At 41.3% G+C, this 71,053-nt stretch overlaps 1 protein-coding gene across 1 annotated transcript; it reads left to right on the forward strand.

Annotated features, from left to right (window-relative positions):
* Positions 1 to 17,337: 17,337 nt before the first annotated feature.
* On the forward strand, positions 17,338 to 56,938 carry LOC309568689 (galanin peptides-like). The gene is made up of 6 exons (XM_082274429.1): positions 17,338 to 17,498; positions 20,028 to 20,108; positions 32,696 to 32,750; positions 41,440 to 41,529; positions 42,448 to 42,522; positions 56,743 to 56,938. The coding sequence occupies exons 2-6, from the start codon at positions 20,028 to 20,030 to the stop codon at positions 56,799 to 56,801; spliced, it is 360 nt and encodes a 119-aa protein (XP_082130555.1). The 5' UTR covers positions 17,338 to 17,498; the 3' UTR covers positions 56,802 to 56,938.
* Positions 56,939 to 71,053: the final 14,115 nt, after the last annotated feature.

Below are 71,053 nucleotides of genomic sequence, written 5' to 3' on the forward strand. Positions count from 1 at the left end.
TTTAAACACATGGTTGCAGTGTTCATAGACAGGAGTGCTAACCACTAAATCATTGAGCTGAGCACTATTATAGCTGCACTTTTAAATAGCTGCACTTTTAAGTAGTCCCATGCTTTATTAAGTAACATAAATTTTGAAAATATATATTGTATTCAAATGCATGATCAGTGAAAAATTTACACCAATTTGTAGCCGTGACTTGTTTTGCTGATATTTATATGTTTCTTATTAATGTACCAGTTATATCTCTATTAGATATATGACAGACTTTGGGAATGTCTAATTTCTATTCTTGAAAAATGTTGGCTTTTATCTGTTCATTCTGTAATCCCGGTACTTTATTATAGGTCTAATTGTATTCAGCACAGTGACAACCTTTAGCACTCGCTGTTAGTTATCAGCACTTAGGTCACAAGTTCAAATCCCAACCATGCTACCAGCCACCTAAACTTAGCTCTGGCGAATCTGTAAGCACAGGAGCGATTTCACAGATGCCAATAAACACACTGCACAGTAAAACATGTTCAATACTGTCTGATTCAATTTTACAGATCGATGATATTCTTCTCACTGGAAATTGATGTGGAGGTGGTAATTAGGAATTTACCTTTTGAAGTATATCCTTCGTTTTCAAACATAAGCCTAATGGAAGTGATGCCATGTTTGGGAATTGAACCCATGGTGAGAGTAGTCATATTGGGATAAGCAGAATTAGGCTTTGGATATGCAGTAGTCCCATGATTCATGAATGAACATAGTTCATAGTAGTTGGCTAGGTTTTGTACCCCCAAAAGAAATTGTTACTGAAACTTCATCAAGTGATGTTTGAAACCTAGCCAACTATGCATTGCACAGATAACACAATCTTCTAGTTTCTAGTGTATGGACATACCTATTTGGAGCTGCATTCGATAAGACCTTACAATGGATGGTCTGAAATTTCAATGTGAAATTTCCTAACAAACCTCAAATATGTAGTCTAAGGACGTGTGTCACGATTACTGGGTCAGGCTCAGAGTCCAGTCGCAGGAAACAGCAGCACAACCGTGGTCAACAAGCAGGGTCTGGTACACAAGAGATCAGCCGGAGTGAGGGAGCAAGCAGAAGAGTAGTCGTAGTCTTAGCCGAAGATCGGTACACAAGCAGTAAAGAGCAAAATGGCAGCAGGCAGAGGCGTAATCCTGGAACGTTGCTGGAGGTCAGTACACAAGAAGATTCGGGAGGATGAAGCACACAAAGCTAGATCTTGGCAAAAGCACAATAATCTGGCATCAGGAAGTTCCCAGATCAGGCTTAAATAGGAAGTTCAAAGGAGTGGCCAAAGGTTCAGAGTTCACAGGAGGCTGGGCAAGGAACTAGGCAGGAAACTGGACAAGGTCTAGGTTACCACATAGATTTAGAATACCTAGATATCAGCTGCTGGATAGCTCAGCAAGAAGAAGCGCTGCCAGAAACAACCACAGACCTGGGTTCGAATCTGGGCCCTGACAGTATGCCCCTCCTTCCAGGACGACCACAGGGCATCTCAGGACCAGGCTTAAGTGGAAACCTTTGATGGAATTCCCGAACTAGTCTAGGAGCATAGACATGCTCAGCAGGTTCCCAAGAATTTTCTTCAGGTCCGTATCCTTCCCATTTCACCAGGTACTTCATCTTGTTCCTGTGAATCCTGGAGTCAATTATTCCTTCTACAATAAATTCCTCTTCACCCTCAACAACCACAGGCGGTGGAGGAGGAAGGACTCTCCCAGGGAAGGAATTTTCATGGAAGGGTTTAAGTAAAGAAACATGAAAAACAGGATGGACTTTCATACTGTCAGGAAGTTTCAAGCGGAAAGTAACTGCATTAACTTGTGCCAGGATTTGAAAAGGTCCTAAATACTTTGGCCCCAACTTAACAGATGGTACCTGAGTCCTGAGATTCTTTGCGGATAACCAGACCTTGTCTCCAACACGGATTCTCTCTTCGATGTCTATCAGATGCCTTCTTGTAAGCCTCTTGTGCCACCTTCAATGTTTCAAGCAATTTACTTTGAGTTTCCTGTAAAAGAGATAAACTCTCATTAACAGCAGGAATCGGTGTAGCAATAGGGAGGTCAGGAATGCAAACTGGATGATACCCTGTATTCATATAAAAAGGACTAAGAGATGTCGAGCTGTGCTTAGAATTATTGTAGGCAAATTCCGCTGTTGGAAGATAATCTACCCAATCATCCTGTAAATAGCTAACAAAACAGTGAAGATATTGTTCCAAAGTCTGATTTGTTCTTTCCGTTTGGCCATTGGATTGAGGATGAAAGGCAGAGGAAAGATTGACTGTGACACCCAGGGACATGCAGAAACTTCTCCAGAATTTGGAAGTAAATTTAACCCCCCATCTGAGACCACATCATGCGGGATCCCATGTAGTTTAAATACTTCCCTGACCATTAATTCTGCAGTTAGTTCCGCATTGGGTACCCCCTTAGTTGGGATGAAGTGAGCCATCTTGGTGAAGCGGTCGACCACTACCAAGATGGTGGTCATTTCCTTCGAAGGAGGGAGCTCAACCACAAAATCCATAGAAATTGATCCCCAAGGCCGTGATGGAATTGGAAGCGGTTGAAGCAATCCCAAGGGGGAAGATCAGGGTCTCTTATGATGTGCACAAGTTGGACAGGAAGAAACATAGTTCTTTACATCTTTCTTATAACTAGGCCACCAGAATGAGCGAGACAACAGTTCAGCAGTTTTAAAGGCCCCAAAATGTCCTGCAAGCTTAGAGTCATGAACCAGTCTGAGGACTTCTAGCCACGCACTTTGAGGGACATAAAGGCACTGATTCTGAATCCAAAAGCCATTTCTGAAGGTGAGACTCAGGTCCTTAGGAGGATGTTTAAGGAGGGGACCAGAAGAGTAGCCATCTTTAAGCAAGGTCAAAAATTCTTTGGGATTGGTGGCTCCTAAAAAGTTCTTTTGAGAAAGAATGGTGCAGTCAGAGTTGCTTCCTTGTGGGAATTCAGACAAACTCTGTGACAGGGCATCAGCCTTGCCATTTCTTGATCCAGGTCTGTAAGAAACAATGAAATTAAACCTGGAGAAGAATAAAGACCAGCGTGCTTGTCGTGAGGACAGTCTCTTTACAGAACGGATGAACTCTAAGTTCCGATGATCGGTAAGAACAGTCACTAAATGCTCAGCCCCTTCCAACAGATGCCTCCATTCAGAGAAAGCTTCCTTTATAGCCAGCAATTCTTTATTCTCAATGTCATAGTTCCTTTCAGCAGAGGACATCAACCGGGAAAAGTACGCACAAGGATGAAGTTGCATCTTTTCACCTGTATGCTGAGAAAGGATAGCTCCAACAGCAGAATCTGGGGCATCTACTTCTACAACAAAGGGCAGTTCAGGGTCAGGATGTACTAGAATTAGTGCAGAGGTAAAGAGGGTCTTTAGTTTACAGAAAGCAGCTTGTGCCTCTGGTGCCCATGTGAAGGGCCATCCCTTCTTGGTTAACTTGGTAATTGGTGCAACCACCTTGGAAAAGTCCCTTATAAACTTTCTGTAGAAGTTGGCAAATCCAAGAAATCGTTGAATCTCTTTAACATTCCTAGGAGCAGGCCACTCCACCCCTGCTTTAATCTTATCAGGGTCCATGCCCAACCCTTCAGGGGAGATTATGTACCCCAGGAACTAAATATTGGTCTGTTCAAATTCGCATTTCTCCAATTTGATATACAGTCGATTCTTCCTCAGGCACTCAAAAATAATAGATACGTGTTTGCGATGTTACTGTAGAGAATCTGAAAAGATAAGAAGATCATCTAGAGAAGCAATCACAAACTGATCCAATAGATCTCGCAGCACATCATTAATAAAGTGCTGAAAAGTTGCTGGAGCATTGCAAAGACCGAAAGGCATGACCAAAGACTCGAAATGTCCATATCTGGTTCTGAAAGCAGTCTTCAATTCATCACCCTTACGAATGCGAATGAGGTTATATGCACCCCGTAAATCCAATTTAGTAAAGATCTTTGCAGAACAAAGTCTTTCCAAAAGCTCGAGAATTAGTGGGAGGGGATAGCGATTCTTGATAGTGATTTTATTTAATTCCCAATAATCAACGCATGGTCTCAATGTCTTATCCTTCTTCTCAACAAAGAAGAGGGCTGCCCCAGCAGGAGAGGTGGAGTGTGTTATGAACCCCTTTGCCAGGTTTTCATCCAACCACTCCCTTAACACCTTTAATTCAGGTTCAGACATAGAATAGAGATGGCCAAAAGGAATCTCTGCCCCAGGTAAAAGTTCAATAGGACAATCATAAGGGCGATGTGGGGGCATCTGATCTGCATTCTTCTTATCACACAAATCATGAAATGCTTTGTATTGAGGTGGCAGGGCTTCATATCCAGGAACCATGGGTTCCTCCACCTGGAGATTACCGACATGGGAGGAGTCAGGTTGACAATGTCCTTTACAGTACTTGGAGGAAAAAGTTAAAACACGTGTTTCCCAGTTGACAGAGGGGTTATGAATAGAGAACCAGGGGATACCTAGAATGATAGGAAACTTTGGTGATGAAATCAACTGAAAACATATGGTTTCCTGGTGATCAGGCTCAAAAAACAGACTAAGAGGAGCAGTCTCATGGGTAACTGGCCCAGAGGGGGGAACCATCAACAGTCTCCATATCTACAGGTGAGGATTTATTCCTCAATTCAATATGATGGTCTTGAGCAAATCCAATATCCATAAAATTTCCACCCGCTCCAGAGTCCAACATGGCAGAGCAGGAAATGTCATTAGCCCCATCAGAGTGTGAATGGGAATTATAAAGTGAGTGGGCGGAGCTTGTATAAGATTGCTTTCTTCAAGTATTGGAGAAACTGACTGGGCGATGGAACTAATTTGTTCAATGTCTTTAACATCAGTTGCAGCAACTGTTCTCCTTAGCTTATTTGGACAGTTGATAGCATAATGTCCAAAGTCCCCACAATAAAGGCATACATTTTCAATCCGATGTCTTTCCTTTTCCGGAGTAGTGATACCCCTTCTAACGGATTCAATCTGCATAGGTTCAGGGTTACTGGAATCATGAAAACCTGAGAACTCTTCCGAGGAGGTTGACTAATTAGAAAAACGCATACCTTCTTTATTTCCTAGTATTCCCAGTCTCTCTTTTCTCCTTTCAGAAAGTCTCTGGTCAATACGGATGCACAATTGGATAAAGTTCTCCAGGTCATCAGGGGCATTACCTCTAGCCAGTTCATCCTTTATTTGCTCAGAAACCCCTTGCCGAAACTGGCTTCTTTGTGCTGCTGGATTCCAAGTTGTATCTGCGATCCAGCGCCTGAATCCAATAGTGTATTCCGCAACGGAGCGTCGTCCCTGACGCAAATTATGCAGTTTGACCTCAGCGGTAGCACATCGATTTGGATCATCAAAAACTTGGTCCGTAGCTTTAGTAAAGGATTCAAGATTATCTAAAATTATTTCATCCTTTTTTCACATAGGGAGAGGCCCAAGATAACGCTTCATCTGTCAGGAGATTGATAATAAACAGTACCTTCTTTCTTTCAGAGAAAAATGCAGCAGGCTGCATTTGGAAGTAAATGCAACACTGATTAAGGAATCCTCTGTAAAGCCAGCAGTCTCCATTGAATTTTTGTGGAAATGGCAATCGAACACTGGACTCAGAACTGGCACCATTTACGGAACTAAGATCCAACACCTGTTTCTTTAAGTCCCGAATTTTTGCTTGTTGATCCTTCACCACACTTTGCAGTTCTTTAAATTTTGCCTGATAAGTGACACCAAATTCTTGCAATTCAGAAATTTGCTTAGCAAAGGTATCTGCCACTGCGGACTCCATTGTGGCCAGATTATTCTGTCACGATTACTGGGTCAGGCTCAGAGTCCAGTCGCAGGAAGCAGCAGCACAACCGTGGTCAACAAGCAGGGTCTGGTACACAAGAGATCAGCTGGAGTGAGGGAGCAAGCAGAAGAGTAGTCGTAGTCTTAGCTGAAGATTGGTACACAAGCAGTGAAGAGCAAAATGGCAGCAGGCAGAGGCGTAGTCCTGGAACGTAGTCCTGGATGTGGAATTCTCTTCCGCAAGCAGTCGTATCAGCGGGGAGCATTGATAGTTTCAAAAAACTATTGGATGGACACCTTAAAGACCACAACATACAGGGGTATACAATGTACGGTTAAAAGCAAACACACACACATAGGTTGAACTGGATGGACTTGTGTCTTTTTTCAGCCTCACTAACTATGTAACTATGTAACTATGTAACGTAGCTGGAGTTCGGTACACAAGTAGAAGATTCGGGAGGATGAAGCACACAAAGCTAGATCTTGGCAAAAGCACAATAATCTGGCATCAGGAAGTTCCCAGATCAGGCTTAAATAGGAAGTTCAAAGGAGTGGCCAAAGGTTCAGAGTTCACAGGAGGCTGGGCAAGGAACTAGGCAGGAAACTGGACAAGGTCTAGGTTACCACATAGATTTAGAATACATAGATATCAGCTGCTGGATAGCTCAGCAAGAAGAAGCACTGCCAGAAGCAACCATGGACCTGGATTTGAATCTGGGCCCTGACAGCGTGTCTCTTGAGAATTTAAATTATTAAAGTATTGTTTAGCCATGTCCTCATCTTACAGTGTTTGCCTACATGTAAAGTTAAAGGCACAGGCTGTGACAGGAGTCACTTTGGGCATAGGGGTTGTGGACTCCAAATTCCTTTAGAGAGGTTGGGGGGCACCATGCCCAGCCTTATGGGGCTCTCTTATGTTTAAGTCACCCTGCATCTGTTATGGATGAGGGTGACCAAGAGGGTGGTGAACACTGAGAATATGGTTGGACTACTTCAAATGGGACAATAATATGCATTAACCATATCTCTCAGGAAATATGGAGATCTATCTTCTTCCTATACACTGTAAGGCACAGGAAGTACAACTCCTAATATGGTCATTCCAGGACGTTTAATGTGGAGACTGACTGTCTAACAATTTTGCTTTTGTCTGAGGTGGCTTTCCAATCACCTATTATCAAGTGTGTTAATGAACTCACCTGTTGTCTGCTAAGGGATGTATTGACACCCAGAGTAATGTGTATTGGGGGCTCGCTATGGAACCATTGTGTGATGTTGCGGGCTGGATTTGGGTCATTATCCTGTGATGACTGCATTACTTCTAACGTGTATATAAAAGTCTGAAAGTTGGTCAATAAACAGTTCATTCTGGTTTCACTCCAAAACTTGTACTGTCGAGTTATTGGGGTAACTATAGCCAGAATCACGTATCCCGTGTTCCAGAGCTTAGGAAGCAGGTTACTGGCGGAGATACACAATCGGTGGTGTCCGGATTCCGTCACACAGGCAATGGCAGCCTAAGTCTGTGAAGCAGAATAGATGACATACTTGTTCAGTTGCAAACACTTGTCTTTATTTAGGAGGTTTTGTGGGATGCAGCAAGGTCACCTTTACAGGGTCAAGTCCCTGCTCTTCGCAAGCCATTGGTAAACATGCAGGACCCTGGGATCTGGTGCAGGTTCTTTCAGATACGAGAAGCAATTATGCACCTCCACCAGCAGCATACAGGAAAGGCATGGCCAGGTTGCTGTTCAGCTTCCAAACTGTCCCTGATGTGCCAGGGTGTTTATTCCGGTTCTGGATGCCAGTTCTTGCCTTGTCTCACAAGCCACTTTACACTAATGAAGGTGAGTGGAGGACATGAAGATGGCTTTCTCCCACCTTGATCCTCAAGCAGGACCACTCCTGTAAAATGAGATCAAAGGATAAGTGACATTTCATCATGACAATCACATCTTAGTGTGGCCACAGGCACATCAATCTGAGGTGGTGCCTCCTGTGCTGCTTTCTGGGCTGCCTCTTGTGCCACCTCCTCTTCTGCTGCTTCAAAAAGGGCAGCAGCAAAAACCGCCAGCCCCTTAACTAAAGCATTTTCTAGCTCTGCTATTTTAGAATTAGGGGATCTCGCTGGCGCACTGGTGCATTTCGACCTTTTGCCACATTTAAGGCTTCAAACATAAAGATATAAAACTGTAATTTTTTTTGAAGAATCAACAACAAGTTGGACACAATCATGAAGTGGAACAACATTTATTGGATATTTCAAACTTTTTTAACAAATAAAAAACTGAAAAATTGGGCGTGCAAAATTATTCAGCCCCCTTAAGTTAATACTTTGTAGCACCACCTTTTGCTGTGATTACAGCTGTAAGTCGCTTGGGGTATGTCTCTATTAGTTTTGCACATCGAGAGACTGACATTTTTGCCCATTCCTCCTTGCAAAACAGCTCGAGCTCAGTGAGGTTGGATGGAGAGCGTTTGTGAACAGCAGTTTTCAGTTCATTCCACAGATTCTCGATTGGATTCAGGTCTGGACTTTGACTTGGCCATCTAACACCTGGATATGTTTATCTGAGAACCATTCCATTGTAGATTTTGCTTTATGTTTTGGATCATTGTCTTGTTGGAAGACAAATCTCTGTCCCAGTCTCAGGTCTTTTGCAGACTCCATCAGGTTTTCTTCCAGAATGGTCCTGTATTTGGCTCCATCCATCTTCCCATAAATTTTAACCATCATCCCTGTCCCTGCTGAAGAAAAGCAGGCTCAAACCATGATGCTGCCACCACCATGTTTGACAGTGGGGATGGTGTGTTCAGGGTGATGAGCTGTGTTGCTTTTACGCCAAACAACGTTTTGCATTGTTGCCAAAAAGTTTGATTTTGGTTTCATCTGACCAAAGCACCTTCTTCCACATGTTTGGTGTGTCTCCGAGGTGGCTTGTGGCAAACTTTAAACGACACTTTTTATGGATATCTTTAAGAAATGGCTTTCTTCTTGCCACTCTTCCATAAAGGCCAGATTTGTGCAGTATACGACTGATTGTTGTCCTATGGACAGAGTCTCCCACCTCAGCTGTAGATCTCTGCAGTTCATCCAGAGTGATAATGGGCCTCTTGGCTGCATCTCTGATCAGTCTTCTCCTTGTATGAGCTGAAAGTTTAGAGGGACAGCCAGGTCTTCGTAGATTTGCAGTGGTCTGATACTCCTTCCATTTCAATATTATTGCTTGCACAGTGCTCCTTGGGATGTTTAAAGCTTGGGAAATCTTTTTGTATCCAAATCTGGCTTTAAACTTCTCCACAACAGTATCTCGGACCTGCCTGGTGTGTTCCTTGTTCTTCATGATGCTCTCTGCGCTTTAAACGGACCTCTGAGACTATCACAGTGCAGGTGCATTTATACGGAGACTTGATTACACACAGGTGGATTCTATTTATCATCATTAGTCATTTAGGTCAACATTGGATCATTCAGAGATCCTCACTGAACTTCTGGAGAGAGTTTGCTGCACTGAAAGTAAAGGGGCTGAATAAATTAGCACGCCCGATTTTTCAGTTTTTTATTTGTTAAAAAAGTTTGAAATATCCAATAAATTTCGTTCCACTTAATGATTGTGTCCCACTTGTTGTTGATTCTTAAAAAAAAATTACAGTTTTATATCTTTATGTTTGAAGCCTGAAATGTCGCAAAAGGTCGAAAAGTTCAAGGGGGCCGAATACTTTCGCAATGCACTGTATATATACGCAATTGCGGACAATTAACCATACCCAAGTGTGCTATAAATTGACCACATCGGACAGTGGGCTTTGTTTGGTGTTGTAGTTGGATTTGGAGTGAGAGTGAGGTGCAGTGCTTTTAGTGAGTTGTTTGCTTGGTAAGCCAATTGTACTGACATATTTGTCTATTGAGGTCCTGTTATCACTTAGTGGAATTTATTCACTTTTGTTTATTGCGTTTTTATTTCTGCTCAAACTAGACTGATCCAAATATGAACTCAGGTCCTGGGTTCAAAACCCAACTTTGGTATATGCGTTTTTAAATTTGCCATTGCTACAGTACACAGGTGGGGACATACAATTGCATATTGTCTGAAGCTACAAAGAGAATATTAAAGAATATTTGTCATGTAATTGAGCTATAACTGGAAATGTTTAATACATGTAACACTGCAGAATAGCAGACATTACTCTGTAATACTCACAAAGAAATGTCTTTGTTGAACATGTTTACAAAACATAGAGGTAAGACAAATAACATTCTAACTAGCAGCTAAAAATGTAGAGCATAGTTATGATACTTATACTATTCCTATGTTGCACAGAAATGCACAACTGCTAATCAGCATGTAAATGTGCAGCGCACACAATTGTAATATATATTGGCCACATTGGATTGAGAAAATGGCAGCAAGAGATGGATGGCACAACTCACTTAAAATCTCTCAAATGTCAAGACATGTCACCTATCACTTTAAGTTGCCTCAGAATTTTCAGCTGTGTGCTTGCAAGCACATGGGCAATTTACATGAAGACAAAAAGCAAGTCCACTTCCATGTATCTTAGGTTCCCATTCTGTTGGGTTACTGTTTCCCAGTTTGCAGCTCCTTCCTGCTCCTGGTCATCAGGTTTTTAACCTATGCTTGCCAAATACCACGTATCTAACCCTCATACTCACACGAAAAACTTGATCTACACCTCTTTTAACTTCACAAAAAGTTCCTCTTCCACCTTGAGATTCACTTCACACATGCCAATTGGATCTGGATTTCTCCAAATCCGATTTGTCTGACAGAAGAGTGTGACTCATAACTATTTTTAGTTTAACGGCGACTTCTACCTACAGACCCATGGCACCTCTATGGGTACGAATTTCGCACCCAGCTATGCCAACTTGACCATGGGCCTGTGGGAAAAGAGATACATCTGGTCCAACAATCCTTTTTCCTCCCAGATTATATTCTATGGTTGTTACATAGACGACGTAGTGATTATCTGGAATGGTACACCCCTCACCATCCAACCCTTCATAGATCACTGCAATCAAAACAATATGGGCCTTACCTTCACTTCAGTACAAAATCAAGACTCTTTAGCCTTCCTAGACCTCCTACTCTGCCAAGACCAACAAACAATTTTTACCGAAAATTATACCAAACCTACAGCGGGCAATTCCTATTTGCACTTCAAAAGCTGCCATCACCCCCGCTGGATAAACAACATCCCAAAAAGTCAGTTTTGCCAACACAACTGCACACGAACCGAGGATTTCATCATTAATGGCAATTAGCTGACAACATTTGTTTTAGAAAAGGGGTATCCACCAAAACTCATAGATGACGCCTTCACCTTCTATCAAGAAAATGAACCAAGAAACAACAGAAAAGAAGGAAACCTCCTCGATCCACATACACAACCACTGAGATTCACCACCAAATTTCATAACCGGTACAAACAAATGGAACACATTTTCAAGAAACATTGGCCCATTCTCCAAGCCGATCCACATTTAAAATCCAGTATCCCTGACCGCCCTTTGGTGTCATACAGAAGAGCTCGGCAACTAAAGAACAATATCGCTCCAAGTAAAATCCAAAAATCCTCCACTACACCAAGGGCACCCCTAACCTTTATAAACATCAAAGGCATGTTCCAATGCCGCAAAAAATTATGTCTTACCTGCAAGCATGTTACACACGGCCTAAAAAATAATTTTCTACAAAAGGACAAAAATATACCATCCCAGATTTTTTTCAACTTTTCCACGGAGTTCATAATATACTGTATGTCATGTCCATGCGGCCTTCTTTACGTAGGCCACACCATCCACACTCTACACAAAAGATTTGGGGAACACAGAAGGTTTGTTGAAGCTGGCAACGACAAACGCAGCGTCCCCAAACATTTCCTGCAGCACCACCACCAATTTTCAGCGGACCTAAAAGTGTGGATTATCGAATCCATACCAAAAAATCTTCCTCCAGCTGAAAGGTTTAAACGCCTATGTGCTCGAGAACCCTATTGGATATATCGCCTGGACTCCCTGACACCGGGGGCCTTAAACGAAGAAATTGAGGTGAACCCACTACTTTAAACTACTACAGATTATCCTAAATATAGCAATACTTCATATCCTGCATTATTTCTTCAGAATACTTAATATTCTAGGGTGGCACAGTGGCACAGTGGTGTAGTGGTTAGCACTTTCACCTAGCAGCAAGAGGGTCACTGGTTCAAATCCCAACCACGACACTACCTGACTGGAGTTTGCATGTTCTCCCTGTGCCTGTGTGGGTTTCCTCTGGGTACTCTGGTTTCCTCCCACACTCCAAAGACATGTTGGTAGGTTAATTGGATCCTGTATAAAATTGGCCCTTGTGTATGTATGTGAGTTAGGGACCTTAGATTGTAAGCTCCTTGAGGGCAGGGACTGATTTGAATGTGCAATGTATATGGACAGCGCTATATAAGTACCTGAAATAAATAAAAAATATTCTGCTTTTTCCTCTACCTTGAAATACTACCACCCTCATCTAAATTACCTATGAGACGCCCCTCTTCATCATGGACTTATCTCATTCCTATTTTTACATGCCTATACATATGAGTATATACTGTATGCATTTTCTCTTATTCTTTCAAGGTTAATTATTATCAATTTTTTTATAATTTTTTTTCCTTACCTCTAATTTTATTTTTATTATTATTATTTCTATTTTTATTTATTTATTTATTTTTTTACAACTTGTTGTACACCGAATCTCCACAGCAACAGGCCCCCACCCCCAGAGACTCTCTGTCATATGACTTCCTGTTCTGGCCTGATGACTCATTCTATATATCGCATCTCCACAGCAACAAGTCCCTGCCCCCTGAGTCCCTCAGCTATAAAGCTCCCAGTCTAACACATAAATCAGCATTACCTGAGGAAGGAGCACGCATGCTCTGAACGCGAGCACCCCCCTGGCACTATTGGATGAAGGCCTGGATATTGAACGCTGCCAGAAACACAGGAAGTGTCGGACTCCACAGGCATAGCCAGGACCACGGCCGCCACAGTGTACTTCCCGAACATCCCTGCAGTGTTGCAGATGAACCATCACCATTTGCTGATCAACAATTTCCTCTGTGTGAGTTACTACGTTGTTTTTATATATAAATAACCTTTTAATCTACACTGAGGTGGCGCTGCTTTTCTTCATCTACCCCTTTTTGTCTATTGCAGAGTCCCTCTAGCTCTGTATGAAGCCTGCAGCCACCTCCACCACCCATCTCCACTAACCCCAGGGATTGAACTATCCTGCATACCTCCTAAAAAGACTAACCACAGCCACAGTTGAAACTTTTTTCATATGAACTTGACTTTTTCACTGGCGCAGGTCGAACGTTGTGTATATGTACCTGAGACAGGGGGACGCCTATCTAATTTAGAGTCTATAATCCCATTAAAACCACCCAAAACAAACAAGGGGACATCTGGCTTTGTAAAGACATAGGCTATCAATTCCCGAAGCACTACTGAAGAAAATGGAGGAGGAATATATAGCATCGCCATTCGCCAGTATACAAGTCATAGTAAACAATTTACAATACAAAAACACATATCTCCCTTCCAGGTCCACATGTGTATGCAACTCGTGGAAATCCAGGGACCTGTGCACCAGTACACTCACACCCCTCAAATGCGAGGTGTGGGTTGAGTGGTACCCCCAGCTTACCCAAGAGTACCGTAAACATGACAAAGTATCCCCCACCAAGTGGGTTTCTCGTAGACCAACAATAGCAGGCTGGTACTTACGAAGAGCTGAAAATACCATCGCCCTTTTTAAGGGACTGCCAAGACCCCTGACATTCCAGGAAATTATGGGGGTAACCGCCATGACAGGTCAGAAGTAATTTCTGAGGTCACATCACTCAGTGTTGCAACCAAGTCCAAACACTGGAGGAAGTGCAGAGGCTCTAGAGCACAATGAATATAAATAGACCATAAGCACCTGGAAAAGAATTGCAAGGTTGAACATCTCCTAAAAACACATAAACAAAATAAAGCATTATCAAACACAATAAGGCACGTAAGTGCCTCTAAACATCTAACCCTGAGGACATAAGGTCGCTCAAGCATAAGTGCGGCCAATACATGACCCACCCGATCCCCTTCATCCTGCCCATATACCCCCATACTCCTAAGAAAGCAGGGAAGGGCTGGACTAGAGGAATCATTTGCAGTCATTCAAGTAGTTATTCCTCAAAGACCATAAATCAGGTACCCCAAAAAAAAGAGTGGAGAAAAAACACAACACAAAAAAAAAAGAAGAAGAAAGGGAGGAGAAAAAGGAAAAACTAAAAAAAAAATAAAAGGAAGAATAACGTTTCCCGGCCAGGAACCAATGTGGAGTAACTATTATCACTTCAATTGAGCTAACAAATAATATAATGAATCATAAAGCAAAAGCAAACCTCAGTCCCCCAATTACGATGTCGCAAAATAGGCTCATTCACGTCCAGCCATGATGCTGCTTCAGAAGCCAAGTTGAAAAAATGCGCTTTCCCTTCCACCGTAATCCTGAGACGTGCCGGATAAAGCATTGCATACACCAAACCCAGTCTACGCAACCTCTGTTTTCCTTCCATAAACTTGGCCCGCTGTTTTTGCACCTCCATTGAAAAGTCAGGGTAGAAAGAGACCCGGCTGCCAATATATGTAATATTAGCTTTTTCTCTGGCTTGTTTCAAAATGTTCTCTCTGTCCCGGTAATGCAGTATCCGCGCCAATATGGGCCTGGGTGTATTACCCGGTATAGCTCTAGTGGGGATGCGGTGTGCTCGTTCCACTGCAAAAATAGGGGAAAGAGCTTCTTTGCCAAATACTTCATAGAGCCAAGATTGAACAAAATCAGTCGGGTCTTTACCCTCCACTTTTTCAGGCAGGCCCACAATACGCACATTATTACGTCTGAGTCTATTTTCCATGTCATCCGTCTTTTCCTTTATCTCATGGACCAAACGAACATTATGTCTATTATAAGTGGTAGAAGTTTATCTTCCAGGTTACTAACACGATTTTCCACTGCAGTGGTACGCTTACAGATTTTTTGAAAAACTTGGCGAATAAGACCCGCTTCCTCTGTCAATCCCCCCAGCCGTTCTTTAATTAACTGATGCAGTACAGGTAAGTACTGCCTGCAGAATTTGGCTCAATGTGGGTTGTTTAACATCTTCCAATATATCCCCTTGGGATTCAGACTTTTCAACCTCCACCATTATCAATGACCATATCACTGTCAGGCCTCACACATGTAGACAAACTTTTATCATTATTCCAGGCCTCCTCCTCCACTAATGGCAAAGATTGCAGTTTTTAGCATATAAAAGAATATCACCATCGCTCTCCTTACCTGGAGGGCGAGAAAGTTTGCTTTTAGTACCTGTTTCCTTGGGTCTATCTACCCCTCTCATTCCCTTGTGTGATGCGGGCACATGCGCCCTGGCGCAATTTTGGGATACCTGGGTCGCCACATCTTCCTTGCTTTTACCCCCCTCTTTTCATGACTGCCGGCATAAAGAAAGGGTCCTGGTAAATCTCTAAAAGCTGGAAGGGGGCTGCAAAGTATCAACGGTCGGCTGGTAAGTTGGAAGGCTGGTCAGCTGGTAGACTAGTAAGCTGGTAGGTAGGCTGAGGAGGCCGTGGAGTGTCAGCACTTCTAAAGCTGAGTAAGGAGGAGACTGTAAAGGGCCATACACACTATAAGATTTTCTGAAGACTTTTTTCTCCCAATTTTACCTTTTCTATGTAGTGCAAGGGCCTGCCAGATTGCATACAAATTGAAAGTGTTTAGGTTTGACCTCATATTATATGGTTTTGGTAAGTCTAAAGGAATAAGTCTTCAGAAAATCTTATAGTGTGTATGGCCCATTAGATGTCAGCGGTTTCTATGGTCAGCAAAAGCAGCCCAGCACGAGTGCAGTTTGAGATCTAAAGTCTGGATCTGATTGAATGGGCTGCACACTGTCAGCAAATGGCTGGATGACCAGATTCCTAAGTAGCTGGGTAACTGAATAGCTAGAAAAACAATGAAGTGTCCGCAATCTGAGACTACTAGGGATAATATGGAGATTCAGCACCTGTGCAATCAGCAGGAAGAGCAGGAGAAACAGAGGGAGCTGAGTCAGCAATAAGATATCAGTAGTCTGGGACTAGCAGTGTAGACCTCAAAGGCTGTGAAGACTGCAAAGGCTGTGAAGTGTCTGCAGCATCAAACAGTCAGCAGCCGCCCAGCATAGGTATCCTGTCGGGCCAGGGAGAGGATCAATGATTGGGTATTCCTGATGGGAGATCGGTGAGAGCAGTCTTCTCACATGCCTTACTCGGCGACGCCCACCACCCCTTGCTCCACCACCTGTTTGGCTTTGAGACAGGAAGTGAAGAGAAATCTCTGCAATAGGATACAGATGGTGAAATCCTTGCTCTACCCAAAATGACAAAAAAAAGTTTTGCCTGAAGTTCTACTTTAATATTTCACACAGACATTGATTCAGGCAGGCAGCCTGAGTGGCCAGGAAAGGCCGAGCAGTGAGCGTGCCTTTCTCTCTTGAAAATAACTTTTGTCCAAATGTTGAGGGACAAGGGCCTTTTTCCCACATTTGATGCCCCAAGAAGGAGCTAACGGTAATATGGTCAGGACCTAAAATTTTGAAGCCCCCTTTATCATAGCACCAAGATATGTGCCTCTTAGCTAATGTTTGCAGACACCACTACCAAAGAGAAACTATATTTAAGTGAGGAAAAGCTCAGCTCCAGTCTATCCACAGAATAGAAAAGAAGATAGAGAAAATAAAGCCAGGTTTTCAATTACAACCTGTTTGTTGAAAGCACAATTGTCCTTTCTGTGACAGTCATGTGTCACTTATTTCTGCAGCTCGTAGTGGAAGTGGACATAGATGGTAACTGTCCCTGATTTGTTTGGACCTAGGTGCTCTGTATAGGTGCATTGTTTCACAATGCTCTGTAACGTTTGATCATGCTGAACTTGATGTGACTTTCATCTGAACATAAGGTGCTAGCATACCTCCATGACTTTACAAATTCAAAAGAAACTAGTATTTTTTATTTTAACATGCTTGTTTAAATGTCTTTCCTGCAATGCAAATAGACAGTATATCCGAGAAAAAAAAAAACATATTGGTAAATCCCAAGCTGGGTTAAATTGATCTTGTATAAAAAAAAGAGTTAGGGGGCAAAATGGAAGGGGAGGGGTTAAAAAATAATTCATATAGAAGAAAACAAGCCCTTGACTTAAGGTTATGGGCATTAAGAGGAAGTCAATTATAGGCAATTACGCCTATCAAACTAATTTGCTCGTTGAAAAGGCAAATAATAGCATTTACCTAATCCCAAACCTTTTTGCGTATTTGTCATTTCGTATTCTCTCCTCTTCTCCCTCCTTGCTAATGATAAAAAATTGCACTTGCTGCATAAATACCCAGCAAGCGCCGTGGATCTTGCGACACTAAGGAGTGGCTGAGTAACATCAAGCTTGCAAGATTCTGGCCACCATCTATATTTGAATACCAGACCAAAAACAAAGTAAAAAACATTATTTTTTCTTTAAGCATTCAACACTAAGACAATAACTTCTATATTAAAGGTAAGTTATTATTTCTGTGTTTCATTTAGATTGTATTTTGCATGAACTTTTAATAATGTAATTTGTAAAGTCAGAAACCTATTTAATAACGCAGTACTAGGAGTCATGATGATGAACAACATGTAGTTACTCATAGCAACTAATCAGCAATGAAAAGTTTTTGTTTGATGTTGACTTCTGCTTTTTGCTCATTGCACATCTTACTCAGTAAGCCTTATGTGTTACGTTGTTTTGTTCTGAAGACAGCTTTAGTGATAGCAATTTTTAACTGACAGTGAAGAAATGTATTTCTTGCCTAATTTGCATAAAATCAATATTGCCACTTTTCAGTGATATTGTAAGTATGGGTTCTTTGCAATGCTCAAGATGCTGTTCAACATTAATCTTTTTTTCTGATTGGCTTAATATCAAATGCTTTTAGACTTCTGTTGAGTTTGTTTTTTATTTATTTATAATTCAAATGATATAACGGGATGGTTCAAATAGCAATGGTGTGCTTCAACCCACAACAACCAATCATACATCAATCTTTATATTCCACTTGCTAAGGGTGGGCATATAAAGGCAGATAATATATTATATTGTATTATATTATATTATCCTGTGAAACCGATCAGTGGAAACATATCTGTCCATCCTTACACATGTCTGTAAATGCTGGCACAGCATCCCTGTGTTATGTTGATCTTTTCATATATACACATATATAGATGTGAAAGTAGCAGAACCCTATGCCTGCGCTAATGAAATTATTTGCAGGCATAGGACTTCTCTCCTATCATACCTATATGTGTGTATGTGTGTAAATACATATAAGTGTGTGTGTATATATACCCCTATACAGAAGTTCAGCAGTTATGCCTGCCTCCAAAGACGCCCAAAAAATTGCCAAAAAAATGCCTGCATCAAAAACGCCCAGGTGTGTTTTTGCGTTTTTTTTTTTTTCGGGCATTTTTGGGCGTCTTTGGAGGCAGGCATAACATCTGAACTTCTGTATAGGGGTATATATACACACACACTTATATGTGTTTATACACATACACACATATAGGTGTGATAGGAGCGAAGTCCTATGCCTGCAAATTATTTCATTAGCGCAGGCATAGGGTTCTGCTACTTTCACACCTATGTATGTGTATGTGTATATATACATACATGTGTGTGTGTATATATACCCCTACACAGAAGTTCAGATGTCATGCCTGTCTCCAAAGACATCCACAAAAAAGCCCAATAAACGCCTGCAACAAAAATGGCTGGTTGTGAAAATAGCAGAGCCACTATCCTGCTCTACTGCAATTCTAATACAAACAATCTTTTTTTTTCTGGTTCTGGACATGCTACAGAGCTGAAACTTCACAGGTACACTTTTTAGACCCCCCAGACACTAAATCCAAAGAAATCTAATTTTTTTTTCAATAATTTTTCAATAATTGGCTCTCTATCAAAAATGACAATTTTGGGAACTTTTTTTGTGTGATTAATAGTCCCTGGGGCATGACCCAGAACCCTAGGCACTTTTTAGGGGCATTTATTGGGTTTTAGGGCTTCAAAATGGTGTTTTTTGATTACCGAAGTTCGGGCCCCATTGATTTCAATGGGGTTCTGAAATCCGGGCCGAACTTTCGGGAAGTTTGGGTGTTCTGGTCAAACCGAACTTTTCAAAAGTTCGATCATCCCTAGTTATAACCTATACATAATAATATTCAGTTATATCTTGTGAATTTAGTAATGCATCCAGCTCTTTTTTAAAGCAATCTTCTGAGCTGCAAGAACTAGTTCTTCAGGGTATCTATTACATATTTCCACAGTTCTTACTATGAAGAAGCCTTTCTGTATGTGGAGGTTAACTCTCTATTTTTTCAGACATCAAAGGTGTCCTCCTGTCCTTTGAGCTGACCAACACATAATTGAAGTATATGCAAATTAAATGTAAAAGTTTAATATTTCTGTTGAGGCAGTCTTTTGATTCAAGCACCCCTGCTACTCATTATAGCCACATCTTGCTCTGCAGTGGCATTCTGGTTTATTCAGAACAAGCCCCCAGACTGGTGATTAGTTACCTTAGGAGCAGCATCAGTCCCAAAATACACTCACCTCCTACATGTATGTTGTCCATTAGTGTATGTGCAATGCAACAGAGCTTGAATGGTTCCTAGGGCTAGTTTTTCCTCTAACAGTTTGAGTCCTGTTTTGGAAACTTTTCAGTTATAGTTGAATACATGAGGGTGATATGAAGACAAACTGAGGTACTTACACTAGTTCCTATTTAAATTATGGTAAATTATTTTTAACTTTATTTTTATATATGTGCCTGATGTTGAGCTAACTGAAAAATCCCACAAGTATAATTATTGCTTAGCTAATGACATGTACATCAACTGTGAATAAAAAAAAAAGATTATTTCTGATTGTTTAGCATAACGGCTTAACTTTTTACACTTCCATGTGCCCTAAAAAATGAAGCCAATATGTACACCGTGTAAAAGATGAACAAACCAAATCTCACATGACTTTGTTGTTCTGTAGATGCGGAATTTACAGACTCTGTTGTGTGTCTCTTTTCTTCTCTGTGCCATGGCAACTGAATGTTTTGGCTACACGATAATGGTAAGAAAACATCCCATAGACTTTAGTCAAGGTCATAATTTTGTTTAAAAAATTGTATCCTTGCGGTGGGTTTACAATGGTTTAGTGCTAAAGAATATAACATTTATAATGGGATATATGGTGGCATGTACACACACACACACACACGTGTATTATATACGGTATATAAATATATGTGTATATATATATATATATATATATACAGTATCTCACAAAAGTGAGTACACCCCTCACGTTTTGTAAATATTTTATTATATCTAATATATGATATATACATATATTATATTTTATTATATCTTTTTTATTTAAAGTAGTGAGTGTACAGCTTGTATAACAGTGTAAATTTGCTGTCCCTTCAAAATAACTCAAAACATAGCCATTAATGTCTAAACAGATGGAAACAAAAGTGAGTACACCCCTAAGTTAAAATGTCCAAATTGGGCCTAAAGTTTCAGTACTTTGTGTGGCCACAATTATTTTCCAGCACTGCTTTATCTCTCTTGGGCATGGAGTTTACCAGAGCTTCACAGGTTGCTACTGGAGTCCTCTTCCACTCCTCCATGGCGACATCATGGAGCTGGTGGATGTTAGAGACCTTGCCTTCCTCCGCCTTCCATTTAAGGATGTCCCACAGATGCTCAATAGGGTTTAGGTCTGGAGACATGCTTGGCCAATCCATCACCTTTACCCTCAGCTTCTTTAGCAAGGCAGTGGTCGTCTTAGAGGTGTGTTTGGGGTCATTATCGTGTTGGAATACTGCCCTGCGGCCCAGTCTCCGAGGGAATCATGGTCTGCTTAGTATGTTACAGTACATGTTGACATTCATGGTTCCCTCAATGAACTGTACCTCCCCAGTGCTGCCAGCACTCATGCAGCTCCAGACCATGACACTCCCACCACCATGCTTGACTGTAGGCAAGACACACTAGTCTTTGTACTCCTCACCTGGTTCCCGCCACATACGCTTGAAACTATCTGAACCAAGTAAGTTTAACTTGGTCTCATCAGACCACAGGTTTTGGTTCCAGTAATCCATGTCCTTAGTCTGCTTGTCTTCAGCAAATTGTTTGTGGGCTTTCTTGTGCATCATCTTTAGAAGAGGCTTCCTTCGGGATGACAGCCATCTAGACCAGTTTGATGCAATGTGCAGTTTATGGTCTGAGCACTGACAGATGACCCTCCACCCCTTCAACCTCTACAGCAATGCTGGTAGCACTCATATGTCTATTTCCCAAAGACAACCTCTGGATATGACGCTGAGCATGTGCACTTAACTTATTTGGTTGACCATGGCAAGGCCTGTTCTGAGTGGAACCTGTCCTGTTAAACCGCTGTATGGTTTTGGCTACTGTGCTGCAGCTCAGTTTCAAGGTCTTGGTAATCTTTTTAAAGCCTAGGCCATCTTTATGTAGAGCAACAACTCTTTTTTTTTAGGTGCTCAGAGATTTCTTTGCCATGAGGTGCCATGTTGAACTTTCAGTGACCAGTGAGAGCGATAACACCAAATTTAACACACCTGCTCCTCATTCACACCTGAGACCTTGTAACACTAACGAGTCACATGACACTGGGGAGGGAAAATGGCTAATTGGGCTTAGGGGTGTACTCACTTTTGTTGCCAGCGGTTTAGACAATAATGGCTGTCTGCTGAGGTATTTTGAGGGGACAACAAATACAAGGTGTACACTCAATACTTTACATTGTAGCAAAGTCTGATTTCTTTAGTGTTGTCACACGAAAAGATATAATTATATATTACCAAAAATGTGAGGGGTATACTCACTTTTGTGAGATACTGTGTGTGTGTATATATATATATATATATATATATATATATATATATATATATATATATGTGTAATACGACCTTTTTCATTTTTCCTTCACACTTTTTCCTCCTGCACTGCTGAAAAACTTAAAGGAACACTTTTTTATCAGAGTATAGCATCAAGTCATTTACACTCCTGAGATATTAATCTGGTCAGTAAAGTAGCAAACATTTTTTTTCACCAGTTTCAGCTGCTTTGGTGTTAATGAAATGAACAACAGGTGCACTAGATGGGCATCAATGACACGACCTCCAAAATAGGAATAGTTCTCCAGCTGGAGGCCACTGACATTTTTTTCCCTACTCATCTTTTCTGACTGTTTTTCACTGGTTTTGCATTTGGCTAGGGTCAAGGTCCCTACTGGTAGCATGAGGCGATAACTGGACCCTATAGAGGTTGCACGGGCAGTCCAACTTCTCCAGGATGGCACATCAATAGGTGGCATTGCCAGAAGGTTAGCTGTGTCCCCCAGTTCAGTCTCAAGAGCATGGAGAAGATTCCAGGGGACAGGCAGCTACTCTAGGAGAGCTGGACAGGGCCATAGAAGGTCCTTAACCCATCAGAAGGATCAAGGTCTGCTCCTTTGTGTAAGGAGGAACAGGAAGAGCACTGCCAGAGCCCAACAAAATGACCTCCAGCAGGCCACTAGTGTGAATAAAAAGGAAAAATAGTCCTACTATTTAGGACTATCTACAGCGCTTGCTAAAACAATATAAATATATGCAATATTCTTATGAATATAAGTGCAAAAGTGCAAATACTGTGCCAATTAATTAATCCAAAATTTGTCAATTTATAAATATACCAATAAAAGTCAATCCCAAAAGTGCATAATCAAAAAAGTCATAAAAATCAAAAAACCAATGTTCAGTGTTTGTTCCTTTTCCTGGGAACTGTGCAAGTGCTCACAAAATTCAATGAGTGACAAATAAAGTGCAGGTGCTGGGTGCCTTCTTCCCGTGCAGCAATTTATAAATTGGGTGACTTACCGAATATAGTGGGCCTCATATACCTTATAGTATTGCGGCCAATCTCACTTGTTGGTAAGTCCCCTTTAAGATCCTCCTGTGCCGATGGTTGTTTTCTTCCTTATCCCTCCATGAGGCAGCTCCATGATGTAGGATTTAAAAGGATAAAAAGCTCCAGATAGTGTATTATTTTTTATAAAGCGATTTATTCAAGTAACAAGTAAAAAGTATGTCAGCCACCAGTTTAAGCGGATCCCGCAAGAATCCCGCTATGGTAGTATCCGTGACAGTCAAACAGTACCATGCAGAGTGGCGAGCGGAGGTAATTCCAGCTTGCGTTCCAAATGGGTGTCACGTATCACGTTGTGCGGTCCACGTTCTGACGCATTTCGTCACATCCGGTGACGTTTTCAAAGGGTAAATACGTCAGAACGTGGACCGCACAACGTGATACATGACACCCATTTGGAACGCAAGCCGGAATTACCTCCGCTCGCCACTCTGCATGGTACTGTTTGACTTGAACATTGTTTTTTTGATTTTTATGACTTTTTTGATTATGCACTTTTGGGATTGACTTTTATTGCTATATTTATAAATTGACAAATTTTGGATTAATTAATTGGCACAGTATTTGCACTTTTGCACTTATATTCGTAAGAATATTGTATATATTTATATTGTTTTAGCAAGCGCTGTAGATAGTCCTAAATAGTAGGACTATTTTTCCTTTTTATGATTTTTTCACACTACTGCTGCTGCTGTATTTATTTATTTATTTAATTTTACGATTTATCACTAAATTATTTACACATTTAATGTACACTAAATCCTAGGCGCGGGGAGTACGCTTCTTTTAAGTGGTACTTTTTTACACTAGTGTGAATGTCTCTGACCAAGCAATCAGAAACAGACTTCAAGAGGGTGGCCTGACAGCCTGACACCCTCTAGTGGGCCCTGTGCTCACTGCCCGACACTGTGGAGCTTTATTGGCATTGGAAATTTAACACCAGATTTGGCAGGTCTGCCACTGGCACCTTGTGCTTTTCACAGATGAGAGCAGGTTTACTCTGAGCACATGTGACAGACGTGAAAGGGTCTGGAGAAGCCGTGGTGAACGGTATGTTGCCTGTAACATTGTTCAGCAGGACCGGTTTGGTGATGGGTCAGTGATGGTCTGGGAAGGCATATCAATGGAGGGATGCACAGACCTCTACAGGCTAGATAATGGCACCCTGACTGCCATTTGGTATTGGGATAAAATCCTTGGACCCATTGTCAGACCCTACGCTGGTGCAGTCGGTCCTGGGTTTCTCCTAGTGCACGACAATGCCTGGCCCCTGTGGCAAGAGTATGCAGCCAGTTCCTGGAGGATAAAATAATTGATAACATTAAATGGCCCCCATGCTCACCTGACCTAGATCCAATAGGACATCTCTGGGACAATATGTTTTAGCCCATCCAAAGCAGCCAGGTTGTAACTCAATCTATTCAGGAGCTCAGTGATGCCCTGGTCCAGATCTGGGAGGAAATACCCCGGACACCATCCGTTGTCTCATTAGGAGCATGCCCCGATGTTGTCAGGCATGCATATAAGCACATGGGGGCCATACAATCTACTGAGTATCATTTTGAGTTGCTACAATGAAATTTCAGCAAAATGGACTAGGCTGCTGCATCATTTTTTCACTTTGATTTTTTGGGGTGTCTTTGAATTCAGCCCTCTGTAGGTTGATAATTTTATTTCCATCAAACAATGTGGCATCCTTTGGATCCTAACACATCACCCAGTCCATATCAGTATAGATATCCAGCATGAGATTTTTCCCCATTAAGATCTGATGTGTTTTCATAGTGTTCCTTTGCGTTTTTTGGGCAGCATCTATCTATCTATCTATCTATCTATCTATCTATCTATCTATCTATCTATCTATCTATCTATCTATCTATCTATCTATCTATCTATCTATCTATCTATCTATCTATCTATCTATCTATCTATCTATCTATCTATCTATCTATCTATCTATCTATCTATCTATCTATCTATCTATCTATCTATCTATCTATCTATCTATCTATCTATCTATCTATCTATCTATCTATCTATCTATCTATCTATCTATCTATCTATCTATCTATCTATCTATCTATCTATCTATCTATCTATCTATCTATCTGTGTTTTCTGATGATACAAAGCTGAGCAGGGCAACAACTTCACTGCAAGATATAGAAACTTTACAAGAAGACCTGAATAAAATAATGGGGTGGAAAACTACATGTCAAATGAAGTTTAATGTTTTAAAATGTGAGGTAATACATTTGAAGGCTAAAAATATGAACACAAGTTACTCGCTAGAGAGAGAACCTCTGGGGGAATCCAGGATGGAGAAAGATCTGGGTAGAAGTAGTAGTAGAAGACAGACTAGAAGATAGACTGAGCATGCAATGTCAAGCTGCAGCAAGCGGACTATTAGCATGCATTAAAATGGGAATTTACTCCAGAGGTAAAACTATAATTCTACCACTTTTTAAAACTCTAGTTTGGCCACATCTGGAGTATTCCATCCAGGTCTGGTCATCAATCCTCAGAAAGGATGTGCTGGAACTCAAGGGAGTCCAGAAAAGGGTAACACAATGGATAAGGGGACTGGAGGACCTCAGTTACGAGGAACGATTACAAACATTAAACTTATTCCCTCTGGAGAAGAGATGCTTGAGAGGTGATACGATAGCGATATTCAAATCCAGTACCTCAATGGTGATCCCAGCATAGGAATACAACTATTCAGTATTAGGGAGTGTAAAAAGGCATACAGCCATTTATTGAAACTAGAGTCCATCTGGCTCAACCAATAAAAAACAATAAACCGTAAAGAAAACCCAACAATGCAATCCCATATACACAATCCTATACCCGCAGTTGATCCAGAGGAAGTCGAAAAAAACCCCAGCAAAGCATGATCCAATTTGCTACAGCAGGGGAAAAAAATTCCTTCCTGATCCCCCGAGAGGCAATCGGATATTCCCTGGATCAACTTTACCTATAAATATCAGTACCCATTTATATTATGTACACCCAGGAAAGAATCCAGGCCTTTTCTACAGCAATCTAGTGAGCTAGACAGAACCAACTCTGGAGAGTGTCTATTCCGCATTTGCACAGCTCTTCTGGTTAAGAAACCTTATTTGTTTTCCTCTAGACATAAAGAGTGCCCCCTTGACCTCTGTGTTGACCTTAAAGTGAATAACTCAACACCAAGTTCACTATATGGACCCCTTATGTATTTATATATGTTGATCATATCCTTCCTTAATCTCCTCCTCTCAAGAGAGAATAATTCAGTTCCTCTAAGCTTTTCTCATAGCTGAGCTCCGCCATGCCTCTTATCAGTTTGGTTGCCCTTCCCTGCACTTTCTCCAGTTTTCCGATATCCTTTTTAAGAACTGGTGCCCAAAACTGAACTGCATATTCCAGATGAGGTATTACTAATTATTTGTACAGGGGCAAAATTATATCTCTCTCTCTGGAGTCCATGCCTCTGTTAATACCAGAAAGGACTTTGCTTGCTTTCGAAACCACAGCTTGGCATTGCATGCTGTTATTTAGCTTAGGATCTACCAGAACACCCAGATCCTTCTCCGCTATGGAATCCCCCAGTTCTACTCCACCTAGTATGTATGATGCATGCATATTCTTAGCCCCCAAGTGCATAACTTTACATTTATGAACATTAAACCTCATTTGCCACATAGTTGCCCAATGAAACCGTGCATTGAGGTCAGATTGTAAATTGGAAACATCCTGTAAATTATTCCACTGCAAAGCTTGGTGTAATCTGCAAAGACTGAAATGGTACTTTTAATCCCAGACCCTATATCGTTCATAATTATATTAAAAAGTAAGGGTCCCAACACAGAACCTTGGGGAACACCACTGATCACCTTAGACCATTCAGAGTAAGAATCATTAACCACTACTCTCTGAATTCTATCTTTTAGCCAATTTTCTATCCTTTTACAAACTGATCTTTCCAAGCCTGTAGACTTTACCTTACACATTAGCCGTGTGTGGGGAACTGTGTCAAATGCTTTTGCAAAATCCAAGTATACTACATCCACAGCCACCCCTCTGTCCAAGGTTTTACTTACCTCCTCATAAAAAGAAATCAGGTTTGTTTGACAACTTCTGTCTTTCATGAATTTATGCTGTCTGTTGCTTAAAATATTTTTTTTCCAGCAAGAACTCATCTATGTGGACTTTTATTAAACTCTCCAGTATATTCCTGACTATATAAGTTAAACTAACAGGTCTATAGTTACTTGGCAAAGACTTTGATCCCCTTTTAAATATAGGCACCACATTGGCCCCACACCAATCCAGTGGTACTATTCCAGTCCTTAACGAGTCCCTAAAAATGAGAAACAAAGGCTTTGAAATTACAGCGCTCAATTATTTTAGGATGCGTGGGTGGATGCCATCTGGTCCAGGCACTTTATCCACCCTTATTCTGCCTAAATATTTCTGGACCATATCACTTTTGAGCCATTGTGGAACATTTGGGGCTGTGTCAATACCATCCTCATTATAGTCATGAGCTCCCCCATGCTCCTTTGTGTGTACAGAGCTGAAGAAAGTATTTAATAAATGTGCTTTCTCTTTGTCCCAATCAACCACTCCTGATTATTTTGTAAAGGGCCTACATGCTCAGATCTAACCTTTTTACTATTAATATATTTGAATAATTTTTTGGGGTTCGTCCTACTATCTTTTGCAATCTGTCGTTCATTTTAAATTTTTGCATCCTTGATTTTCTTTTTACATATTCTTTTATATTCTTTATAACAATTAAACAGTGATAGTGTTCCTTCACTTTTATATTTTTTAAAAGCTCTTTTCTTATTATTTATAGCTTTTTAAACTTTGGCAGTGAGCCACATAGGTTTTATTTTTAGCCTTTTAAACGTATTACCCATGGGAATATACTTTGCAGTGAGTTTGCATACAGTCTTTTTGAAAAATTCCCATTTCTGTTCTGTGCTCATTGATGCCAATATTCCCTCTCAGTCTCAATCCTGGAGAGCAGCCCTCATCCTGGGAAAATTTGCTCTCTTAAAGTTAGGTGTTTTTATATTTCCTGTATGCGTTTTTTGCTTACAGCTAACATTAAATGAAATCATATTGTGGTCACTGCTACCCAGATGTTCTTTTATATGAACATTATTATTAAGCTCTGCATGGTTTGAGATTACCAGGTCAAACAGAACATCATTTCTAGTGGGGGTCTCAATAAACTGTACCATAAAATTGTTTTGTAATAGGTTTATACACTTTTCCTTTTAACTGTTCCAGCAGTGCCATTACTCCAGTCAATGTCTGGGTAGTTAAAATCCCCCATTATTATCACTGCCCAAGCCCTTGCAGCCCTTTCTATTTGTGCCAGGAGCTAAATCTCCACCTCCTCATTAATACTGGGAGGTCTATAACAAACTTCAATGATAATCTTTATATTACGCACACCCATGTACATTTCCACCCATACTGCTTCAGACTCATCACACTCTCCATCAACTAGGTCCTCTTTCACACTCACTTTGAGATCACTTCTCACATAGAGACAGATACCAACACCCCTCCGTTTTACCCTGTCTTTCCTAAAGAGAGCATAGCCAGAAATATTAATAGCCCAGTCATGTGAAGAATGAAGCCAATTCAATCATAGTTCTCCTCGTGCACCAGAGCTTCCAACTCACCTATTTTGCTTGGCAGACTTCTGGCATTGGTACACAAACACTTTAATTCATTGTCACATTTTGCACACTTATTTTGCATATTTTTAATTTTAGTACAAATAGTACAATGTCCAATGGTTGTTTGTACCCTGGGAACCTTCTTATCCTCTGCCATATCTCTCCCCCCATCTTTCCCCATTCCCCATTCCACCCTTCAATAGGGGCTGACCTGTCTGCCCCATTATAATCTAATTCACCCCCCCCCCATGCCTAGTTTAAAAACTCCTCCAGCCTTCCCATAAACCTCTCCCCTGGCACAAAAGACCCCTTAACCTTAACTCCATAAGGTTAACCTTAAGCTGCGTAGGAAGTTTTTCACTGTCAGGGCAGTAAGGATGTGGAACTCTCTTCCACAATCGGTGGTGTCAGCAGCAAGTATTGATAGTGTTAAAAAAACTCTTGGATGTGCATCTTAGTGAACACAATATACAGGGATATGGGAGGTGATTATCAACACAAACACCCACACACACAGGTTGAACTTGATGGACTAATTTATTTATTTAACCTTGCCAAATATATATATATATATATATATATATATATATATACACACACACACATACATATATATACGGTAACTATCAGCCATGTAAATAGTATGTACTTATTTCCAGGTCCAGACAGCAGGTACAGTTCTTAGCTCCTTGTCACATCTTTCCTTTTACATGATGCTTTCTCTATTTGTACCTAGCATTTTTTAATCAGGGCTTTTCTAACATTGTGCTTAGTGATTTACCTTAACATTGTAGTATAAAAGCTCTTTCCTGTTTTCAGGGTGTACAAATAAATGATATGGACAAATTAAGTTGAGTGTATACACATTTATGTACCTGCTATTAAATGGTAAATATGAACTCCAGGCAAACAGCTAAATACACAGATTAAATAAAGCTCATATAAGGGTTGTGTTTTACCTGCCAAAGGATTTGTATTTCTGTTTTTACACTTCTGACATTTTTTTTTACAGCTCTGTTACACCTGATTTGTCTTTGCTGCGGTCAGGTAACACTTTCGGATCTTCAAGAAATTTCTGCAAAGATTCTATTTAAAGGACAAATTAAAGGATGTTGATAGCAACAATAATGCTAATATAATAGAGTAGTAAACTTGAACCGAGTAGTAAACGAGTAGTAAACGTGGCATGAAATGGCAATAATATAATAAAAACCCCAAAACAACAGCTAATTTCTCAGCTCTAAAATGTTAATCATCAACCATAAGTCGGTTAGTAACATATCAAAGAGGAATTCCAGACAGTATTAAAAAAAAAGAAGTCAGCAGCTACAACTACTGTAGCTGCTGACTTTAATATAAGGACACTTACCTGTCCAGGTATCCCATAATATTGGTACCCCTAGCCGATCTGTCCATTAGCTTCAGGTGCTTGCGTCTGCATTCTTACTAAGGGGAACAGGAAGTGAAGCCTGTTTTTTAATATGCATGTGCGAGTCACTCTTTTCTAAATGGTCCCGCTGTCTTCTGGGACCTGTGTGTCTCACAGAGGGCAGTGCGGCGAGGAGAAGGGGCTGGAAATTCAATAGATTACCGCATAGTTGTGCAGCGACCTTACCCTGAAATGGGTACCTGTTTTTGACAGATATCCGCTTTCCCCTCCCCCCTCCCCCAAACAAGTGCCAAATGTGGCAGTGGAGGGTGCAAACAAGCGAAGCTTTCAAAGCTTTAAAATGACAAAATTAAAACGTTAAAGTGAAAACCAGAAAATAAGAGATAAATGACAAGATAAGTCACTTGAACAGCAGTTGTCATTGGCACTCAACTACGTCAATTCGTTTTTCCACTCAAAATCTTTGTTCAATGAGCATTCATCATGTATTTCTGCCTCTGTAGGACCTTCAGGTAGGGTTGACTATTACTGACAGATAAAGGTTCTCATATTTAGAAAATAATCTGAAGAGACGGAATGTATGGGCAAGTATCCTAAGCTCTGTGAAAGGGTTGGCGCAGCATCCCTGACTTGAATGCCTATTATTCATGGATGAGGCTTGTCGGGTCAAGGGGAAGTTCCAGACAGACTTAAAGGACCCTAATCAAACTTCAGCTCCAGTGGGCAGCTGAAAACAAATTAAAGATTAACTTTGTATTTGTGGGGGTGTCCTCCTTTGACCTCTGCAAATACCCATGCTGGCGGGGATAACATAGCTGAGATATAAAAAGCCTTCGGATTAGTGAACTTGCCAGCATCCACTCATATGATATACTGTGCTTGTTGTGGGCTGTACTAAGACTTTAATGACTGACGGTAATATATTTTATTTCAGTCAACCAACACCAATCTTATGGCTGCCTAAAGCGATCATACCTCTTACCACAATAGAAGGTGCTATGAGATGTACCTGGCTATCGAATAGGCAAACCCCTTGTGTTTTTTCAGACCTAAGTGTCATTTCACTCCTCAACATGCTGATGCTCCTGAAGAAGTTGGCACATCTTTGTGATCAATAATGAGCATGCCAGTTGTTTTTAACTTACCACTAACCTTCACACTGAAAAGTTAATGCAGGCAGTGTGTAGAACTATAGTATAATTAAAGCAAAATAAGTTCTGCCCAGTACTAACAATAAACTTCCACCTCTTGATAAGCCCCTCCTTCTGTCTATTGTTCCTGATTTTTCAAGTAAGAACATTTGTCAATGGTCTCTAATTTTTTGAAACAATCTTGGATTAAGGACTCTCTAAAACCCCATTGTTTCTAAACATCAAGAAGAAGTCTGGGAAGAGTACACTGGTTTTTAGCTTGTACAAATTTGAACAGTTGTTTAGGGCACGTGTACATTAAAAAATGTTTTCTGCATATGAAATGTTGGCATGAGTTAGAGGAACATATTTAAATTAGAGATTGACCGATTATTGGCAAAGCCGATATATCGAGGGCCGATATGCACTTTCCCTGATATATCGGAATCGGCCACCAAGGTGACCGGTATTGCCGATTTTTCGGACAGTGCTTGTACCGGAGTGATGCCTGCAGCTAGAGGCATCCCCCCGGTACCGGCGTCCAAAGCCGATGGTCGGCTGTCTTGTAATGACAACCGATGCAGCTGAGAAGCCGCTCGGCTGTCATTAGAAGGAGCGGGAGGAGACGTTCCCCCCCCTCCCTCCGCCTTCTGCAGCTCTCCCGGTTCTCCTGTCCCACCGGGAGACCGGGGCAACCAGCCTGCACGGCCGCCGAAGACCCAATTAGAGACGCATTCGGCTCTGATCGGGTCTCCATGCAAAAACCCGGAAGCGATGTCATGAGTGACATCACTTTCGGGTACTGTCTGGTACCAGATTAAAAAAAATGACAGCATTCAAAACAGCCAAACTTGGCGTTTTTAATGCTTTAAATGCAGAGGAGGAGTTTGGGGTCTTTTAGACCCCCAGATCCCTCCACAAGAGTACCTGTAAAGTAAAGTAAAAAAAAAAAAAAATTAAATGTTCAAAAATATCGGCCCACATCAGCCGATACCGATATGCATTGACCAAAATATCGGTATCGGCAACGAAAAACCGATATCGGTTGATCACTAATTTAAATATATATTTCTGTTTTGTTTTTGGTAACTTACTGTATCCTAGCACCCAGTCTGACTCTTAAACCTAACCCTAATCCTCAATAGTAGCATTTAGTCTCTAAACAGACTTACAATAGCTATAAACCTATACACCTTTTTCCTACCAGCATGAACTGTAACGTAACTTATCAATGCAAAACAGTTTTGAGCTGTAGTAAAAAAGGCAAAAAACTATGGCAAAAATCCTATGCTAAAATGTTGACTTGAAAAGGTTCAACTTTAGGCGATGGAGCAAAGTGCATCAGTGCTTGAAGATGCAGCCTGATATAACATTGCCATCGGGCTCATAGCAAGGTAGGCTGTTTGTGATATTAAAAAACAAAAAGTACTTACTGGTATGAATCCTACATCTATAAATCTACACCTATTGGATTTCTATTATTTGATCTCTTCCATCTATTTCACCTGTATTTTTAGCCCAAAGACAAACGAGGATGGACCTTGAACAGTGCTGGTTATCTTCTTGGACCTCGTAAGTATAGCTTTACACCTGCTTTCTTGTGTTTTGTTTGTGTTGTGCCTTTATTTGTTTTCAGATTCATAAAGAATGGTTAATAAGACTTGTAACAATGAAACCTCATGTGCACTGGACATTTAGCCATTTCTCCTAGATGCCGTTCCTCCTGGCAGCAGTGTTTTGGCATAAAAAACGATTGACGATTGTAAATGCGTGCTAGCATTCGGGTACTTTAAGATGTGCCAAGAACTAGGGATTAATTAATTTAATTAAAATGATTTGACGCTCAAAAACTAAACGCCCCTAGCGTTAATGTGTTTTTAGACACATTCAATGCCGCTGCTCCTGGACTTGGTGGATTTTTTCGGCCTCTGAACACTTATGTGTGCTTGGACAAACAGACTAACATGCAGGGACAGTTAGAGGCAGAAAAAAAGATGCTAGATGCTCCTAACAACAGCATTAAAAACATCCAGTGTTCTTGAGGCCTGAAAATGCTTTTTCAACCAACAACATTAAAGGACTTCTCAATTTGTGTTAAATATTTGATAAGTCATGTTTAACATTTAAATGTTTGATAGATCATGTAATGTCTACAACCAAAATAACAATACTTGTAGACAAGTTTTCATTGAACACTCATCCCCTCATCTGTCTCAATCTCAAAATTCTGCACAGTAAAGCACATTATTCTTCTGTAATGCCTACTCACTGATCATGGGTGCAATGCTTTCCAGGATTCTTAGGGAAAAACTAATACATGCACATTTTTTTTTTCCCTGCAAAAATATGTGAATTTATTATTTTTCCCCAAAAGCGGAACTTATCCTTGAACTATTTATACCCACCTCTATCAGAATTGGTCCCAGGACAGAGCCTTGGGGAAACTCGCTCACAACTACACACTGTATTACCACCCTTTGGATGCACCCCAGTAACCAGTTTTCTATACAGGTGCAAACATTTTCATCCATGCCAATAGACCTCAGATTGTCAAATAAACAAGTTTGGGCAATTGTTTTGAACACACACAGTTTTTATTGATTTATATGTTTTTTTTATCAATTTACCTTTATTGATTTTGATCATTTGGCGCAGCAATATTGATTTATCTTAATTGTATTGAATGCTTTGGCAAAATCCAGAAACACCACATCCACAGGCCTTCCTCTATCTAGATGACAGTTCACTTCCTCATAAAATTTTAACAGATTGGTCTGGCAAGAATAGTCTTTCATAAATAAATGCTAATTATTAATAATGATACTCTTTTCATAAGCAAATCCTTGTATATAGTTCCTATAAGGGCCTGTTCACACCATGAATCACACAGGAATGTGCTGTGAATCCCTATGCAATTACCATGCGAACCAGATGCAGTACAATTTCAGTCTATTAATTTAAATGGGCTGAAATCGTATCAGATCGAACCAAAAGTAGTGTATGCACTACTTTATAAAATGCACAGGAAACAGATGGCATGGTACTATTGTACCATGCGATCCAGTGCAGGCAAGTGCACTGGGTCTGCAAACTGTGTTTCGGGTGTTGTTAAGTTAACCCTGACACCCACTGCAGATCAAAAGTGCAATGTGTTTTGAATGCGGTGCAGGAAACCCGCATGGAATGCAGGTTTTCTGAATAGCATTCTGCTGTGAACTTACCCTGAATCAGTTTTTTTTATTAAAAACCTTGGATGTTTGTTTGGCACTCTCATTGGATTGTATGCTTATGAAAAAGCAGTCAGTTTTATATTCTCCGTGTAGTCTGTGTCTCCAGTCAGGATGGCTAGGGCTAGTTAATGTTGGGTGAACAGTTTGAGCCAAGCAAAAGTTGGGCTCAAACATCCCCTGTTCACCCATTCGGCGAACACCAGAATTTGCAGGTCGCTCGGCGGGATGTTCGCCTGCTGGGCGCCCCACAATGCTTTGTGCACCGTACAGCGCATTCTAGGGCCCTGATTGGCCGACGCAATGTAACTGACCTCTGGTCAGGTGCAAGGCTTTGCCCAATCAGGGCACAGAGCACTGTCAGAGCCATGATTAGACAAAGTCATGATAACTTTGCCAAATCATGGCTCAGTGTTCATAGTCCCACCCCACACTATAAAAGGTTCATTCCCACAAGAAGCTTTTACAGTGTGTTGTTGGAGATAGATAGAGCAGGGATCAGTTTGCTACTACCGAGTTAGGGTGTTTTTGTGACTCCAAGTGTAGTGTGAGTATAGTGTGTCAGTATACAGTAGTGTCCGTATAGTGTTTCAGTATAGTGTTTACATTTCTGTCAGTGGAAGTCCTCCACTACCACCAAAGTGCATCCAATCATACATTTCCCAGTTTCTATTAAACTTGGTAATAACCCCCCCCCCCCATCATGTCTGGCAGGCCAACAAGGAGAAGCAGACGTTCCTATGCCACTATGAGGGGGCAAGCAGCGTCTGTGTCCACAAGCAAAGAAGGTCCGTTCTCAGGAAGGGCAGGTTTGTCTCTGTTTAGTGATGTTGCTTGTGCTATGCAGCCACAGCATGCAGAGGAGAAGGTGGACTGGCTTATTAAACCATCCTCATCCTTTATGACCCAAGCTGACACTAGTGCACAGTCCACCGCAGCTGCAGGAGCGGCTTATTCTGCCTCCTTGTCCACAGCCACTCCTGCATTAGCCCCAGTGTCATGCATGGAGGATTCAACTGAATTATTTGAATATAGTGTCAGCCATTTGATTATTGAGGATGCACAGGCATTAGTTGATTTTGATGTTGATTTTGAGGAAGAGCAAGGGAGGAACATGAGCCTACAAAGAGGGGAGAACACTGATAAACAACAACTTGGCAGTCATGTTCCCCCAGTTGCACAGTATTGCCAAGTTGGCTCCAGTAATGATGAAGATGGAGGGGATGATGAGGTCACTGATGCAACTTGGGTGCCAGATAGAGCAAAGGAGGAAAGTGAGGAGGAGAAACAATCCCAATGAGGCAGGACGTCCTCCAGAGGCAGTCATGGAAGAGTAGAGAACAGCCACCCTATTCAATCACATTGTGGAGCTATTCTCTCCCGGCCCACTTCTCACAGATCAGCTGTGTGGGCCTTTTGTGGCACATGTGCATCCGATCGTACTGTTGCAATTTACAATCTCTGGTGCAAGTAGATCAAGCGTGGCAAAAGCACAAGTCAAATGGGTACCACATGCTTCACAAGGCATTTATCCTCCAAGCTCTCAGCCCATTGGCAAGAGCACCTGAAAGCCACACACGGGACACAATTATTCTCCTCCTCACTCTTCACCTTTCATGTTTATCTCCGCTATAGCTCAGGATGACCTCTCAGTGGCCTCCAATGACATGGATGATGGTATTGCAAAGGGCGTCACAGCTCCTTCCAACACGTCTGCCAGCAGCACACCACCAGCTGTAGAGTAGAGCAGGCAAATTTCTCTGCCCCAGCTGCCGTATCTAAAAAAAAAGTACACTCCCTGACACCCACATGCCCAGCTTCGAAATTTCAGCTTATCCAAATTGCTGGCTTTACAACTCCTGCCTTTCCATTAAGTAGATTCTGCCCGTTTAGTGAACTTGCAGATTGTGCTGTACCACAATGGCAAGTTCCCAGTCCCTATTTTTTTTCACATACGGCCATTATAGCTCTGTACTATCATATAGAAGGCAATGTTTTGGCATCAGTGGGCAAGGCAGTGAACCTTGCTGCTGACATGTGATCCAAGCATGGTCAGGGATGATATATTTAGTTCACAGAACACTGGGTAACTCTGCTTGTAACTAGCAAGGATGCAGGACAAGGCTCGGGTCTGGAGCTTGTTTTGCCGCCACGTCTCCATACAGCTAGTGGTGATGATGCAAGAATTGTCAGCTCCACCCCCTCCTTCTCCTCCATGCATCCCTCTGCTGAACTGTACCTCCAGAGTACCCCATAAGCATTCAAGGGGCTATTCAACAAGTCAGGCTAAAAGATGCCATGCAGTGCTTCAGCTGGTCTGTCTAAGGAACAGGAGCCACACTGGAACAGAGATACTTTCAACTCTGCAGGGACCGGCCCAGAGGTGGTTCATGCAAGGGCAGCTTCAGGAATGATAGTGTGCGATGATGGCACTAACCTTCTGTCCGCCCTTCGACAGGGAAAGTTGACACATGTACCATGCCTGGCACATGTCCTCAATTTGGTGGTGCAGCGTTTCCTAAACAGATAACCAGGGTTGCAAGAACTTCTAAGACAGGCCAGAAGAGTCTGAAGCCATTTCAGGCTGTCATACACAGCCATTGTTCGCTTGGCTGAAATTCAGCAGGAATTCCACCTGCCTGTAATCCACCTGATTTGTGACATGCCCACCAGGTCGAACTCAACTTCGGCAAAGCTACAGCAGCTGCACATGCAGCAGAGGGCCATCAACAAGCACCTGTGTGAGTACAAAGGCAGGCTCAGGCACAAGGACAGTCCCAGGGCAGCTCTGATTCGTTTTTTCCCCCACACCAATGCTTATGATAAAGGATGCATGTACTGTACTGTCACTATTTGAAGAGGTGACAAAGATGGTGAGCCATTACAATGCATGCATCAGTGACACAATCCCTCTTGTGTTCCTGCTAGAGCATACTCTGCATGGCATTATGGACAGGGCACTCGAGGCAGAGCAGCGGGAGGGAGAGAAGGACTTCCTTTCCTCTCAAGAACCACTTTATGCAGATACCATTCTGCCAACACCACAGAACACACAATAGAAGAGGGAAAAGGAGGATTCTGGCAGTTTTGGAGACAGAGGCAGAAGAAGATATGTGTCTTCTTAATAGATGGTTTTCAGTCCCCAGAAACCTTGGGAGTAGGATGTGGCTGGGAAGAGGCAGTTCCAGATACTGTAATCCTCAGTGACCCAGACGACTATGCTTCTCATGCCTCCACAAACTTGCGGTGCATGGCCTCCCTTATCCTTCAAAGCCTGCAAAAGGACTAGAGAATTTGTGGCATTAAGGAGAAGGATTATTATTGGTTGGCAACCCTCCTTGACCACCATTACAAGGGAAAAGTCTTGGAAGTAATCTTGCCCTTGCAGAGGGAGCACAGGATGAAATATCTTGAGAAAACCTTAAAGAGGAGTTTATGTAGCACCTTTCCAAACTCTGGTAGGTTACAGTCTCATGGAAAAGCTAGTTTTGAAGCTTCTGATGATCATAGGAGGAGCAGTGGAAAAGGGGGCCACCTTAGTGAAGAATTTCAACATTTTTTCTGTCCTCGGCACCCAGGGCGGTGAGCTTTAAGATCCCATCAGCAGTGTCTGCATCATATTGTGGAACATTATCTACAGGTGCTTTGGGGAGCTTTCCAGTAAACTATCCACTGGGTTTCTGGGTCATGAAAATAGAATACTGGCCAGAAATTGCCCAGTATTCAATTGAGCTGCTGGGCTACTCTCCATCCAGCGTGCTTTCCAAACAGGCATTCAGTGCTGCTGGAGGTTTTGTGACAGATAAAAGAGCGCGTCTGTCTACAGACTCCATTGACCGGCTAACATTTGTCAAAATTAATCATTCCTGGATTAGCAGCAGTTATCAAGACCCCGACGCTGATGTCGCTGATTAAGTGTTATTGGGATCTCAAATCCTCTGCAAGACTGTCTAGGCTGCCTAGTTTTGTGGTTGTTGATTTTATCTTGAAGTAATTTTTTGGTATAGGCTTCATGGGCACAATTAACACCCAAGCTTCAATTTTTCCACACCTGTTCGACAGGTGTATCAAATAAAAATTTTTCATAGCAAGGCCAATTCTTGCTTTTATAAAGAGTATCTCTATTAGGAATGGGCCGTACGACCCCCTGTTCGGTTCACACCAGAACCTTCGAACGTCGTGAAAGTTCGTAATCGATTAACGAACCCCATTGAAGTCTATGGGACCCGAACTAGAAAAATCAAAAGTGCCCATTTTGAAGGCTTATATGCAAATAATTGGGCATACAATGGTTATGGGGGTCCAGGTACTGCCTGGGGGACATGTATCAATGAACAAAAAAGTTTGTAAAAAAAAATGTCATTTTTAAATAAGCAGTAATTTACTGATGCTAAAAGGAAAAGCATAAAAATGAGAAATAAAAACCAAAATTAAAAATTCCTTTCAATATAGTGCCTGTGGGGTCCCCTTACTCCATCTGTAAAGTGGCACATCTGTACTGTGTATAAAGCCAAAAAAATTACATTTTACCTTCAAGCTTTCTTTATTTTATAAACAATGGCTCTCTCTAGTGCTGGTCTATGACCATCTTTACTGCCCTTCAAATCTAGCAATATGGATGTTGATTCCTGGCACCCTTTTATAACATAACCTTTATATAACATTATCCTGTAATCTATAAACTCTAGTTAGAAGTGATAATCTGTCTAGACCATTAGTGATCTACTTGGTGGATATAAAGGGCCTCAAACATTTTCTGCTTTATTAAAGCTTAAATTAAATCTAATTTAAAAAATGAAATATTCACACTAAAATTATTAAACTAACATCATTGCACATGCATTATAATCAGATGTACCTGAACAAATACAATATATTATCAATAAACGAAATCAAGAAATCAAGAAACAAAATCCTTGCTGTCTCCTGTGGGCTTGGTCTAGTTATGTTATTAAAGTAAAAATATTTGATTATTGTCTAGTGGACAATGTTATGAGGCAATAACATTGCGAGGGGCAATGATGTAACCTGAAAATACTTAAAGAGAAGCAAATTAAAAAAAAATATAACGAACATGTCAATACTTACCTATTCTGTTGCCGAGTGCCCCCATAGCAAGCCACTTCAAACCTTCAGCCCTATTAACCAAACTAAAGTGTTATTAAACCCAAAAGCAAACATTTATTATATTGCAGTCACAGGGCCAGCGGCCGCGATTGCCGCCGGGCACCCGCGATCACTCCCTGTGGAGAGAGAACAGCGGTCTGCTGTTGTACACACAGCAGACTGTTGTTCTCTCAGAAATCAGCACAGAGCTGCTGTGAACCTCCTATTTAGGATCACAGGTCTCTGTGCTGATTCCACAAGCCCATCACCCTCATAGTTAGAAAACACCCCCTAGGCATACATTTAACCCTTTGAACGCCCCTGAGTTAAACCCTTTCCTCCCAGTGTCATTATTATAGTAACAGTGCATATTTTTTACTGTAGTAATGTCACTGGTCTCCCCAAAAATGTCAAAAATGTCAGTTAGGGGTCCGATCTGTCCTCTGCAATGTCGAAGCCCCGCTAAAAATTGCTGATCGCCGCCATTACTAGTAAAAATAAATAAATGAATAAAAAATACATAAATCTTTCCTCTAGTTGTAGACGCGATAACTTTTGCGCAAACTAATCAAAATACGCCTATTGAGAATTCTTTTAACAAAAATATGTAGAAGAATAAAAATTGGCCTAAAATTATGAAAAAATTAAATTTTCAATTTTTTTTATTGGGAAAAATAGCAAAATGTAAACATTTTTTTTTTCAGAATTGTCGCTCTTATTTTGTTTATGCTGCAAAAAATATAAATGGCACAGGTGATCAAATACCACCAAAAGAAAGCTCTATTTGTGGGGGAAAAAAAGGACATCAATTTTATTTGGGTACAGTGTTGCCCGACTGTGCAATTGTCCCTTAAATTAACGCAGTGCCGAATCGCAAAAAACGGTCTGGTCATTAAGGGGGTAAAACTGTCCGGTCCTTAAGTGATTAATGAGATGTACATAGATATTTGATGAGATGATGGCTTATTGCTTCTTTGCCTTTGGCCCTTTTATTTTTTTACTCTGTTAATTTATAGAAAGCAAACAATGTTCAGATTGTGAGATAACTGGCAGGATAGGACACACCTCTATGTACAGTATGTAAGTTAAATGTCTCTTGTGTATGTTGAGTTTTCTATGAAAGTCACAGCCCATTTTAAAGTGTATGTAATGTCAAAAAAATTTACAGGATTTTACCTATTCCCCACTCTATCGAAAATGAAAAAAAAAAAAAAACAAACATATTAAAAATAGCAGACTCTCCCAGTTATCACTGAATTAGAAGGAGCTTATCAGGTTTACTGCAGTATCTACAGAACAGAATTAGGTAAGCATCTGTAACTAAATTTGGTAAACTCTGTCTGATATCTACAGTTGACCTACAGAGGGTTATTTTCCTAAAGTGTTGGTACACCCAAAACTTAAAATTCAGGTTCTGGTATATGCTGGAGAGTCAACCTAATAATTAATATATCTTGTGAGGTTCATGGGTTTACAAACCTGCTGCCCAAAATGAAGGTGTTCCACTCTTCCTGTTTAATTTCTATGTATCCTTCCTCATAGAGAATACAGTAAAAGGAGATGTATGCAGAGGTGGTCGGTAGTAACCAACATCTCTAGGGGACAGAAACAGAGTTTGTAACTATCACGACTAGGAGATTTAAGACCAATTAAGGCTGAGGTTGACTCAACTCATCATGCTTCACCCACAACTAAAATATTACCCTGCTTGAAGAAAAACTGGACCGCAGAAACACTAACTGCACTGTTGCAATTTTATGTAGGACATTTTTGGAAAAAAATCATGTTGTAATGTCTGGATATACTCGCGTGTACTGTAATTAACTTCCTAGCTATCCTAGGCAAATTTCAACACACGGTACCCTCTATGCATAAAGTTCATATTTATAATCATATTTCATTTTATGACTGTTATCTTTTGCCAACAGATGCTCATCGAACTTTGCCTGATAAAGGTGGTATACCTGGTAAAAGGGAGATAGTGGACGACTTGTTTAAGGCTGGAAAAGACATATATGGTAAGTCCATCTATCTATAATTTTCCTTCTCTTTCTTTAGACATCTTTCCTGGGAGAGGCCACCATTGTTAAGGTAGAAATAAAGGGAACACTTAGGGTCACCAGAACTAGTGTCCTCATTGGAATGTTTCCCATCTGATACTTTTCTGGGGAAAGTGAAATTTCTTTCACTTTGATGATAACGTTAAACATGAAAAATAGAGAGAATGAATCTAAGAACAATATATAGATAAAGGTGCAGACTTTCCCCTGACTTTTCTGATCTGCATACTTGTTCTGGGTCAGTGGTTTTAAAAGTGCAGAAGCCAGAGAGTTCACATAATATTCAGGAAACTAGCATTTTCAGAAACAGGTGAGAAACGACAATCTCTATATTGCTCTTCTTCTCCCCACTCAACTGTTTTGGCTAGATCAAATGATCATCCAGTGTCTAAGAGGCAATTGCAGATAGCAAGGCTCATCATAGGGTAGCAACCCCTCCTCCCCCACCCCAATAAGCACACACCAAAAATTGCATCTGCAAAATGCTTCTCCTCATCATCCATATATAGAAACTGTGGCATTTCATATCTTTACCGGAACAATATGAGGAATTAAAGAAAAGCACCCTGACTGAGATTAAACTGTAATTTACTTTACAGAGAATTGCTGTTACAGGGATCTAGTGGATCATCACTGCTGCATCCTCACAACATCATCATCTCCCTACATAAATTCTAGCAGTGTCCACTTTTAGAGAATTTATTTTAGCAAGCTTCAAATTTGTCAGGCCCACACACAGCAGTTGCGCTTTGCAATATGACTTTGCATTATGTTGTTATATTAGTGAAAGAAGTTCCTATTTCCTAAGCACTGAATGGTTTAAAAGAAATATATCAATTTTAAAGAATAAAAGTTTCATTTTTCTGATTTCTACAGGAACACTGCTACATTCATTGGATGAGGCTACCATTCAAACTGTCCTTGAATTCCTGGCATATCTACGCCTCAAAGGTAATTTTATACTGAACTGCAGGAAAATGCAGGTTGTGTTTCTAAAGCCATAATAGTTTATTGGCTGCTGCCTACTAAGATTTTATAAAACCATGCACATCGTGGTATATTAGGCTAAAGCGGTATCTGCCATAGGGAGAACACTGTTTAAAGAGTATCCCAAAGAAAAAAATGATTTTTAAATACTGGAATACATGCACATTTCCCAAGGTTTTGTCCCTGAAGTGTAAGTTTGCCTTTTCAAAAAAAATGAAAAGGTGAATTACCACGCTACAGCCTCAACAACTCCTTTAACACCCCTGGTATAGTGGTCCAGGAATTTTAAATACCCACTCTTCTTTCCCTTCCTTCTGTAGGGCTTCTGGGATGTATCAGAACAATTTGGACTGGTCAAAGCGGTCATGTGCTGATGGGTGAATCGCTCTGGTTTATCCCGGTAGCTCTACAGAATAAAGGGAAAGAAGATCAGGGATTTCTAATTCCCGGACTGCTACTCAAGCTGCTTGGGCATTGACAGCCCATCACTCACAAAGGTAATTGCAGCAGGGACCGGAGGGTGGCGGAAATGTAGGGTGTCAGTTCACTGTTTCATTTTTTATAAAAAAAAAAAGAACTAACCCTTAACCATTTGCCGACCACCCGCCGCAGATATACTGTGGCAGGCTGGCTCAGCTGCGCGAATCACCGTACCTGTACAACGGTCGTGTGTGGGGCTAGAAGGGAGTGTGCGCACCCCCGCCATCCCCGCAATGCTCTGATTTGGTTTAGAACCGATCAGTCATCAGGTCCAGGCCAATCAATGATTTTTGGCCTGGACCTGTTGATCGGTTCTGGCCAATTGCAGAATGTCCTGTGCACAGAAGCACATATTTAACCCTCTGATTACCCGCTAATTAACCCTTTCACTCCCTGTCACAGTGCACACTATATACAGTACAGATACAATAGGTTTAGGATCCCTGCCATACATCCCCCAATAAAAGATATAACCCCCTGATCGCCCCCATTAACCCTTTAACTCTTTGTCACAGTGTACACTATATACAGTATACAGACAATTTACCGATCACTGTATTAGTGTCACTACAGTTGGTGTGAGAGACAGTTAGTGGTAGCTAGAGGGAGTCCCAGATAGGTTTAGGGTACCCGCCATATATCTCCTAATAAAGATTTAACCTGATCACCCCCAGTTAACCCCTTCATTGTCCTGTCACAGTGTCACTATTATAGTGTACAGATCTTTTTTCTGATCACTGTATTAGTGTCACAGGTGACATCAGTTAGTTAGAGTCATTTCAGGACAGCATCAGAGTGCCCGCCACATACTTAGTAATCAATTTTAACCCTTTGATTGCCAGTGACACACACATTAAACACCTCCATTACTAGTATAGTGTCTGAACGGATCAATATCTTTGAACTGATCAGAACTATGCTAGCGTCCCTAATAGTTTAGTATTCCCAAAACACAGTATTAGCAGGATCAGCCCCAACACCTGCCAGTACCTGTGTTTAGCCCCTCCACCCTCCCCTAAGAAGTGCAAAATCAGCAGATTACGGTCACTTCCAATACACAGCACACTAAACCGCAGCTTTAGCAGAGTAGTCAGACCTGATCTCTTCTAGCACTAGTAGTTACATTTTTTGAGAGGTGCAAACAGGCTTTGACAACCAGTTGCTTTTTACCTGTGAGTCACACTAGGCGCCTATAAAGGTACACTAGTGAAGAGGCCTACACGATGCTGGGCATGACAGATGAGAAGGATGGGGAAGCCTCACTGTCAGAATCAGGCTCAGTATTCAAACCTGTAGAGAGCAGCGGCACCCTGACAGATAGCTCTGACCACAGAGTAGTGGTCCCTGCTAAGGTCAGGCATACCCGACACCGTTCTTCTGTTGCAGACGTGCAACAACCACAGGGTTCTCGTATGCAGCAGAGTGTCGGTACTAGTGCCGCTCAAACTTCTGGTGAACTGGCAAGCACCAGCGGCCTAGTACATCCTGGTCATAGTCAAACCAGCATTCCAATAACACTTGGTGATGACGCGGGTCCCATATGTGCAGTTCAAGTTGGTGCAGTGGCTAGCACAAGTAGTGTCCCGCAGACACCAATAATTCGAAGACAGGCCCGTAGATCCCATAGTGTCCTTCCTGAGGCACTTGCAAACCCTGATTGGAAGCCCAGCACTTCTGCAGCACCCATACTTACCCCATTCACTGGCCAACCCGTAATTCATGTGGAAACAGCCAATTTTACCTCCTTTGATTTCTATGAGCGTTTTTTCACGGAGGACTTTTACAGATCTATTGTGGACCAAAGCTATTTATATGCCGATCAGGTCATCATCGAAAATCCAAATTTGACCCTTGCCAGAGAATTTGCATGGAAACGTATCACGATTTCTGAATTTAAAACATTTCTGGGCCTATCCCTCCTCATGGGCATTACAAAAAAAAATTGAGTTGCGGTCATATTGGTCCACTGACCTAATTCACCATATGCCCATGTTCTCTGCTGCCATGGCCAGGACTAGATACGAGCAAATCTTTCAGTTCATGCACTTCAGTGACAATAAACTCTGTTGTCCTCGGGGTGACCCTGGATATGACTGGCTCCACAAAATGCGGGGTGACCCTGGATATGACGGGCTCCACAAAATGCGGCACCTCGTAAACCACTGCAACCAGAAGTTTGCAGCTTTGTATATGCTCCAACAAGCTGTCTGCCTTGATGAGTCCTTGATTCAATTTTCTGTCCGCCATGCTTTCAAACAGTTTCTCCCCAGCAAGCGTCCCCTTGCGACTGGTGAGTATCCTTGCGACTGGTGAGTATCTTTGCGACTGGTGAGGATCCTTGCGACTGGTGAGGATCCTTGCGACTGGTGAGTATCTAGTGACTGGTTAGTATATTAGCGACTGGTGGGTACCCCAGGTTTAGTACCAGGGAAGTTAGAGGTAGTGTAGGTAAGGAAGTGCAGGCCGTTAATATTATCCCCATAGAGTAGTGGGTAATAATGTCCGACAGGATTGCGGATGCCACTCAGTGCACTTCTTGCGGCATGTATGAGTTTCTTGATGAACAAATCGAGGGTGAATACTGCTGTGCAAGATGTGAGCGACTTGTTGCTCTGGAAGCCCACATCGTGGATCTAGAGAACACAGTGACAAGACTGCGTGGCATCTACAACCTGGAAAGGAGCTTGGACATTACCCATCAGGCGCTGGCAGGGGCCAGCATAGAGGAGGGAGGAATAGAGGAGACGCAAGCAGCAGAGGCACGCAGCTGGGTGACTGTTAGGAATGTTAGGGGGAGGAGTGTCAGGGAGGCCAGTCCTGAGTTGATAGACCCTAACATGTTTGCCGAGTTGCAGGTTGAGGGGGATATCAACTCAGGGGTGGCAGAGCTGGAGCATGCACCCTCCCCCAGCTGCCAGGGGAGGGACGGCTCCAGGAAGAAGGGGGGCCGTAACTCAGGAAAGGTTAGAAAGGTTGTGGTAGTGGGAGACTCAATTATCAAGAGGACAGAGAGGGCAATCTGTAAAAAAGATCTCGTGAACCGAACAGTTTGTTGTTTACCGGGCGCCCGAGTTCGGCACATCGCAGATCTGGCAGACAGATTGATGTGGGGGGCTGGGGATGACCCAGCGGTCATGGTGCATGTGGGCACTAATGACAAAGTTAAAGGTAGGTGGAGGATCCTTAAGAACGATTTCAGGGACTTAGGTAATAGATTGAGGAAAAGGACCTCCAAGGTGGTTTTCTCTGAAATACTGCCTGTACCTCGAGCCACACAGGAGAGGCAGAAGGAGATTAGGGAACTTAACAAGTGGCTGAGGAATTGGTGTAGGAAGGAGGGGTTTGGGTTCCTGGAGAACTGGGCTGACTTCTCAGTCGGCTACCGGCTCTTTAGTAAGGATGGGCTGCACCTTAATGGGGACGGTACAGCTCTTTTGGGGAGAAAGATGGCCACCAAGTTGGAGGGGCTTTTAAACTAGGAGACGGGGGGGAGGGCTCAGAAGTAAAATCAGTCAGGAGGGAGCAGAGGACTGAAGGCAGTTGTAGGGTCAGCAGCGACAGTAGGTCGACAACGTCAATTGGCAGGTCTGTGCGGGAAAACCGCAGACCAAACAGAAATAAACATAACCGCCAATCAGGTTTAACTTCCGTAAAACTAAGAGGGGTATATGCTAATGCCAGGAGCCTAGCTAATAAAATGGAAGAATTGGAAATGTTAGTACATGAGGAGGACATAGACCTTGTGGGAATAACAGAAACTTGGTTCGACCCCTCACATGACTGGCTGGCCAATATCCAAGGGTATTCGGTGTACCGGAAGGACAGGGTAGGAAAAAGAGGGGGAGGGGTATGTCTCTATGTCAAGAACATTATAAAGGTGCTAGAAAGGAGTGACATTACGGATGGGATGAGTATGGATTTAGAATCTGTGTGGGTTGAACTCGATAGGGAAGAAGATAAGGGAAAAGTAGTTGTGGGGGTTTGCTATAGGCCACCTAACCAAGGGGAGGAGGTAGAGCAGGAATTTTTAGCACTAATGGGTAAAGTGGCAAAACTGGGATCAGTCATCGTATTGGGGGACTTCAATTATCCCGACATTGACTGGGAAGAGGGGACTGCACACTCACATAAGGCCCGTCTATTCACGGAAACCTTACAGGACAACTACATGTCACAATTGGTGGAATCCCCTACCAGAGAAAACGCAATCCTGGATCTATTGATCACTAATGACCCAGACATAATCTCGGAGGTAGGAGTCCAGGACAACCTGGGCTCTAGCGATCACAGGATGATCACATTTAGTATAAATAACAATATAAAAAGGCAAGTGGGGAACATAAGAACCCTAAACTTCAGACGGGCAAACTTTCCAAAATTGTACTCATTGATGGAAAGGGTAAACTGGGACCAAACCCTGGGATTCCTGACCACAGAGGAAAAATGGGAATGCTTTAGGAACATATTAAGCAAAGGCATCTTGCAGTGCATTCCTATGGGGAATAAATTTAGAAGAGACAGAGCAAAACCTGGCTGGCTAAACCGTAGCGTTAAAAAACTTATTAGGGGAAAAAAATTGGCCTTCAAGAAATATAAATCAGAGGGCACAGTATCGGCCTTCCAGCAATACAAGGAGGCAAATAAGAAGTGTAAACACGAAATCAAGATGGCTAAAATCAACTTTGAGAGACAAATAGCGGAGGATAGTAAAAAAAACCCAAAGAAATTCTTTAAATATATCAACAGCAAAAAAACTAGGGCAGAGCATATTGCACACATAATTAACGATGATGGGAGGATGGTTACAGAGGACACTGAAAAAGCAACCGTGCTGAATGCTTTTTTCTCGTCAGTCTTTACGCAGGAAAAGGAGGGGTACACTGACCACGACTGTTTGGTTAGTAGTAATACACAGGACTTGCCTCTATGGCTAACATAGGGTGAAATCAGGGAAAGACTGGATAAACTCAACACAAACAAATCACCAGGCCCGGATGGCGTACATCCGAGAGTGCTCAAGGAACTCAGTATGGTTATATCTAGACCACTGTTCCTGATCTTTGCTGACAGTATTAGGACAGGAGATGTACCAGGGGATTGGAGGAAGGCTAACGTGATTCCGATATTCAAAAAGGGCCAGAGGCATATCCTGGGAAATTATAGGCCTGTCAGCTTGACATCAATAATTTGTAAACTTTTGGAGGGGATGATAAGGGACTATATCGTAGAATATGCTAAAGACAACAACATCATCAGTAGTAACCAGCACGGGTTTACAAATGGGCGTTCTTGTCAAACCAATCTCTTAGCATTCTACGAGGAGGTGAGCTGTGAGCTAGATAGGGGCAGACCAGTGGATGTGGTGTACTTGGATTTCGCTAAGGCGTTTTATACAGTTCCCCACAAGCGCTTAATTTATAAAATAAGGTCTGCAGGTATCGACAGCAGGGTTTGCTCTTGGATACGGAACTGGCTAAAAGGCCGTGTCCAAAGGGTGGTAATAAACAGCGCATACTCAGACTGGTCTGAGGTGGTAAGCGGGGTCCCCCAAGGCTCAGTCTAGGGACCAACCTTGTTCAATTTATTCATAAACAGCATTGATGACGGGATCAGTAGTTCGTTATCAGTTTTTGCAGATGACACAAAATTGGCCAGGGCAATAACTACACAGCATGAAGCAGATATCCTACAGAATGACCTGGACAAAATTACGGAGTGGGCAACGACATGGCAAATGAGGTTTAACGTGGAGAAGTGTAAGGTTTTGCACTTGGGGACTAAAAACATAAAAACACAATACACATTAGGAGGGGAACCCTTGGGGGAATCAAAAATGGAGAAAGATCTGGGAGTCTTGGTTGATGATAGATTAGGCAACAGCATGCAATGTCAAGCGGCAGCTTCCAAAGCCAACAGAATATTAGCATGCATAAAGAAAGGGATGTATTCCAGAGATAAGACTATAATCCTTCCACTTTATAAAACTCTGGTCCGACCGCATCTGGAGTATTCTGTCCAGTTCTGGTCGCCAGTCCTCAGGAGGGATGTGTTGGAGCTGGAGAAAGTCCAGAGAAGGGCAACTAAACTGATTAGGGGGTTGGAGGACCTTAACTATGAAGAGCGGCTGCAATCGCTCGATTTATTCTCCCTGGAGAAGAGACGTCTGAGAGGGGACATGATAGCAATTTATAAATATCTTAATGGGGATCTCAGCTTAGAAAAAAAGCTGTTCATTCGAAGGAATTGCATGAGGACTCGAGGACATACAATGCGATTAGAGGAGAAGCGTTTTAACCTCAGGCAACGTGGGGGGTTCTTTACTGTTAGGGCTACAAGATTGTGGAATTGTCTACCACAAGAGGTGGTTTCTGCAGGTAGTATGGTGACTTTCAAAAGACTCTTAGACTTGCATCTCAAGGATCAGGAGATTAAAGGTTAGATGATTACAGTCACACACACCTACACAGGTTGAACTGGATGGACTATTGTCTTTATTCAACCTCACCTACTATGTAACTATGTATGTAACTAAGATATGGGGTCAAGATGTATAAGCTCTGTGACAGGACAACAGGCTTCCAGGTTTTCGAGGGAAAATAAAGCAATGTGGAGCCCCCCAACTGCCCAGACTACATGGAGAGCAGTGGCAAGATTGTTTGGGACTTGGTGTCACCCTTATTCAGAAAGGGGTACCATTTATACGTGGACGATTTCTATACAAGCGTGCCACTTTTTAGACACCTTTTGATTTTGGAATTGGCGCACGTGGCACCTTTGCGACCTAATCCTGGCTCTTTCCCCAATGGCTTGTAGATTCCCGACTTGAAGTCTGATAAATTGCTCGCAGTGAAGTGGAGGGACACACTGAATGATTTCGTTCTGTCCTCCATTCACGCAAATACAACAGTCCAAAATGCAATTGTGACTGGTGTTGTTTAGAAGCCCCTCTGTGTCCACGAATACAAGCTTAACATGGGAAGGGTGGACTTCAATGATCAGATGATGACGCCTTACTTAGTTGCTGGTACAAATAGGTGTCTGTATACACTATTTTAATTGGCTCTGATGAATGCTTATGTGCTATACAAAGCGTCAGGAATAAATTAATCCTTTCTAAAATTCCAGGAAGAGATCATCACAGCCCTTCTGTATCCAGGAGGTGCTGTGGCCCAAATTCATTATCCAGATGCAGTGAGTCGGCTGCAAGAGAGGCATTTTCCAGATGTCCTTCCTACTACCCCTACCCAGAGAGCACCCCAAAGAAGATGTCGTGTCTGTAGGAAATGTGGATTTAGGAGTTTTTGTCCCTCCTGTCCTGGCCAACCTGGTCTCTGCATCGGGGACTGTTTCCGTCGCTACCACACACTAGTAGAGTATTAGTATAGGGTACAGCACAGCGCAGTCTAGGGCACACTTTTTCACACAGGGTCTCGAAAGATGGTGGTTATCACATTTTGAGAGACCCTAGCCTGGAACAGTTACAAAAATAAAAAAATAATAATAATTTGTTTTAAAAATAAAGAAAGAAAAGGATTTTTTTTTTCTTTTTTCAATTTTAAAAACTTTGTGACAAAAAGCGAGATCTGCAAAATACTCAAAATGCCTCTCAGCAAATAGCTTAGGGTGTCTATATTCCTAAAAGGGGTCATTTTGGGGGGTGTTTTGTGCAGTCTTGGCATTTCATGGCCTCCAAAACTGTGAAATCAACAATTTACGCCCTTAGAAAGCCTGAAGGCAGTGATTGGTTTTCGGGGTCCTGTATGCGGCTAGACTGCCAGTATTTTTTTATTTATATTGCAAAAAATGAAAACTGCAGAGGTGATCAAATTCCACCAAAAGAAAGCTCTATTTATGGGAAAAAAGGACGTAAATTTAGTTTGGGTACAGCATTGTATGACTGCGCAATTGTCAGTTAAAGTCATGCAGATCCAAATTGCAAAAAAATGGCCTGGTCATTAAGGGGGTAAATCCTTCTGGTCCAGAAGTGGTTAAACACTCTGCAAGTACTCTACTATTGATGTACCAGGAATATAGTATATAGGACGTGGTGTTAGCAATGACTACTTCAATTCTTACGGATTGCAAAGAAAACAGACCCATCCTTATCTCCTCCCACTCATAAAAGCAACCTCACAAGATTTCTGACAAAACCAACAGACATTTATTGCTTTTATCGATCAGCTATAAAAATAAATTTTCAATGGTATATACAGTAGACCAAAAAACGGTAAACTAGAGACGTTCACTGTTAGGGTTTAAATACACTCTAAGTGTGGAATGTGCTAAAAGTACCGGTTGTATCAGGCAGGAAAGTAGAACACAGTTGAAGAAGATCGTAATAAACATGTAGATTCTACCTTGAAGGGATGCAAAAATTCACTTCTCAAAAAAATTAAAGGAACACTTTGAAAACACATCAGAGCTCAATGGGGATATCTATACTGATATGGACTAGGTATTGTGTTAGGAATGAAAGGATGCCCTAACGTTTAATGAAAATTAAAAAAAAAGTTTTAACCTACAAAGGACTTAATTCAATGACACCCCAAAAGTCAAAGTGAAAAATGATGCAGCAGGCTAGTCCATTTTGCTGAAATTTCATTGTAGCAACTCAAAATGGTAGTTTGTATGGCCCCCACGTGCTTGTATGCATGCCTGACAACATCGGGGCATGCTCATAATGAGACAACGGATGGTGTCCTGGGGTATTTCCTCACCGATCTGGACCAGGGCATCACTGAGTTTCTGAACGGACAGAGGTGTCACCTGGTGGCTTCAGATGGACCAAAACATAAAGTCCCAGAGGTGTTCTATTGGATTTAGGCAAGGCGAGCATGGGGGCCATTCAATGGTATCAATTCCTTCATACACCAGGAACTGGCTGCATACTCTAACCACATGAGGCCAGGCATTGTCATGCACCAGGAGGAACCCAGGACCCACTGCACCAGTGTAGGGTCTGGCAATAGGTCCAAGGATTTAATTCCAATACCTAAAGACAGTCAGGGTGCTATTGTCTAGCCTGTAGAGGTCTGTGCATCCCTACATGGATATGCCTCCCCAGACCATCACTGACCCACCACCAAACCAGTCATGCTGAACAATGGTACAGGCAGCATAAAGTTCCCCATGGCTTCTTCAGACTCTTTCACTTCTGTTACGTGCTCAGGGTGAACCTGCTCTCATCTGTGAAAAGCACAGGGCACAAATGGCGGACCTGCAATTCTGGTATTCAATGGCCAATGCCAATTGAGCTCCACGGTGCTGGGCAGTGAGCAAAGGGCCCACTAGAGGATGTCGGGCCCTCAAGGCAACATCCTGAAGTCTATTTCTGATTGTTTGGTCAGAGATTTTCATAACAGTGGCCTGCTGCAAGTAATTTTTTAGGGCTCTGGCAATGCTCATCCTGTTCCTCCGTGCACAAAGGAGCAGATATCAGTCCTGCTGATAGGTTAAGGACCTTCTGCAGTCCTGTCCATCTCTCCTAGATTAACTGCCTGTCTCCTGGAATCTCCTCCATGCTCTTGAGACTGTGCTGGGAGACACATTGGTATTGATGTGCCATCCTGGAGAAGTTGAACTGCCTGTGCAACCTCTATAGGGTCCAGGTATCGCCTCATGCTACCAGTAGGGACACTAACCCTTGCCAAATGCAAAACTGGTGAAAACAGTTAGACAAGATGAGTACGGAAAAAGATTTCAGTGGCCTCCACTTGTAAAACCTACTAGTGCCCCTGTTGTTAATTTCAATAACACCAAAGCAGTTGAAACTGATTATCAACCCCCTCTGCTACTTAACTGAGCAGATCAATATTCCAGGAGTTTAATTGACTTGATGCTTTACTCTGATTAAAAAGTGTTCCTTTAATGTTTTTGAGCAGTTGTATAGAATAAATGTATTCACTTATCAAGGAGCTTTGTAGCAAGAATTCTAGAACTATTACAGTTTATGAAGTAAAGATATAACCAATAAATACACTGTTCACATACACACAGTATATAATCTGAATTGAAACTTTTAAGTGTTTTAAATAAAATACAAAAACATGATACATCCGATTCCTTTGGTAGCAACTTTTGGCAAGGATGCTTTGTTGAGTATGATTTTCCTGCCTCTCTCACTGGTGGACTGCAAATCTAGTGAATGGGAAAGAAAATTACAAGCAACCAGCACCATAGAAATGGTTCCCATAAAGGACTTGGTCGTATCATATTCCTAAAATTTGTGTAAAATATATACAGAATACTCAACTTCACTGAATGCACTTCTATTAAAATCATTGCAAATCCTTACATATACCGAATTAAGTGATTAGCCTCAGGTAATGCATAAAACTGATAAAACTGAAATGATATTGATAAAGGGTGTGGGCGCTACTTCTATATGTTGATCTATGAGATATAATACGTTAGTGTGTGATGTTATATCTGTTCTAGATAAATATTAAGGTGCTAATGGTGGGACATACAATAAATATATATATATAAAACACACTTATGCATACACAGCATACAATAATATAACCGTAAAGTGCTCTCGTGCTGTGTGCCACAATGGTATGATAAATAAATAAACAAATGTGATATCAAACCTATGGAATAGTGAATTACTCCTATGATTAATAACAATTCAAAATAAATAAAGTGCTGCAGTGTATCTGTGAAAAATTGGTGATAAATAAATTAAATAAATAAATAAATAGATAAGTTCTCCAGATCAAATGTATATCCAAAGTCCCAATATTATGTGCTGAAATGTGCAATCAGCCACGTAACTCTTAGAATGTGCTATAGTGCCAAACAATCCAAAATGAATCCAAAAATAATAAGTGCTATCAGTTCGTGGTCCTTTTGGTGCTTGTGGTATTCCCAAGTATATAGAAGCCTAAAGGAAGGTAGGTGAGACGATGGTTCTATGCTCTTACTTGGCTGTGCTCAGTCTAAATCTGCGCTGAATCTGATATTCAAAAAATGTATAAAAACAAAAATCAGCTATCTAGAGAAAAATCTACTATGGTTCATACGGCTGGGATTGTAATCTCATTAACCTTGAATATGCATTTTAAAACATATAAGGAAGGAAATAAACAATATTAAATAATAATCAAATAAACAGCAAGATATATTTACCACACTTAAGATGGCTGCTAGCTTAAAATGGTCATTACCAGAGTCCTTAAGATGGCTGCCTTCCCAAAATGGTGACTGGTTAGGGAGGAGTTTCATTTGGCGTCCTTCAAAGTTTCAGATAAATGATGGAGCAAGATGGAGTATGTATAGATGAGTATATAGATGGATGTGAGTAGCGTGTGTGTTGTAGGTGTAATAAATGTTGTCAGTAATGTGTCTCTCACATCTGGGTTTTCCTTTTTATATTGAGTTGAACAAAAGGACAGTAAAATTTACCATAAGCCAAACCCAGAAGGATGAACTTTATCCCCATTGGTTGGGATATTTTATCCATTAACTGGTGAGGTCATTGTCAACGCCTCCATTAATTATCCAGTATTTTGGATATTAAAATTAAATGATAATTTCTTTACATTTAATAATAATTACAAAAGCAACATAAAAACCTGTCCATACTCTCATGATACACATATGTCCATCTAATATCTCCATCATGTATCTTGGCAGGGATTGGATCTGGTAAAGCCATTTAAATAAGAATATATTTATTAATACAATATATATATTTTGGAAATTACTGATTTACCCCGAGACTGCATTTAGTATTAGTCCCCAAAGAGGGCAGTATTGTATTACTCTTTAAATTCAGTATATAGAATAATAATACTATTATTATACTGATAACCTTTCCTGACCTATGGTTAGTGAAAATCCATTAATTACTTGAATTCTGTCAAACACTTCAGGCTTAGTGTCTGGGATATAGTATTTATGATGACCATAAAAACTTAATCACAAACGTTTCTAAAATGAGGTAATTTAAGTAGAATTAGTACTTAGCTTCGTCTAAGTAAGATTATTATGTGTAAAAATATAAAAGGAAAATGTGTTAAATAAAACATTCCTACATATGTATATGCTTTACATAATATAATGACATAATTATTGCTAATATTTTCTCACACACGATATAATGTATCTTTAAAACGTATATAGTTAAAATGAACCTAATAGAATACACTGAACTATTGTTCATTGTAAAATACAGACAATCAAGACATCACCCCCCTTAACATCTGGTGCCATCCTGGCTAGGCTTTTATCAGGTGAAATGTCAGAAAGTCCTATATTTACGATTTTAAATAAATACAAAGATATCTGTTGAAAATTTCAAGACTCTCTGTAAAGGCATTTTGTAAAAGAACATGAACTTTCCATGAACTCATACAAGATCGTTTCTGTACTGTTCAGAATCTCTATATAGAACTGAATATACATAGCTTTTTATAATACCCTTTTTCTTTTATTTATTCTCCCCAATAATCCTGACAGCTTGATATCACATTTGTTTTTTTATTTATCATATCATTGTGGCACACAGCACGAGGGCACTTTACGGTTATATTATTGTATGCTGTGTATGCAAGTGTGTTTTATATATATTTATTGTATGTCACACCATTAGCACCTTAATATTTATCTAAAAAAGATATAACATCACACACTAACGTAGCGCCCACACCCTTTATAAATATCATTTCAGTTTCATACTTCACACCTGGGTGGGTAGTATTTAAGAGAGGCTGCAAACTTCAAGTTCTTTTTAGTATTTTCTTTTTAGCATTTTCCTATTTGCGCGGGATTACCACATCATTATTTATTGCACAGAGATAAAACAAACCCTCCTGCATATGTTGTACCCGTTTATCTGCAGCCATCTGCTGTTCAAAGTGCAGTTTACATAGCATTCTTATTTCACAAAGCAAGGGGCAGTGATCTGACATCAGACACTGCACAGCATAGAGCAAGGAGCTGAGTGTAATTGGAGACGTCAGTAGAAGGAATGGACCCCCCTTACACTGTCTTATAAGGAAACATGCCCATCTGAGGCTGTCAATCACAAGCTGTGTCCTTTCCTGCCCCCTAAATCCCTTGGAGTCTGCATAACCTGTCAAAAATGACTCATGCAGATACTGTAGCAGAGGAGGAATACAGCAGACAGAAATCACACTGAGTGCTTTGGATTGAGTTAAGTAGTAAGTACACACTATAGCGGGATATGCTTTGTTCATTTTAATTTTCATTTTGTGTTCTACATTTATGTATATATACAGTACAATGCCATATACCACAATTAACCCAAGATTAGCTCAATAGTTTTTTTTTTTGGTTTTGAATTTGTTGGGAAGTTGACTGTATAGCACATGTTATACATATATATTTGGTCATATAAGAAGATATTCTGATCTGTGTGGTTTCCATAATATGTATAGTTTAGGAATGGGTGGCTGGGATAAGCAATAAGAAGAAAATGGTAGCGCTTAAATGTTTAAGGCCATTCTATAACTATGAATTCACCTATGTGTAGCCTTTTGGCCTATGACAGCGTTTCCTCAGATGGTTCAGTGAATAGAAACATCTGAGTGTAGCATATATTTATTTTATCCTACAACAGAAAATCATATACATTTTATGTCCTAGCTGCTTTTCTCTCTCTGCCTCACAAACACATTCACAATTAATAATAAGGAGTATGTTGTTTGCAGAATATCTAATAAACTTTCCTTGTTTCAGAAACGGGCGCACTGGATCATATGGCTCTGCTCGTCTCGGAAGAATCAACACAAACTTAGTGTCCCTGAACATCCAAGGAGCTTAGCCTGTGCATAGAAAATTATTATATTCCTCTGTCCTTCATTTTACAGTCCAATATTTGAAACAATGTCAAAATAAACTAAAATTAAAGCTGGTTCATAAGCTTTTAAAAATGTCCATTGTTTAGCTTTTTCTTAGTGGCAAATTAAACTATATCTGTCACATTTGAAGAATAATCTGTGTTTTAGCACAGCTTAAACAATGTTGAAGTAACCTTTAACTGTCAGATGTATGCTATAGCAATATACAATCAATAGATTTATATTCTTCTGTTTAAAGTACATATTTCATTAGAGATATATAGAAGCTACCACTGCCACCTTCCCTCTGAAAATTTTAAGAATGAAACTTAGCAGTGGCAGCTTATACAGTATATCACAAAATTGAGTACACCCCTCACATTTATGTAAATATTTTATTATATCTTTTCATGTGACAATATTGAAGAAATGACACTTTGCTACAATGTAAAGTAGTGAGTGTACAGCTTGTATAACAGTGTCAATTTGCTGTCCCCTCAAAATAACTCAACATACAGCCATTAATGTCTAAACCCTTGGCAACAAAAGCGAGTACACCCCTAAGTGAAAATGTCCAAATAGGGTCCAATTAGCCATTTTCCCTCCCCTCTCAGGTGTGAATGGGGAGCAGGTGTGTTAAATTTGGTATTATCGCTCTCGCATACTGGTCACTGGAAGTTCAACATGGCACCTCATGGCAAAGAACTCTGAGGATTTAAAAAAAAAGAATTGTTGCTCTACATAAAGATGGCCTAGGCCAGGAGTTCCCAAGCTGTGGGTCGGGACCCACTGGTGGGTCGCGAGCTGCGTTTGAGTGGGTCACGCTGAGCCGGAAATCACTGAGAGCGTGCCCACTTAAATTGTGCTGTGCAAGCCAGCGCAAATTGCAGAGAGCCAGAGCAGTCAAATGGCGATGGATTCAGGACCTCGCCCATACAGTTTATGGAGGCTGGTCTGCATTTCCCACAAGGAGGATACTTCCATCAGTGAGTATGTATGTGGGCTGTCATGTAGGATATGTTCATGGGGTGCAGAGCCAGCTCCTCAGTCCTGCTGGTGGCAGCGGTGGTGGCTAGACTGGCGGCTATAGCAGGCAGAGATGGCAGCCTCTGTGTCATAGGAGGACCAGGTGGCCCGGTGGTGTCAGGAGTTCATGGCAACTTCTGTGACCCCAGTAGAGATTCTGAAGGAAAAGAGTCAGGACACCAAGGTTAGCATAGAGCTCCTCATCATGGAGACGCTGGGTGAGGTGTGCTGGGCCCTGGAGAGGGCAAACAGGGGTTTCACCTTCACTGTGCACCGCTGGGAGAGAAGGAGGGTGAGTGCCATATAGCCTGCTGATCACTGTCCTGGGTGGTTGATTTCTGTCCTCTGCCTGCCTTATACTATCTATGAGGCTGCGGATTACTTACAACTCCGCTTATATGCCACACATGCCACAGGTTTCTGACCCCTCACTTAGAACATCTGGCAAGTGTATTCAATAATAAATTGAAAAGAAGTAAATTGATATTTTTAATTTAACATCCCCCTCCCTTTAAAATATGCATTATTATTATTTGCATTTATATAGCGCCAACTAATTCTGTAGAGCTTTACAATATTCAATTACAAGCAAGTGGGTCCCAAAAAATAATTGTATTCAGAAGTGGGTCTCGGCCCAAAAAAGTTTGGGAAGCCCTGACCTAGGCTATAGGAAGATTGCCAAGACCCTGAAACTGAGCTGCAGCATGGTGGCCAATACCATACAGTGGTTTAACAGGACAGGTTCCACTCTGAACAGGCCTCACCATGATCAACCAAAGAAGTTGAGTGCGCATGCTCAGTGTCATATCCAGAGGTTGTCTTTGGGAAAAAGACGTATGAGTGCTGCTAGCATGGCTGCAAAGGTTGAAGGGGTGGGTGGTCAGCCTGTCAGGGCTCAGACCATACGCCACACACTTCATTAAATTGGTCTGCATGGCTGTCATCCCAGAAGGAAGCCTCTTCTAAAGCTGATGCATAAGGAAGCCCGCAAACATTTTGCTAAAGACAAGTAGACTAAGGACATGAATTACTTGAACCATGTCCTGTGGTCTGATGAGACCAAGATACAGTAAATGTATTTAGTCCAGATGGTGTCAAGCGTGTGTGGTGTTAACTAGGTGAGGACTAGGTGTACTCCTCACCTAGTTGCCGCCACACACGCTTGACATCATCTGAACTAAATACGTTTATCTTGGTCTCATCAGACCACAGGATATGGTTCAAGTAATCTATGTCCTTAGTCTGCTTATCTTCAGAAAACTTTTTGTGGGCTTCCTTATGCATCAGCTTTAGAAAAGGCTTCCTTCTGGGACGACAGCCATGCAGACCAATTTTATGGATTGGCGTATTGTCTGAGCACTGACAAGCTGATCACCCACCCCTTCTACCTTCGCAGCAATGCTGGCAGCACTGTAGGAAAGTGTGTCTTGCCTACAATCAAGCATGGTGGTGGGAGTGTCATTGTCTGGGGCTGCATGAGTGCTGCCTGGTTCAATGAGGGAACCATGAATGGCAACATGTACTGTAACATACTGAAGCAATGCATGATCCCTTCCCTTCAGGGACTGGGCTGCAGGGCAGTAGTCCAACATGATAACGACCCCAAACACACTTCCAAGATGACCACTGCCTTGCTAAAGAAGCTGAGGGTAAAGGTGATGGACTGGCCAAGCATGTCTCCAGACCTAAACCCTTTTGAGCATCTGTGGAGCATCCTCAAACAGAAGATGGAGGAGCGCAAGGTCTCCAACATCCACCATCTCCATGATTTTGTCATGGAGGAGTGGAAGAGTACTCCAGTGGCAACCTGTGACGCTCTGGTGAACTTAATGTCCAAGAGGGTTAAGGCAGTGCTGGAAAATAATGGTGGTCACACAAAACATTGACATTGACATTTTGGACCCAATTTGGATATTTTGACTTATGGGTGTACTTACTTTTGTTGCCAGCGGTTTAGACATTAATTGCTGTGTGTTGAGTTATTTTGAGGGGACAACAAATTTACATTGTTATAGAAGCTGTATACTCAATCACTAATGTAGCATAGTGTAATTTCTTCAGTGTTGTCACATGAAAAGATAGAATAAAATATTTACAAAAATGTGAGGGGTGTACTCACTTTTGTGAGATACTGTATGTTTTTTTTTAACAAAACCAAAGCATTTTCTCTAAACATGTTTTACATGTAAAGTTGTTATATAACATAACTCCATTGTAAGTGCAGAAAAACAGCATTGCCTGAAAATCACTTAAGGCCCATGTACTTCTTTGCAGTGTGTTATAACTTGTGTTAGATTGTGTTATGTCACATGTTAACATGCATTTCATGAAGGCAATGAAATGAATGTGCTGCCAATGCACAATAAAGTGCCACAAATCAGATGTGACCCATTTTTTGTAAAGCAATGCACCACAGTGCACTAATGTTTGTTTGCTAAATGCCAGACTACAGCTTCGGAACCACATACATTATGCATTGCAGTATGACCCCATTCACTTGAATGGGTGACAGTCGGTAAGGAGACTGGTAAGGCCAGTGCTCAGATTTTTTTACTTTTTTTTGTGTATGCATCTCATTGTAGTGTCACAAGGAGAAAGGCGCTCTTCTAAAGTAAGTGCACTCACTTTGAGCTATTCTGCTTTGTCACATAGAAAACAAAGACGTATCTGAGATACTTTTATTTAGAAAAAGCTCTTAACTACAGTTTGGTATAAATATATGCACGGCTGCACAAATGACTTAAAAATTGCACAGAGAGAAACATTACAGGATATTGCATTTTTCTCTAATCTTTCATAATTCTTTCTAATTAAAACCAAGTCTGCACCAAATTAAATTAAAGCTAAATTAAAGCTTTATCTGTCACAAAATAAAGTGAACTATAATATGTTAGGACAATCTATAAAGTTAAGATGAATACAGTAAGGCATGGAGAAATCTCTATAATGCTAACAAATGCACTGAGACTCAGGGAGGTTATATGGATAAAAGGACTCAGGGAATCAAGTGGTTAAATCTGAAGTTTAGATATGGCAATTTTTCTTTTTTTTTTAGGATTACATTGGTCTACCTTGGACCAGTGTAAATATGTATGTGTCATTTCTGTGAAATTCCAGTGAAAGCTGGAAATCACTGTAGTAGGCACCACTACAATGGTGATCTCCATAGCTTTTGGATCCTGTGCCAAGCAGCTGCCTTGCTGCATTCTAAACACAACTAGTAGCTCACTCGGCATGGGCGCCATTTAAAGAACCCTTTGCATACAAAAATATGGAATGGGACTTTCTTTAGGCACCCAGAACAATTAGAAATAAATTGAAATGATATATATTTTTATTAAATTCAGATAAAAAGCTGTAGGACACAGAGTAAAAGATTGCAATCCATTACATCAAGGGTATATAACATATCTTAATTCCATCATGCAAAGATGTCTTCGATGACAATCTGTCAATGGTATTGAACCTCAATGCATTTCAAAGAGTCTTCATCATGAACAGATGAACAGTAAATCTAGAATATACATTTACATAAATTCCAATAATATTCACGATAAGAAAAGTATGAACCAGTTAATATATAAATATGAATTTACTTAAAAATCTTGGTATGATTCAAGAGATGCCAAAGCCAGTCACAAAAGGGTAAACACCTGACAAAGAAAATAAGTTGGGGGGTTGAATATAATTATGCAGTTAGAGGAAACCAAATTGCTGGAAATAAACATTTTTAGAAAATACTGTAAAGCTCATAAAAAAAGAGTGTTACACATATGTATCCACCTAAAAAGCAATTCAAATTCACACAAAAAGTCTGCTTGATATAAGTGTGTGGAGAGGAGGATAAAACAGCCCAGCAGATGGTGTCTGAAGTCAGCAAGGTGTTCATAGCAATGACCAACATAAGGCACACACAGCATATATATATATATATATATATATATATATATAAGGCAATCCAACAAGTCAGCTGGTACAAATGCACCAATTCTGAGTTCCAAAAAGTTCCCGCCATATAAATAAATGAAGGCCAAATGTGCAGCAGCTGGGTTAAGGGAGGATTAGAGGGGGACGAAGCATGCTGTTGTGGTCAGGATGAGCGGGGGGATGCATTTGAAGAGAACCTCTAATCCTCCCCTTACCCAACTGTCATCATTTATTTGTATAGCATTTGTGAGGTCAGGCACTGATGTTGGACGAGTAGGCCTGGCTCACAATCTCCGCTCTAGTTCATCCCAAATGTGTTCTCTAGGGTTGAGGTCAGGACTCTGAGCAGATCCAGTCAAATTCCTCCTGACCTCAACCCTATAGAACACCTTTTGGATGAATTAAAACGGAGACTGCGAGCAAGGCCTTCTCTTTCAACACTGGTGCCTGACCTCAAAAATTCTGGAAGAATGGTCAAACATTCCCATAGACACACTCCTAAACCCTGTGGACAGCCTTCCCAGAAGAAATTAAAGGGTAACTCCACTTTTCATAGCAAAGCAGCGGTCATCTTGGAGGTGTGTGTGGGGTCGAATACTGCCCTGCGCCCCAGTCTCTGAAGGGAGAGGATCATACTCTGCTTAAGTATGTCACAGTACATGTTGCCATTTATGGTTCCCTCAATGAACTGTAGCTCCCCAGTGCCGGCAGCACTCATGCAGCCCCAGACCATGACACTCTCACCACCATGGTTGTCTGTAGGCAAGACACACTTGTCTTTGTACTCCTCACCTGGTTGCCGCTACAGACACTCGACACCATCTGAACTAAATAAGTTTATCTTGGTCTCATCAGACCACAGGACATGATTCCAGTAATCCATGTCCTTAGTCTGCTTGTCTTTAGAAAACTGTTTTCAGGCTTTCTTGTGCATCATCTATAGAGGAGGCTTCCTTCTGGGATGACAGCCATGCAGGCCACCTTGATGCAGTGCACGGCGTATGGTCTGAGCACTGATCCCTTCAACTTCTGCAGCAATGCTGGCAACACTCATACGTCTATTTCCCAAACACAACCTCTGGATATGACGCTGAGCACATGCACTCAACTCCTTTGGTCGACCATGGCGAGGCTTGTTCTGAGTGGAACCTGTCCTGTTAAACCACTGTATGGTCCTAGCCACCGTGCTGCAGCTCAGTTTCAGGATCTTGGCAATCTTCTTATAGCCTGGGCCATCTTTATGTAGAACAACAATTTTTTTTTCAGATCCTCAGAGAGTACTTTGCCATGAGGGGCCATATTGAACTTCCAGTGACCAGTATGAGAGAGTGAGAGCGATACCACCAAATTTAACACACCTGCTCCCCATTCACACCTGAGACCTTGTAACACTAATGAGTCACATGACACCGGGGAGGGAAAATGTCTGATTGGGCCCAATTTGGAAATTTTCACTTAGGGGTGTACTCACTTTTGTTGCCAGCGGTTTAAATATTAGTGGCTGTGTGTTGAGTTATTTTGAGGAGATAGCAAATTTACACTGTTATACAAGGTGTACACTCACCACTTTACATTGTAGCAAAGTGTCATTTCTTCAATATTGTCACATGAAAAGATATAATAAAATATTTACACAAATGTGTAAATCACTTTTGTGAGATACTGTATAGTATGGTGGGGTGAGAGCAATAAAAATATAAAAGAACACTTTGCATTTTCTTAATTAATAAAAATATTCTCTGATTGGATAAGGGGGAGAGGTGGAATGAACACTTCATTCATTGAGAAAAAGTGTACTCTGAATGGTCCCATGCTAATTGGGAGACCTCCTGTGTTAGCGGTACATCTGATCAGCATGGGACCTGAAAGCCAGCAATGGTGCCTACTACAGTGATTTCCAGCTTTCAGTGGGATACCGCAGGTATGACACATGCATACTTACAATGGCTCAAGCTGGACCAACGTAACTATGTAAAAACTGCCATATCTAAACTTTAGCTTTTAAGTATGGTGGATGCAAGCATCTCATCCTTTTGAATGACATAGTTACATAGTTTGTCAGGTTGAAAATAGACACAAGTTCATCTAGTTCAACCAATAAAAAACAAAACAAAAAAACAACCATACAATTCCATCTACACAATCCTATACCTGCAGTTGATACAGAGGAAGGCGAAAAACCCCAGCAAAGCTTGATCAAATTTGCTCCAGCAAAGGAAAAATTCCTTTCTGATCCCCTGAGAGGCACTCAGAATTTCCCTGGATCAACTTTACCTATACATGTGAGAACCCAGTTATATTATGTTTATTTAGGAAATAATCCAGGCCTTTTTTAAAGCAATCTACTGAGCTGGCCAGAACCACCTCTGGAGGGAGTCTATTCCACATTTTCATGGCTCTTACTGTGAAGAAATCTTTCTTTGTTTCCAAAAATCTCTTTTCCACTAGACATAAAGAGTGCCCCCTTGTCCTCTGTGATGACCTTAAAGTGAATACCTCAACACCAAGTTCACGAATGCATTTGTACATGTTGATCATATCCCCCCTTAATCTTCTCTTCTCAAGAGAGAATAAATTCAGTTCCTCTAATCTATCCTCATAGCTGAGCTCATCCATGCCTCTTATCAGTTTGGTTGCCCTTCGCTGCACTTTCTCTAGTTCCTTGATATCCTTTTTGAGAACTGCTGCCCAAAACTTAACTGCATATTCCAGGTGAGTTTCTACTAATGATTGTACATGGGCTAAATGATCTCTCTCTCTCTCTCTCTCTCTCTCTCTCTCTCTCTCTCTCTCTCGAGTTCACACCTCTCTTAATACAAGAAAGAACTTTGTCTGCTTTGGAAACCACAGCTTGGCATTGCATGCTAATATTAAGCTTAGGGTCTACCAAAATCCCCAGATCCTTCTCCACCATTGATTCCCCCAGTTGTACCCCCCTAGTATGTATGATGCATGCATATTCTTAGCCCCCAAGTGCATCCATTAGATTTCTCTCATTCAGCCCACAGACTATATGAGAGAGATTTATATGTGTATGGTTAGCTTGAGGTAAAGTTGAACTTTAGCCAGAAGATTAAGTCCTGCTAGATCACTTCAGGCTGGCCCCTTTTGCAGGTATAGCTACGTAAAACAATAATAATAAGCGTCTACACTGTTTAAAATCCAGTAATACACTGTTTCACCCTGATCTGCACATGCCCAGTTGCTCTCCATTTTTAGGCACTATGGAATTTGTAGAGGCCAATCTACTGGCAGCCGTAAAGCAGAATTAAACCCTCCCATCCTTTACAGGAATTATGCTGCTTTTGTTTGATCTGCAACTGCCATGATGCTGCACATGTGATCAGTTATGACACCAGCTATTTGATGGTTTGCCAGTTTGAATGAATACACAAGCAAATGTGACAGTTAGCAATCCAAGCATTCCATGAATGTATCAGTTTTTGAAACTGTTATATCACTGGGTTTAGTTCTGCTTTATGAATTACTGCTGCTCAGGGACTCTGGCCTTCAGCAACATGGCAGCCTCCAGCAAGAAGAAACAGGAGCAATACTGGAGGCAATTTACAGCACACACTAATTTTGGTAGCATAATTATTATTGTGGAATGTATGTCCCTTGCTAAAGAAGATTTTTTATCAAGTTGTTATGGGTAAAGTTCAGTTTTAAATAAATTATTGTTTCTCGCCCAATACCCCAGGTCCTGATGGGTGGGCGTGCCTAGGGTGGTAGGTTGGAGGCATGTATTTTTCCTGGGAAAAGTGACCATAAAACATTTCCTGAGGTTTTCAGCTGCATAATAATTCATGGCAATGTAGTTTTATCAACTGCAGGATACCTGGGTCCTCATTTAGATTAAATTATTAAACCAAATGACTGCAAAGAAGGAGTGAGGGGTCCACACAACCGGCTGTGGCGTACTTATATGTTTTAAATAGGATTGAAATGGACAAGAAAGGGACATAACATTTTTAGATGGTTTCAAATGTATGCTACAATACTGAAGAAATAGTATTCTAGGAGATATACAAAACATGTGACCATGAGATAACTGTGACATAAGCATTTTTATTGTTGCATGTGGAAATAGACATTTCTGACAGCCATAAAATTGGAATACATTTGCTAGCTTTCTAGCTATTTATGCTATTAAAACACTCAACATTTGGCGATCTTGGAGCAGGTTCCTAAAACAAATGAAGGTTCCTGAAAGAAATGACTGGGACATAACCATACCAGGGTACTCTTTATACAGAAGAGACAGAGAAGGCAAGAAAGGAGGAGGAGTGGCCCTGTATGTGAAAGATAGCATTAAATCTAACCTAATACAAGTTGGTGAGGCCAACATAGAGTCAGTTTGGGTTACATTGCAGTTTGCTAATCATGCAGTAACTCGTGTAGGTGTGATATATAGACCACCTGGTCAAGTTAAAGAACTAGATGATCTACTAGTTGAAGAAATAGCTAAAATGACAATGAAAGGAGAAGTTATCATTATGGGAGATTTCAATCTTCCAGATATAAACTGGAAAACCAAAATAGCAAGTTCTACCAGGAGTACAGATATTCTAAATTCCCTACTGGGGTTGTCTGTGCAACAAGTGGTTGAGGAGCCAACCCGGAGGAAGGCCATTTTGGATTTGGTATTCACAAATGGGGATTCGGTATATGATGTCATTGTAGGCGAAACCTTGGGATCTAGTGATCACCAGTCAGTGTGGTTTAATATAAGAACTGCGAAAGAGTCACACCACACAAAAACAAAAGTTTTAGATTTTAGAAAAGCAGACTTTTCAAAAATGAAATTAGTCATAAATGAGTCCTTATCAGACTGGAACGGATTACATGGAGTCCAGGAGAAATGGGACTACTTAAAAGGTGCATTATTGAAGGCAACAGAAAATTGCATTAGACTTGTCAGTAAAAGCAAAAAAAGGAAGAGACCACTGTGGTACTCAGCAGAAGTGGCCCAAATCATTAAAAATAAAAAGCTAGCATTTTGTAATTATAAAAAAACACAGACCAATGAAGATAAGGAAATCTACAAGATTAGGCAGAAAGAGGCCAAGCAAGTTATAAGAACTTCTAAAGCGCAGGCAGAAGAAAAACTAGCTCAGTCTATGAAAAAGGGGGATAAGACATTCTTCAGATATATAAATGAAAAAAGGAAATTAAAACAAGGAATAACTAAATTAAAAACAAAGGACGGAAGGTATGTAGAAGAGAATAAAGGGCTAGCCGACTGCCTTAATGAATACTTCTGTTCAGTTTTTACAGAAGAAAAAGAAGGAGAAGGACCTCCACTTGAAAGGATGACTAATGAATCGTTTGATGCATGCGTCTTTACAGAGGAAGACGTTCTAAGATTGCTGTCTAAAGTGAAGACAAATAAGCCACAGGGTCCAGATGAGATACACCCAAGATTATTAAAAGAGCTTAGTGGTGAGTTGGCAAAACCATTAACAGATCTATTTAACCAATCATTAGTAACAGGAGTCGTCCCGGAAGATTGGAAATTGGCAAATGTCGTGCCCATTCACAAGAAAGGTAGTAGGGAGGAATCGAGCAACTATAGACCAGTGAGTCTGACATCAATAGTAGGCAAATTAATGGAAACCCTATTAAAGGATAGGATTGTGGAACATCTTAAATCCCACGGATTGCAAGATGAAAAACAACATGGGTCTACTTCAGGGAGATCATGTCAAACAAATCTTATAGATTTTTTTGACTGGGTGACTAAAATAATAGATGGTGGAGGTGCAGTAGACATTGCATATCTAGATTTTAGTAAGGCTTTTGACACTGTCCCACATAGAAGACTTATCAATAAACTGCAGTCATTGAGCATGGACTCCCATATTGTTGAGTGGATTAGGCAGTGGCTGAGTGACAGACAACAGAGGGTTGTAGTCAATGAAGAACATTCAGAACAAGGTCATGTTACCAGTGGGGTACCTCAGGGATCTGTACTGGGACCAATTTTGTTTAATATCTTCATAAGTGATATTGCAAAAGGCCTCGATGGTAAGGTTTGTCTTTTTGCTGATGACACAAAGATATGTAACAGGGTTGATGTTCCTGGAGGGAAACGCCAAATGGAAAAGGATTTAGGAAAACTAGAAGAATGGTCAGAACTCTGGCAACTGAAATTTAATGTGGATAAGTGCAAGATAATGCACCTGGGGCGTAAAAACCCAAGGGCAGAATATAGAATATTTGACACAGTCCTGACCTCAGTATCTGAGGAAAGGGATTTAGGAGTAATTATTTCAGAAGACTTAAAGGTGGGAAGACAATGTAATAGAGCAGCACGAAATGCCAGCAGAATGCTTGGATGTATAGGGAGAGGTATAAGCAGTAGAAAGAGAGAAGTGCTTATGCCGCTGTACAGAACACTGGTGAGACCTCACTTGGAGTATTGTGCGCAGTACTGGAGGCCATATCTCCAGAAGGATATAGATACTCTAGAGAGAGTTCAGAGAAGAGCTACTAAACTAGTACATGGATTGCAGGAAAAAACTTACCAGGAAAGGTTAAAGGACCTTAACATGTATAGCTTGGAAGAAAGAAGAGACAGAGGGGATATGATAGAAACTTTTAAATACATAAAGGGAATCAACTCGGTAAAGGAGGAGAGCATATTTAAAAGAAGAAAAACTACCACAAGAGGACACAGTTTTAAATTAGAGGGGCAAAGGTTTAAAAGTAATATGAGGAAGTATTACTTTACTGAGAGAGTAGTGGATGCATGGAATAACCTTCCTGCAGAAGTGGTAGCTGCAAATACAGTGAAGGAGTTTAAGCATGCATGGGGTAGGCATAAGGCTATCCTTCATATAAGATAGGGCCAGGGACTATTCATAGGATTCAGATATATTGGGCAGACTAGATGGGCCAAATGGTTCTTATCTGCCGACACATTCTATGTTTCTATGTTTCTAAATCGCCAGGAAAGGAAATAACCAGCCAAGTGTTGCCCCTTTATGTTCTTCTCATCTGTATAAAAAGCAGAAACTTTTTGGGTGCTAAAGACAACATATTTACTTTAGGCCCCGTTCACACTGGGGCGATCCGACTTGGGGGGCGACCTCCGAGCTCGGAGCGGCCGGCACGGACTTCATAACATTGAAGTCTATGGCGGTCGCTCCGGGTCGCCCCAAAGAAGCTCCGGACCCTTTTTCTAAGTCGGAGCGACTTGTGTCGCTCCTATTAGAATGGGTCTGCAGCTTCCCTATGGAAGACGACCTACGGCGACCTGTGAGGCGACCAGGTCGACTTAGAGACTTAGCGTGGATTTACTAAAGGTAAATATACTTGGCACTTTGCAAGTGCAGTTGCCCCCATTTTCCACAGGGCTTAGTAAATGTGGTAAAGCTCTGCTGATTTCCATCAACCAATCATGTGCAAGCAAGAATGTTTTTTTTTTTTTTTTTTTTTTTAGATTTTCCTAGCATCTGATTTGGTATTCTTTACAAAGTGAAGCTTCACCACATTATATTTACCAAGGAAACTGAGTGCAGTAGCGCTTGCAAAGTGCACAGTCTATTTGCCTTTAGTAAATAAACCCCTTGGTGTTTTATACATCAACCCCATTGTGCACATGCACATTTTTTTGAAGTGTCTGAAAAAACAGAACTGAAAGCAAAAAGGTACTTTGCTATTCAGATCAAAGCAGGACTGTTGTTTGCTTACCATCCATGCATTTCACCTCTGCTCAGTTCCCCACAGGATCCCCAATGAAAAAAAAAATTGTGGGTATGGGGAAGCACAAGGTTCTCTTTACTTTCTACCATGATGTGGTGTTTTATGCCTAAGTGACCATTTCCTAATCCTGAGTGCTGTCATGAGGGGCTGGTGGTCTTTAGTTTTAATCGAGATCTAGTAAGAACAGTTGATGGGGTTCCAGCAGGTAATTGGGGCAGCAGAGGGGCAGATGTAAGGAAAGTTAAAGTGGAACTCCACTAATTGGAATTAACTAAGGCTAAATATACTCCCATTCCCATTCTAAGACTATTCTGTCTACCCTGTAAAAGAAAAAATGCCTATACTTACCTATTCTGAGGCCTCTCCAGGGCGCTCACATGATTGGGTCTCAGAGCTGGCTTCAGAGTAGAGGAGAGGCAGTGACAATGGCTGCAAAGCTTGAATGGTGACCTCACCTATAGGCTTACTATGGGGCAGCCATTGTCAACTGTCCCTCTTCTGCACTAAAGCCAGCGTTGAAAGCCATTCATGTGACCAGAGTGGCTTCAGAATCGGCAAGTAAACAGATCCTTTCTTTTACAGGGTAGATAGAACATCTTAGAATTACACTTTGAGGCTTTTCAGCTTTGCTGTCATTAAAAAAAAAAAAATACATGGCATGGAACAGACAAAGTACAGATTCACATAAACCTGCCCCTGCTTGGGACCTGGAATTGCCATGTGGCAGATCTACACATGTGCAGGGCATGTAAGGTACATACAGGAAATTTTGTTTGGTCTGCATGCGCACCTATTCTTGGGCAATCCTGTACCTTCATAACTGCATCATAGATGTGCCAAAGGTCTCTGCCAGGTACTAAAGGCCAGGCAGAGTTCCTCAGTACATCTCTGCATGTGTAGATCAGACACTACATAATTCTCACATAGGTGAGAAGGTGGAAGTGTTGCAGTACAAAATAAATAAGGTAAAAATACATTTAAAAAATATCCAACTGTTGGGGACGGAAGGGGCTCGAGCCAGATTCAAACAAGTAGTTTTTTGGAGGTGAAGGTCTTCAAATGGTTGGAGAAAATGCTGTTCCATGTGCCCTCCAGTGCCAAAAGCCTAGGTATTTGGTCATTTGATCCCTGCTGAAGAGCAGAATTAGGCCTGTCAGTTTATCAGACGGACCTGATTGGACCTTGCACTCTCCCCTATGGGGCGGTGGATGCCAGCAGACACATGTCCGCTGACATCCACTGCTATCTGTTTCGATCCTACCCGCAAAATCCAGATGGCTGATGGTCCCATTTTACATCCATCTGGTGGATCAGATAGGATCGGACTTGCGGTCTGTTTTCACTTGATTTCCCCATAGAGGAGAGTGGGACTGTGTCCGTCTATGCTCTGCCCAGTGAGCGGAGACAGACCTGTCATCCGCCTGCTCAGCGGGGATCAGCAGAGTGATCCCCCACTGAGCAAGTGGAGTTCGCCAAACGGAAGCGCCCTTGTGAAAGGAGCCTTGGGCTTTAAATTGATGGAACCTCTTATTCAGAGAGACTATGACATT

The sequence above is a fragment of the Pelophylax lessonae genome (genome assembly GCF_965119305.1).
Source record: "Pelophylax lessonae genome assembly, chromosome: 12".
NCBI lineage: Eukaryota > Metazoa > Chordata > Amphibia > Anura > Ranidae > Pelophylax > Pelophylax lessonae.

Coding starts and splice junctions, on each gene's coding strand:
- LOC309568689 (XM_082274429.1), top strand. CDS start 20,028: ATGCGGAATTTACAGACTCTGTTGTGTGTCTCTTTTCTTCTCTGTGCC. Junction 20,109..32,695: donor GTTTTGGCTACACGATAATG/GTAAGAAAACAT, acceptor CTGTATTTTTAG/CCCAAAGACAAACGAGGATG. Junction 32,751..41,439: donor TGGTTATCTTCTTGGACCTC/GTAAGTATAGCT, acceptor TTTTGCCAACAG/ATGCTCATCGAACTTTGCCT.